The 70,104-nt window shown below is 30.1% G+C and overlaps 11 protein-coding genes and 1 pseudogene across 20 annotated transcripts in view; 4 read left to right on the top strand and 8 right to left on the bottom strand.

Annotated features, from left to right (window-relative positions):
* Nucleotides 1–9,149, bottom strand: part of LOC138939006 (putative leucine-rich repeat-containing protein DDB_G0290503) — a 36,364-nt gene extending 27,215 nt beyond the window's left edge. The window contains exon 1 of one of the 3 annotated variants that reach the window (XM_070306439.1): nucleotides 8,881–9,149. In XM_070306439.1, the coding sequence (XP_070162540.1) occupies nucleotides 8,881–9,020 (140 nt within the window). In that variant the 5' untranslated portion in view covers nucleotides 9,021–9,149. Of the gene's footprint in view, nucleotides 1–4,600; nucleotides 4,998–8,880 lie in introns of those variants that run through there. The other 2 variants (XM_070306442.1, XM_070306440.1) reach the window with 2 other exon arrangements.
* A 3,201-nt stretch (nucleotides 9,150–12,350) lies between these two features.
* On the bottom strand, nucleotides 12,351–17,668 carry LOC138939009 (activated Cdc42 kinase-like). The gene is made up of 2 exons (XM_070306446.1): nucleotides 16,961–17,668; nucleotides 12,351–16,698 (listed from the first exon to the last, which is right to left on the bottom strand). Exons 1-2 carry the CDS (start codon nucleotides 17,509–17,511, stop codon nucleotides 15,768–15,770), a joined length of 1,482 nt encoding a protein of 493 aa, XP_070162547.1. The 5' UTR covers nucleotides 17,512–17,668; the 3' UTR covers nucleotides 12,351–15,767.
* A 623-nt stretch (nucleotides 17,669–18,291) lies between these two features.
* Ack-like (uncharacterized) lies at nucleotides 18,292–29,491 on the bottom strand. Of its 3 annotated transcripts, none has more exons than XM_070306443.1 (8): nucleotides 29,176–29,491; nucleotides 27,808–27,941; nucleotides 27,258–27,350; nucleotides 25,318–26,901; nucleotides 24,795–25,034; nucleotides 24,566–24,702; nucleotides 23,943–24,173; nucleotides 18,292–22,293 (listed from the first exon to the last, which is right to left on the bottom strand). In XM_070306443.1, exons 2-8 carry the CDS (start codon nucleotides 27,809–27,811, stop codon nucleotides 20,155–20,157), a joined length of 4,428 nt encoding a protein of 1,475 aa, XP_070162544.1. In that variant the 5' UTR covers nucleotides 27,812–27,941; nucleotides 29,176–29,491; the 3' UTR covers nucleotides 18,292–20,154. The 3 variants fall into 3 exon arrangements, with proteins under 3 accessions (XP_070162544.1, XP_070162546.1, XP_070162545.1); XM_070306444.1 differs by having other exon boundaries at nucleotides 18,293–22,293; nucleotides 24,581–24,702; XM_070306445.1 differs by lacking the exon at nucleotides 27,808–27,941.
* A 1,048-nt stretch (nucleotides 29,492–30,539) lies between these two features.
* Nucleotides 30,540–40,981, top strand: LOC138938821 (golgin subfamily A member 1). The gene is made up of 8 exons (XM_070306126.1): nucleotides 30,540–31,085; nucleotides 31,508–31,886; nucleotides 32,928–33,016; nucleotides 33,512–33,640; nucleotides 36,223–36,750; nucleotides 39,125–39,652; nucleotides 39,872–40,102; nucleotides 40,179–40,981. The coding sequence occupies exons 1-8, from the start codon at nucleotides 30,975–30,977 to the stop codon at nucleotides 40,332–40,334; spliced, it is 2,151 nt and encodes a 716-aa protein (XP_070162227.1). The 5' UTR covers nucleotides 30,540–30,974; the 3' UTR covers nucleotides 40,335–40,981.
* Nucleotides 40,982–41,597: 616 nt separating this feature from the next.
* Nucleotides 41,598–44,357, top strand: Rasp (protein-cysteine N-palmitoyltransferase HHAT). Of its 2 annotated transcripts, none has more exons than XM_070305673.1 (7): nucleotides 41,598–41,990; nucleotides 42,064–42,245; nucleotides 42,327–42,734; nucleotides 42,815–42,955; nucleotides 43,037–43,254; nucleotides 43,413–43,756; nucleotides 44,136–44,357. In XM_070305673.1, exons 1-7 carry the CDS (start codon nucleotides 41,846–41,848, stop codon nucleotides 44,168–44,170), a joined length of 1,473 nt encoding a protein of 490 aa, XP_070161774.1. In that variant the 5' UTR covers nucleotides 41,598–41,845; the 3' UTR covers nucleotides 44,171–44,357. The 2 variants fall into 2 exon arrangements, with proteins under 2 accessions (XP_070161774.1, XP_070161773.1); XM_070305672.1 differs by having other exon boundaries at nucleotides 43,964–44,357.
* Nucleotides 43,949–46,510, bottom strand: LOC138938583 (uncharacterized). 2 transcript variants are annotated; one of them, XM_070305676.1, is made up of 7 exons: nucleotides 45,894–45,991; nucleotides 45,527–45,550; nucleotides 45,252–45,426; nucleotides 45,113–45,181; nucleotides 44,821–44,913; nucleotides 44,108–44,200; nucleotides 43,949–44,020 (listed from the first exon to the last, which is right to left on the bottom strand). In XM_070305676.1, exons 1-6 carry the CDS (start codon nucleotides 45,908–45,910, stop codon nucleotides 44,150–44,152), a joined length of 429 nt encoding a protein of 142 aa, XP_070161777.1. In that variant the 5' UTR covers nucleotides 45,911–45,991; the 3' UTR covers nucleotides 43,949–44,020; nucleotides 44,108–44,149. The 2 variants fall into 2 exon arrangements, with proteins under 2 accessions (XP_070161777.1, XP_070161775.1); XM_070305674.1 differs by having other exon boundaries at nucleotides 45,252–45,550; nucleotides 45,894–46,510.
* Nucleotides 46,511–47,375: 865 nt separating this feature from the next.
* LOC138938619 (activating signal cointegrator 1) lies at nucleotides 47,376–50,007 on the top strand. Its single transcript, XM_070305743.1, has 10 exons — nucleotides 47,376–47,562; nucleotides 47,651–47,763; nucleotides 47,841–47,950; nucleotides 48,032–48,131; nucleotides 48,224–48,491; nucleotides 48,584–48,866; nucleotides 48,993–49,156; nucleotides 49,228–49,349; nucleotides 49,454–49,645; nucleotides 49,765–50,007. Exons 1-10 carry the CDS (start codon nucleotides 47,495–47,497, stop codon nucleotides 49,836–49,838), a joined length of 1,494 nt encoding a protein of 497 aa, XP_070161844.1. The 5' UTR covers nucleotides 47,376–47,494; the 3' UTR covers nucleotides 49,839–50,007.
* Tamo (PUB and ZnF_RBZ domain-containing protein tamozhennic) lies at nucleotides 49,919–54,866 on the bottom strand. The gene is given in 7 exon segments (XM_070305742.1): nucleotides 49,919–52,025; nucleotides 52,027–53,358; nucleotides 53,463–53,642; nucleotides 53,728–53,927; nucleotides 54,019–54,159; nucleotides 54,472–54,528; nucleotides 54,600–54,866. Coding segments are annotated over 5 exon segments (2,007 nt in total). The 5' UTR covers nucleotides 54,152–54,159; nucleotides 54,472–54,528; nucleotides 54,600–54,866; the 3' UTR covers nucleotides 49,919–51,863.
* Nucleotides 54,867–55,078: 212 nt separating this feature from the next.
* LOC138938620 (DET1- and DDB1-associated protein 1) lies at nucleotides 55,079–56,794 on the bottom strand. Its single transcript, XM_070305744.1, has 4 exons — nucleotides 56,677–56,794; nucleotides 56,296–56,434; nucleotides 56,158–56,219; nucleotides 55,079–55,757 (listed from the first exon to the last, which is right to left on the bottom strand). Exons 1-4 carry the CDS (start codon nucleotides 56,677–56,679, stop codon nucleotides 55,650–55,652), a joined length of 312 nt encoding a protein of 103 aa, XP_070161845.1. The 5' UTR covers nucleotides 56,680–56,794; the 3' UTR covers nucleotides 55,079–55,649.
* A 333-nt stretch (nucleotides 56,795–57,127) lies between these two features.
* Nucleotides 57,128–60,093, bottom strand: Waw (Translation factor waclaw). Its single transcript, XM_070305714.1, has 7 exons — nucleotides 59,881–60,093; nucleotides 58,957–59,766; nucleotides 58,622–58,858; nucleotides 58,192–58,457; nucleotides 57,773–57,987; nucleotides 57,446–57,658; nucleotides 57,128–57,316 (listed from the first exon to the last, which is right to left on the bottom strand). The coding sequence occupies exons 1-7, from the start codon at nucleotides 59,958–59,960 to the stop codon at nucleotides 57,191–57,193; spliced, it is 1,947 nt and encodes a 648-aa protein (XP_070161815.1). The 5' UTR covers nucleotides 59,961–60,093; the 3' UTR covers nucleotides 57,128–57,190.
* Nucleotides 60,094–62,452: 2,359 nt separating this feature from the next.
* On the top strand, nucleotides 62,453–65,281 carry LOC138938596 (uncharacterized). Of its 4 annotated transcripts, none has more exons than XM_070305695.1 (5): nucleotides 62,453–62,567; nucleotides 63,389–63,869; nucleotides 63,965–64,349; nucleotides 64,484–64,747; nucleotides 64,872–65,281. In XM_070305695.1, the coding sequence occupies exons 2-5, from the start codon at nucleotides 63,392–63,394 to the stop codon at nucleotides 65,068–65,070; spliced, it is 1,326 nt and encodes a 441-aa protein (XP_070161796.1). In that variant the 5' UTR covers nucleotides 62,453–62,567; nucleotides 63,389–63,391; the 3' UTR covers nucleotides 65,071–65,281. The 4 variants fall into 4 exon arrangements, with proteins under 4 accessions (XP_070161796.1, XP_070161798.1, XP_070161799.1 ...); XM_070305697.1 differs by lacking the exon at nucleotides 62,453–62,567 and having other exon boundaries at nucleotides 63,119–63,614; nucleotides 63,699–63,869; XM_070305698.1 differs by lacking the exon at nucleotides 62,453–62,567 and having other exon boundaries at nucleotides 63,119–63,869; nucleotides 64,850–65,010.
* Nucleotides 65,282–65,364: 83 nt separating this feature from the next.
* LOC138938518 (cytochrome P450 6A1-like) lies at nucleotides 65,365–68,509 on the bottom strand (annotated as a pseudogene).
* Nucleotides 68,510–70,104: the final 1,595 nt, after the last annotated feature.

Genomic DNA, 70,104 nt, shown 5'->3' with positions numbered 1-70,104 from the left:
TATGTTTAATATAAGAGCCACAATCGTAAAATAATTTAAAAAACATTAATGTTACATCATTAATCTTCAAAGATCGAAATAGCAATAAACTCACTATCCCCTGTGGAAAATTTCTTTACATTAGTAATTACTGTGCAATAAAATCGCATAATGTCGGCATTTACTTAACGAAAATTAGCAACGGAAGTCAGAATCGAGAATAGGCAATTAAAATTTCTTACAACTGTTTTTCCAACGGTGCGGCGATGAGATTATAGGGACGAAAAAAACAAACGCGGTACCTACGATCTTCTCATTTAAGAGTCAGAGTGTTTATCGACCATAAATTAAAATTGTCTAATTTAAACACAAAGAAACGAGGCGCCGATAAGCGCGCAGTATCAGTCAACATGCTATTGAAGCATGACGTCAACATATTTGAGTATTATAGCGCAAAAGAATGCTTGCGGGAAATCTTTTTCGAGTCGATCGCAATCGCAAATACGATTTCGATCAAATATTTCGAGTATATTTTATTGAAATAAAGTTTCTTCCTCAATACTGCAAATATTAATTTTGATATATGTATGTTTTGTATTTATGCGCGTGTCCATCTCTTATTTTTGCTTCTATTTCAGAGTTATTATAACGTGACTCTTGCACGATTGTGTATAACATAAATTATATATGATATGTGTAAAATTAAGTATATACTCATGCTTAACAAAAATTAATTGATAAGATAATAAAAGTATTAATACGAATATCAAAACTAATAAATCTTTATATGTTATATTAATAAAACAAAAATAATCAATTTAAATACACACACACACACACATACACAAAAAGGAGATGTTTAATATTTATATATCCTTGACTACCTGAAATATTTCTGTTGTTTTCTATGAAAAAATGTCTGAGAAAAAAGTTGAACTATTCAAGAAGGCAATTATGATGATATAAAAATTGTTTTTTTTTTTCTCTTGAGATTTGCTTAAGAAATTTCAAGATCAAGATTAGTTTTTTTTTTTTTTTTTTTTTTTTTTTTTAATAGAGCCATCGAAAGGAGTCCAGCAATTTATGATAATATGATTTTAGATAATCTTGAATATGGAGATAGCTATGTTCAAGGAAAATGAAACGGTCAAAAATTTATGCTTTTCAACACAAAAATTTATTTTGAAAGATATTCAAAATAACGTCCGTCGACTTCATACATTCTCGAATACGAAAAATAAATGATCCTTTTGCTTTCCATTTCTGATGATAGAATTATACGCTTGAATAATTCATTCTCACATGTTTACAGAAGAAACCTTGATAAACTGTTTACAAATATCAAAAGGAATTTATGTACATCACATATTACATAACAGTTGCATGCAAAAAGATATCGTGATTGACGCTATATCTTAAATTAAAGCATGTAATTCCACCACATTAGGAATAATTAAAAATATCGATGTCATTCTGAACCTGTAAACACTCTAAAATAAATTTTTATGTTAAAAGCATTAATTTTCATATTCAAGATCATTTGATGCTCATATTGTCATAGATCGCTGAACCTCTTTCGCGATGCCAGCGATAAAGTGACACAAACACAAAAATAGTTGTATTAAAGAAAAATAATCTCGATCCTGAAAATTTTACACCTTTTAAGAAAAAAATCTAAAGAAAAAAACTTTTCCTGTTATCATAATTGTCCCCTCGAACAGTGTTCCTATTATCATAGTTATCCCCTCGAAAGCGGTTTTTCCCTTGAACATTTTTCGTATCACCAAAAGTAACAAAAATATTTCAGACGATTAAGATATACGAAACATCTTGTGTATGTTATATATGATATTAATTAATTCCCTTCCATTAATTGTAAGTATGGAGCAATATTCCTTGATGAAAAATAAATCGAAAAGTCCTACGATCTTCTTCTCTGCAATGCTTAACGAAAGCGGAATTATCAAATAAAATTCACTTACTATTAATTAACATCATCCGTTAAACGAATATATCTTCGCGCGACTAGTAATATAATGTGACTATATATTGTATATACTATCCAGCTGACAGACTTATGCCTGCTAAATAACGGCGTTTAAGATGTATATATATATATATATATATATATATATATATGTGAGTGTGTATATATACATATATACGGTTCATATTTCATAATTTTTGGCTCGCGTTAAGCATTGTAAAAAAATGTTTCAAGACTTTCTAATTTATTTTTCAATTTCACACAAAATACCTACATATATATAAGATATTAATTAATGCACTTTCATTAGTATAGAGCAATATTTCTTGATAAATATAATAAATGTAAAACGAGTATTATTAGTAACGATCATGTAATTATTATTCCTATATAACTTGTCGAATGGTCAGAATGTTAGATATTTTCGCGAACTGTTTGGCAAACGATTGTTTTTTTACGCCAAGTATATGGCGTAAATATATGTAGCGTAGATGTAAAAAAAAAAAAAAATGTAGCGTAATTGGTACAATCCATTCTTTTTAACACATTATTGGACAAATATAATTTCGCAAATATAAAATATAAGTTAACGAAAAAGTTCATCAAGAACGAAGGATGTTATGAATATTTTTTAATTTATTTAATGTCATGTTCATTAATAATTGCCGAGAGAAGCAAATTGAGAAAAGTTTTTCTTTCTTTTACTACCATTTATATTATATAAATTATATTATACACATTAAAAATTATAAAATACTTTAAAATATATTATATTTAATTGTATAAAAAGTATAAAATAAGAAATCTTTTTTTTTACGTATTAAAAATATTATTTATATTATTGAATGAATATATTATGTAATATTAAAATAATATGATTATTTAAACAAATAATTACTTTTAATATGCGGGAAATAGGAGAAATATCCTGATAAAAGAATTTTAATAATATATTTTATTAAAAAATGCAAATAACCTGCAAAAATTTTCCTCAAAATATTTTCGTTATGCAATAAAACAACCCATACAGCACCGAAAGATTGCAAAAACGTTGCATAGATCTTACATTGAAACATCGTAATATTGCATAAAAGTTGCGAAATGTTTCTGCAATGTTACTGCAAGCCTGCGGCAACGTTGAAATGTCCGCCCTCAGAAATATTTCAATGTAAGACTACAGTAATGTTACGGTGCAATGTATTTGTAATATTTAAATACATTGCTACAAATATGCAAAACGCTTCAAATTTAATACATAAACTTTGAGAACATATAAAAACATCCAAGAGAGATAAGAAAAAAGATTGTGAATTTACGCAATTACAACGAGTTTTTTCTCGTCTCTCTTGGATGTCTTTATATATTCTCCAAGTTTATCTGTTAAATTTGAAGCATTTTGCATATTAAAAAATTATTATCAAATTTTTGCTTTTATATAAAAATGGGAACTATTAAACAATTTTCTGTTATCTAATTAACATCGCTATTTTATAAATTATTTATAAATTTAAGAAATTGATAATGATTAAATAATTTAATTTATAAAAATTAAAATTTTATTTATATAAATATTAAACTCCATATCTTAAGTAGACAATAAACGGATAATTTTAACTTTTTTCGGATAATTATTTGTCCGATTTCTAAACACTCAATTCAATATCTGAATTTCCTGTGTTGGGATTGTATCAGACAAATTAATCTGATAAAAATAGTTATTATACCTTTAATATTATTAACCGCTGTTTGCAAGCTTTATATAACCATCGTGATATTAAAACTTAAATACGGGATAGATAACACAACGCGCGCCGCATAGTGGTAAACGAACGAAGTAGCGATTATCAAAAATTGTCTTTTGTAATGTTTTTGAAATGTTGCTGTAACATTCTCATAAAATATTACAATTCCATATTCCAATAATGTCTGAACAATATTTCATTGCAACTTGCAAGATTGTAACATTGCTGCAATGTAATTGCAATGTTCTGTGCTGTATGGGAACTATTATTTCGAATAATGCAAATCGTAAGACGGGCTTGAATAATATCGATTTGATAAAATATATATCGCTCAAGCGATTGGCATATTTTATTATTTGCGCTACCTTGGCAACTTAATGAATAACTCGTGTTCGAACGAGATAATAAGGTACATGAAATGCTATTTCTTCTGTTATCTAAGATTTGGATTTAGATCTTAATATCACGCAATGACATCATAACATTCCTCATATCATCCTCGTAAACATGTGTCTACACCTCGAAATATATATATTTGGAGGACGTTTATGTGTCAAACGTAACCAATATCTATCGTGTTTCCTTAACGAATACAGTTTGCGTAATTGTCTGTAAATGCCACGTTGTCAATATTATGAAGTTTATATATTAGCAAAAGTAATCATAATATTTATCTTTCTTGAAGTATAATGATATCTCGTTGTCGTAAAACGGGCATTTTGAAATATTTAAATATACTCTCAATTTATATACAATTTAAATACTCGATACATTTTTACTATTTCCGCACCTCTTCCCGATTCGTAATAAATCGTACCGGCACACATATTGTCTCGACTATTAATAATAGTCTCCTGAACTAAATCGCGCGATCTCAAAAATATTCTCTCACCTTAAAGCGCTCAAATCTCATTAGTTATATCGTCCACGAGTGACTCGGAAATCCCGTCGAACGATCCGATCATCGTTGAATTCTACAGTTCTGTCGCACTATCACTGTTCCGTAATAAACGCAATTGTAACGACGACTTTTAAACGGCCGCGCGCATTTTCCGGTAAGAAAAAGATGTCGCACGGCAACAACCTGAATATAAAACTCTACTCGTTAATTATGCCACGCAACGATATCGCCGGATGCCGTACAAAATAAACGCGCACGAATCCACGAATAACGATCGCATCGAACTTATTCGATTACGGCCGAAGTGCACGGTGCATCGTGTGCGCACGTGCTTGCCAAAAATCCACAACGCCAGCGCGCAAACTGTCGCTTCGCGACTGACCGACAAGTAACGGCTTTCGCGCCGGAAGACTTCAGCAATTTTCGCCCGCTACCCCCCACCCCGCTACCTAACCCCACCGTCCTCCCCCCCTCCGGCCCTTCCAACGCTCTCGTGCGACCAGCCGTCGCGTCTTCGGTCGGTTACGCCGTCGTTCGGCTATCCTCGGATGCGCTCGCGCGTAACGACGGGGCCGACGCTCTTGCAGCACTGATGACAAATCAGCTGCTCGATTCGATTCCGGCCGTTTGCCGGATTCTATCGGCGTATATGCGATGCTAGAATATATAAAAAATATATAATGTTACCCTCAGAATTATATTGAACTTTTTATCTACAAACCTATAATATAACTGGAAAAAGACGATTCTAAAAAAATAAGCCAAAAACATGAAAAAAATTTTATATTGTATTATATATATATATATAATAAACACGTTAAAAATACGAAAAGCTTATAATTATATAAGTTCAAGAATTTAATATTCTATTTCATTAAATAATAGGATATATTTTTAGTATTGCCGATGAATAAATTATTTATTATAATTATAATTATTGATATTTTTTCTTTAAAATAAAATATTATATTTTTATTCATACTCTCCGATGAGACGTAAACTTATTGTTAAAAATAATTGATTAATTTATGTAACACATTAAATTAAAGTTATGTTAATAATTAAAAAAAAGATCAAGTTGAAAAATTTAAAAAAAAAACGCGATTGTTGTGTCTCTTGACGACAAGTAACATAAAATTAATGACATGACAATAATTAACGAAGTATGTGCTTGTAGTATGCATACTAATATTTATGCAAATTGTGTCCAATATTAAATTTTTCATTGACGATCTCTATATTTGAATCTTATTTCATATGGACTTTTATTTGTTAATACTTTATAATAAACACAAGCAATAACTATAAAACCTTTAATATATATTAAGTTAAATTTTATTTGTTTCATCATTGATATTGTGTTGAATGGAAAGTTCGTGCCGTTTTTGGCTGACAGATGAAGAACGAAAAAACGGCACAAACTTTCCATTCAATCCATTAGTTTATAAATATGTGTATATATATATATATATATAAAAGGATATGTATAAAAACAGTAGGGCTGTATATAATATTGCTTGACATAATTAATAATTATGAGGGAAGTAAATTCTAATTATGCAACGCCATAAAAAAACTTTGTTCTTTCTTTCACATTATTATTATTTGATTTCTTTATTATTTTATTCTTTTATGATATGCATTATATAGCCTTGAGTGAGGAGAACTCGTGAAATGTAGAAAAATCGCAGCTTTAATTGTTTGACAAACCGCAAACCGTTTTAATTCTATTATATGTATATAATACCTTTCTCGTTTATACTGACACTATTCCAAAGAAACTTTTAGTATAGGATAATCCGTACAAAAGATCAACAAATGAAAATGCTGTCTGATAAGGCAAAATCTTGCATAATCTTAAATATGATTCATATAAAAGCTTTTAAAAGACGCTGTTACGATGCTATGAAATGAGCGGAAGAATCAATTAAGGCCATATACAGGTTAACATCAAGGATGATTTCAGAACGCAATGATATAATATCGGAAAAACTGAAGACATATATATATATATGTGTGTGTACATATATATAACAATTGTATACATAAGAAAATATATATATAACTTTATAATAGATACTAAATTTAATCAAATTAATAAATAAAAATCAAACAATATTTTTTTACCGATTATATCTAAATTGCATTAAATATACATTGTATAAATAACAGAAATTAAATTTTAGGCTCAACTATACATGCATTTATACGTCTATTATATCGTGCTGTATGTATCTGTATATGGATATTTAATGTGAAAAATCTTCACCAAACAAAAGTCGATTTTTTAACTACTAAATAAAATCTACGTTAAAAAAATATTATATTAATGTATATATGAGAGGGAAATAAATTCGAATTATTTAAATATATCTATTTTAATTTTTTCGGAATACATTTATATAAAACTAAATAGAGATAAAAAAATGGTTTATTCAAATGAAAGCGGAAATTATAAGTTTTTAAGGATAACATGATTTAGCGCTCGCGCTAATGTGTGATGTGTGTGAGACGAAAGAGATAATTTCGAATGAAAAACTAGTAGCCTTGAGATTGTCGATAGCGAAAGGATTAAAGACGGTTAATAAGTTTACGCAATGTAATTTTGCAATTATAATTTACGTTGATTCTCTTGTCTCTTGTACCATCTCTAACGGTAGCAAGAACTAATGACTGTATTCAAATCCACCTTCTCAAAGCATGGCTTTGCACACGCAGCATGCGCGTACATGCTTTGGTGCAATAAACATATGCAGGAACAATACCGTTGTTTAGCGATTGTAATAATTTAATTAGAAAACGCAACGTAACGAATCTCTCTTTGTGCTGCTTCTCTCTTTCCCATCACAATTATATACGTTTGTCGTAAATGTCTAAAAATTCTTCGTTTGTTCGAAAAAAGAAAATAAAATAAACAAATATTATATGAATTAAATTTTATTTATGTCAAAATTCTTCAAAAATATGTATGTCTATATTTGAGACAAAAATTCCAACTTCATGCAGATAGGATTTTTTTCAAAACTTTAACTTTAAATTTTTTATTTTCTCTCTTACAAATTTAATCAGAATTAAATTTATTCTCAATCAAATTATATGCATTCCTTTTATCAGCTGAATATGCATTTTCGTTTCCATCGGAGATATAGCGCTAGAATCAGCTTGTTTTATAAAATTGTATATCAAATTAAGCATACGAAAATAATTCATATTACTTCCCATACAGCGCCGAAAGATTGCAAAAACGTTGCATAGATCTTACATTGAAACATCGTAATATTGCATAGAAGTTGCGAAATGTTTCTGCAATGTTACTGCAAGCCTGCGGCAACGTTGAAATGTCCGCCCTCAGAAATATTTCAATGTAAGACTACAGTAATGTTACGGTGCAATGTATTTGTAATATTTAAATACATTGCTACAAATATGCAAAATGCTTCAAATTTAATACATAAACTTCGAGAACATATAAAGACATCCAAGAGAGATAAGAAAAAAGATTGTGAATTTACGCAATTACAACGAGTTTCTTCTCGTCTCTCTTGGATGTCTTTATATATTCTCCAAGTTTATCTATTAAATTTGAAGCATATTAAAAAATTATTATCAAATTTTTGCTTTTATATAAAAATGGAAATTATTAAACAATTTTCTGTTATCTAATTAACATCGCTATTTTATAAATTATTTACAAGTTTAAGAAATTGATAATGATTAAATAATTTAATTCATAAAAATTAAAATTTTATTTATATAAATATTAAACTCCATATCTTAAGTAGACAATAAACGGATAATTTTGACTTTTTTTGGATAATTATTTATCCGGTTTCTGAACACTCAATTCAATATCTGAATCTCCTATGTTGGGATTGTATATCAGACAAATTAATCTGATAAAAATAGTTATTATACCTTTAAAATTACTAATCGCTTTTTGCAAGCTTTATATAACCATCGTGATTAAAACTTAAATACGGATAGATAACGCAACGCGCACCACATAGTGGTAAACGAACGAAGTAGCGATTATCAAAAACTCTTTTGTAATGTTTTTGAAATGTTGCTGTAACATTCTCATAAAATATTACAATTCCATATTCCAATAATGTCTCAACAATATTTCATTGCAACTTGCAAGATTGTAATATTGCTGCAATGTAATTGCAACGTTCTGTGCTGTATGGGTTAGATCTTTGCCGGAAACAGAATAACGAGATACTCCGACTATACTGCATGATTTTTAATCACAAACGGTAAAAGTGACTCACCTGTTCTTACGCGGTAGTGTCATAATAGCCATGTTGAAGGATCTTTCATATTTATTATTATCCTTTTTAGATCGTCGCGGAATTGCCGCGCAAACACCCTGTGTGAAGCTGTAGGTCCTTCGTTTTTTCAAGCACAACATCTTCTCGGTTTACGTCTTTACGTCTTCATGAATTCATAATCATTATACAATCGCATATTTTGATCGTTAATAAACTAATTTCTTTCAAATCACTGCTCATTGTCCTTCTCCATGTTTCTAATACGATGAATCCTCGAACACCTTTAATAATCCCTTATATTAGAAAATGCAATACTTGAAAAAAATCACGAATCGCATAAAATAAATCAATAAAGTCCGCGATATTTATCAATTTCGATTTTTGTTTCCGACACACTCGGCACGTAGTGCAATCTTACATAGGTATGTTAATGAATACGTTAATTAAACACAATATATTATGTCGATTTAAACATGACACTTGTTGGAGTAATTATTATAGTTGTTAACAACTATAATTAATATGTCTAACATCGATAAATGCTCGATGTCTCGGTTAGAATAAAATTTTTCTACCATTCTTTTTTTATTTGCGTAAGTTTAATTTCTGTCGAGACGATTACAGAACACGTTCTCCTGGGATGATTGAAATGTGTGATTATTTAAAAAAAAAAAAGAAAGAAAAAAAAACGACTTATCGTGCAAACTCTCACGAGAAGAACACAAGACGTCAGCCTTGTACCGACGTTATAACTGTACTGAACGCTGCGTTCAGAATCTTTCCTCGGGCGCAAGTGCGCTCAGTGATAATGACCCCCACGAAAATTACGGGAGCATCGTCTTCGTCCCTTGGAATCCCGCATATATTTTTATCAAATAAACTTTTTTTCCCTCGCCAAACTTATGTCACGTACAAATAAGAATAATATTATTTATCAACTTTCATAATTCGAAATCTTCGATCTATGAGACTCTATGCACGTATAGATGCAAGATTGACATATATGTATACACACATATATACATACATAGATACAGATACAGATATACACACGCGCACGCATATAAATATATATATAAATAATATATAAATAATAATATTCTTAAAATAAAGTACAATATATATAGAAAATATATATTACAACATAGATTTTTTTTTCCACAACAATTCTTTATAATTTAAATTCCTTCACGTTTCATCAAATACATTGATAAACATAATTATCATTGATATTATCAAAGATTATAATAAATAAATTATAAAGATATAAAATCAAAGATTAATTTTCCTGTATAACTATTTTAAAGCGACAACTATACAAATAAAACCATAAGCGCAATAAAGTAATTAAGCAAAAAATATGTTTTATAATTTAATAAATACATAAAAATATATAAAAATAAATATATAGAATATTAATTATTGAATTTCTTAAAATATATAGATTTTTTTTTTCAATAGTAGCACATGTATACAGACTTCATCTAGCATAAATCTCATCTCAATCAGCTGTTCCGTATCGCATCTATATGCTACATAAGAACGTTCATTCCAGTGTAAATATAGGTTCCGTTGATGTTAGACTAACACGAGGAACCGGTCAGTCAAACCGGAAATATATGATTCGTCTATACACACAAATATACATACATCCAAGTATAATGTAGTCACTAGTCCTGTTAAGCTACGTTTAAGCGGCTACACCTGCTGCTTGTAGTACCATGAGAAAACCGCGAATTACATGTAATTTGTCTCGTATATTTCTTGAAATTTTTCGCGCTATTAATATTATCTCGTAACTAGTAGTACCCAGAGAGATAATAATTCTATATAAAAAAAAAAAAAACAAAAAAAAACGTAGAATAAATTTTTTTCATACGAGATTTTATTTTCAACAAAATTAACTTTAACAATTAGAAAATTTGGAAAAATTCGAATATATATTATGCTCTTTTAAGCTTGAATAATCTCTAACAACTTTGTACATCATACGTTATCAAATGTATCTCGATAGTGATATTATGGAAAAAAATATGTATAGAAAAATACATTTTCTCTGTCAAAAATATATAATTTATCTAGACACTTTATACACAACACTTCTTTCTTTCTCTCTCTTATCAAAGTAACTTAAATTATTTTAAATTGTTTTACCAAATGAAAAATGTTTTATATTTATATGGAGGATATATATTATTTATAATAATTATTATCAAAATAAAAATATAATATGAAATTATTAAAAATCATTCAAATAAAAAAAAAACCAGTAGTTTAACTCTCCAAATTTTAAAATCAATTTTCTTAGAGAAACCAAGTCTTATGCAAAAATATTTTACTTCAGATTTTTGACTTATTTTTTCAGGTATATTATCTTCCCGATTCTACCACTAGTTACATAATACCCAATACACACACATATACATAGACCTAACACGTGTCTGTATATATATATATATATATATATATATATATATGTGTGTGTGTGTGTGTGTGTGTGTTTTTTTTATCTCATATTTCTTATGATTTAGTTCAATAAATAGTAAAAAAGGTGTTTTTAATAGCAATATAATAAATATACGCATAATGCATGTATATCATTTGAATTAAATTGAATCTATTCAACTGTGAGAGAGAGATTAAATTTATATATAATTTAAATCGAATAAAATATTTTCTTTAAAACAGTGTGTAAAGAAGTGCACAATAATGCCATCAGCTTGCACAGGTTGATGCGGTACGGCAGAAGCAAGTGCAGTTATGTTACACTGACCGCTAGGATGCTCCAGCCAGACCAGCAGGGCGACTTGTTGCCATGCAACAAGCACATGATGTTTGTCAGAAAATAAAGAAAAATGCCGACGAGTATCGTGCTAAGCGGAAGCACAAATAAACTATATAATTCTACATATCATTAATGTTGAATTGCTATTTATTTGAAAATAATAAAGAAAATTATGTAAAGCAAATTGAAAATTCTATTTATCAAATTTCAAAATAATAAGCAAAAAAAAAAAAATAATTCTTTCAATTAAAGACAACAGCCACGATTAACTAGAAGTGCGCGCGCGCTTTCCCTTCACATATACACTTGCACGCAAGCACACGTACGTACGCACATATGTATGTACATGTATATCTTGCATGTATTCTTTGTAAATTCTTTTCCCTTTTTCACTCTACAATATAAGATAGGATAAAATAAAATTAATTAGACTTATCAATATGTATATATATATATATGTATGTGTATATGTTATCACAAATACAGCACATATAAAAACATTTTTTTTTTTTTTGTTTCCGCGCATAATAATATAGAGACGTACAAACATCTTACAAAATCTGCTTTACAAAAATTGAGTATCAAAAAATGGTTACAGAATATACTTAGCTTTAGTCAAACTAGAAGAAATCAGATGTATTTGCTTCAAGCAATTTGAGACCAAGCATTTTTAATGTATGCTGAATTCTGATTGATATTAGATGTAATATAGCAGTTACTTCGTAAAATTATTACATCAGATTTATAATACATTCTTGATACTAGAATACTGTTTTGCAATATTTAAATTGATGAATTAAAGCGCTGAAAATAAAAATGGATTAATTTCATATTTTGTAAAGTCCTTAAATATGAAATTACATCTGAAATGTACCTAATACGCATTCAGAAATAAATGGATTTGATTGTAGACTCATGTCACCTTTGTGTATTACATTTTTTAATTAATATTTTTTCTTCTATTTTTTTGTTTTTATTCTGAATATGGTATTCTTTTCTCTTTTATTTTTAATCTACAAAAGAGTAATATTATTTATTTCAGGTTCAAGATTTTAATGCATTATACGAAAATCATTTCGCAAATATGTACGGCCAAAATTCAACATATATAAAAAATTACTAATCGCTTATACAAGGTATCTCAAACTCAATACGTTAGCGGGCCATAATAGAAGTAGGGGAAAGAGTGGATACTCCTACACTACAATAGATAGATCATTTAACTCGTATGTGCCGTGCATATTCGTATAAGTGTATCGGTATACTTCGGAGAATTACGAATTATTTATTAAACACCACCGAAAAACTGCCTTTATCTTTCATCTATTCTTTCCGTAAAATGTTATGGAAGATAGGCGATGTTCAATTTAGGAGGCTGTTGTTTGAGACTTGAGACCCCTGGCTTATACTATACATACCTCATCATACTTTCTCTTTTTACTAGAGAAATATGACATTGACTTAATTTTAATTATTATTATTTTAATATACTTATCATTATAATATAATTTTTATTTTCAAAATTTTTTGATTTGTTCAAAACATCTTCAAAATTACTTGTATATTTCTGCACCAAATAGTTTAAATGTGATTTTGTAAAAATAAATAATAAAAATACCATTAATTTGTTAGACATGCGTATAAGTATATATATCCGATTTCTAAATTGCTTCGTCAATTCTCAAAACTTTCTGATTAAAGTTACTAAAAAAACTAATTTATAATATATTTATCATATTATAGCTATGTATGGCTATATATATAGAATGTAATCTGTTGTACAAATTTTGTTCCAATCAAAGTTACATATGTTATTAAGGCTTTCACAAAGTCTTTAAAAAAGAGAATTTATTATGTGTCGTCATTATAGTTCATAAAATCTTCATAGTTAAATATAAGATTTATTGTAAAAAAGTTGTAGATTAAATTATTGAGGATCTACCAAATAATTTTCAAACTTAAGAATAATTTTGATATTTATTGACCCCCGCAATATTGTAATATTTTAAAAAATGTGAAAATTTTTTATAATTATTAATCTTAAATTGGGACTTTGCTTCATTATTAATCCCTATATTATATTATGTTTTTACATTTACATAGATTAATTAAGAAAAGCCATTACAATTATTCGTTGTATTATAGATTCTTATTTAAAACACTAGAATATTTAACTTTATGAAAGGTTCAATTTAATTAATATAATACTCTGATGTGGCAATTCTTTGTAAAAATTAAAATATAATATCGAACAAATGTGACAAAGTAGTTTTTATAAATAAATATTAACTTTTATTAGAATTATAAAATGCAACATACGGCAAGTCAGTAATCTAGATTTCTTCTTAATTTGACTTATGTTGCTTTATTCATTTATAAAAATTATTGAGCAGTATGATTCGAAATGTATAAATATTATAAAATGATTGTCTTGTGTATACTTATAACACTTAATTAAATATTATATATGTATATTTGTGTATATATACGCGCGCATACATATCATATATGCACCTACGTATATATATATGAATATGCCGTATGTGCGTTCGAATCGAAAAATAATGTGCGTTTTCGAAACAACATAAACATATAAAAAGTAGATAAATCTATATTTTATAACATAAATCATAAAAAATTTCTATAAGCATTATTCAGATCTGTAAAAGTTTATGGTCATAACTCTAACTTCGCCACACACGCAAACACACACACACACACACACACACATATATATATAATACATAGTTTTATAAACATTTCCACATAAAAAAATGTATTGACTACATTTTTGTCATTTAATTATAGGTTTTGAATCCTTATTGTGCAAATTATCACATTGCATTCATATGTAAAAAAGATACAATCGACATTGCTTCACTTATCCAGTTTAACAAAAAACTAGTTTATCTTGTTAATATTTAACAGATGTATTAATACTAATTATTATTTAATCTTGCAAACTTTGTAGATAATATAAAGCATATGTTAAAAACACACATATCTGTTTACTTCATCTACACTTCTACATATAAAGAAAATTTTATAAAAATTTGTTTAGGATCTCTCTTTCTCCTTCCATCTTACTCTCTTTGTTCCTCTTTGTATTAGTTACTGTTAAGCAAATATATATAAAATGTATATAACTCAATCCAACCTGACATTATTAGTTCTTTCTTCAGTCAAATTTAAAGCTCTTACTAAATGTTCCTATATACATATTTAAACAATTAAAATGATTTTTTCTAAACATATTTCCATCCCATAGTTCCATTTCTATAGCCAAGTTTGTCAAGTACAGATATTTCCATCAATGGAACTAATTTTAAAAATTTATACTGTTCTTATAAATACGTAAAGATTAATTTAAAAGTTTTAAGTTTATACCTCTTATGTAAATTTAAGAAGTTTTAATAGACACACGCGTCCTTTCTTTTTTTTCTTATTTTCCTAGATAAATAGATAGATAGTTTTATAGATAGATCGTTCTGTTGTGTAAAACTATCTATCATATTTTCTATTTGATCTACTATATTGGTTGCGCTTTTATAATGGATATTAAAATATAATGTATAAGAGAATTATATTTGTATAACGACATAACAATAGCGATTGTCGTTAAGAAGTTATTAGGAACAAACATACAAGCAAATAATTCCAAATAAATTTTACCTATCTGTAAAATTTATAATTATACTATACATGTGTATATTCGTGAATACATATTTTCCAGCTGTTAACTACAGTCAGCCAGATGTTAGCAATAGTTGTAATAAAAAAAGATGTTTTATTAATACTATTACAATTTATATTAATGTAATTTGTATATTCATAGAAAATAAATATTAGTAATTAAAGAATAAAAATTTGGTTTTAAATTAATATTATTAATATTAATATTTTAGCTTAGAAATAAAAATATATATTTTTTAAATTGCAAGATTGCAAAAGGAAAAATATTTCAAAAATAAAAATGTTTCCACTACTATTAAATAGAATCAGATAGAATCAGATTTGAAAGGTATAATCTTAAAACTGTCTAATCAATCCTCATATATTCTCTATAAATTATTGCTTTTTACGATAATTGATTGAAATCACTCTAAACCGCGGCAGTATCTTCCGTACTTCGCAATAGCGCGGCCGCTTTAACGACGTCACCACCGCATTGGTTCAGCATCACTTTGCAGTCTTCGAGGCCAACGAAATTGTTTTCTTTTTTCAGAAGTCCTTGAAGCCGCTCCAATTTGATTGCTGCCAGAACGTCCCACTCGGTGATGTTTAATGCGGCAATACAGGATTCCGGGGTTGACTGCTCATGCAGCACTTTCATCATGATTCGCACCTCGTCAGATTGCTCTCCGTTGTGGGGTCCACGTGTTCTTCGTGTATTCGGTCCATCGCAGGCGAACTCTAACAAATCTTCGCAAGAGACATGATCCGACTGTCGTGATAGGTCACTCACATGACTCGATGTCTTTTCGTTAGATAAGAGATAGACTTTTGAAAGAGGAGTCGGATGAAAATCATCGTTCGAACTAATATATATTAATGGTTCCTTGCATTGAACAGTTTCAAACTTGGAAGAAATTTCTTCTGCGTACGCGTGATTCGTTTGTGGTGTATAGTTTAGTAAAGTATGTTGATGTATTATAGGAAGTTGCGTTCCAGCTGGCAAGGAATCCACTTTACTCCAATCTTTCGGTTTTACAGAATTAGTTGATATTGGATTTCGACTTAAATCCGCTTCTACATTTTCTTGTATCTTAGATGCGGAATTCTTCGTAGATTTTGACTCAATGTTAATTTTCTTGCGTAAATTGTCAACCAATGAATTGCTTGATTGCTCATCATTGTTCGTTTCCGCAACATTTTGATGCAAATCCGATACGTCGCTGCAATCGATTAAATTGTCCGAGAATTCCAATAGATCTTCCGAGATCACGCTACATCGTCGAAATCGGTTTTCTTCAGTGGGTAAAGAATCCAGCGCGGCTAGCTCAAAATCTATGCGTTGCTCGAATTCTTCTGGGCTAAAAGTTTGGAATATTCGAGTTGTCATATATACTACATATATACATATATGTCATATATACTAAATAATATAAATAAATGATTCAATTTCATAGTCTAAATCACTACAATTGTAATTTTGGCACATAAATATGCTATCTTCTTTGTTTAAATAAAATATTCTGTACATTCATTACATAAAAGATCCTATATTTTAACATCAGCGTATGTCATAATTCTTTGCAAACTTACATTATTTTTGAGAGAATCATTGAGACTCACCCATTAATAGAATCTTCTGGGGAATAATTATCCTGTAACGAAGTCCCGGCAATCGGTGAATTGACGTTTTGTAACGTGAAATGCCCATCCACTTGATCCTCCATAGTCGATGTGGTCACTGCCATTTTAGCCAGCGTTCTAGTGACACCGTCTCCAGGTATAATTAGGGGATGTTTCCTCTGATGTCGCGGCAAGCTGGACTTGGGCTGAAGAGTTTTGGAGCGATCTCTGGGTGGCAAAGGTATCGGATTCTCGTCGACATTACTCTGATTCTGATTGTTCTCTATTTCCAAGGTGGAGTGATGTCTCTCGAGAATGCGCGATTGTGGCAGAGACAGGATTGTGTGAAGCGGAGGAGATGCACGAACCTTAGGCAGAGTCTTTGCACCGCTATGATGCATCTCGACGTGGAAAGTATGTTCACTGGACGCATCCTCCGACGACATCGGATGAGCTAGAGTGGCATGTTTGTTTCCTCGAATTTTAGGCCTCACTATAGGTAATCCAGAGCGTAACATGCGCAATGGATTCGTGTCTCCGGGGCTCTCCATTGTCGGCGTCTCCACCAAGCTGTTGTACACTTCTTTGGCTTCTTCCGACAGAGTAGCCTGAACATGTCGCGGGAAGGGATAGATACGAGGAGAGAAGAAACAAAATTAAACAAAAATAAGAGAATCGACGGAAACTATGGATATGGAAATACTAAATAAACTCTCACTCGTTTTCTCTCTTTCTCTCTCGCGCATGCACGCACATTTGTATCCCTTTTCTATCTTTCAGTCTCTTTCTCTCTCTCTCTCTCTCTCTCTCACTCTCTCTCTCCGTCTTTGATATTATATACCAACTACCTCGGATAAGATTCAATTATTAAGAGATTAACGGCAATACTTGACACTCGTTGCAGTGTTTAGTGCAATAAAAATTACATTTAATGTGTTTTTTACATATGACTTACTTCAATATTCTTAAATTTCAAAAGGACAACGCATTTTCTTTTCAAATTTATTTTCGTGAAAAAATAAAAATAATTATGCTCCTTCTAACAAAAAAAAAAAAAAACCCTATTCTCACTAATCAAAAATAAATTGTCAAATTCTTATAAATCTTGCATTATATATACATATACATTATATATACATATACAAAATAGAGCACAATTGTCTAAAATTAATATAAAATAAACAAATATACATATTGTTTTTTAGTTTACAATATTACAAATCAAGCATGTCCTTTTTTTGTCTTATGAAATCTAATGCTATTTTAACTAACCGAAAAAAACTTAGTTATACGATATCGACTTAAATTTTTGTTTTTAAAGATAAATTATAACAATTTTTTATCTTGATGTTAAAAATAAATTATAACAATTCTGAAATATTATTTTGATGATTTTTTAAATTAATAAATGCAGTCAGATCTCTGTATTGTTTTTTTACAAATATAGAAATACGATTATATTTCTTTAAAGCCTTTATAGTTCTTGGATCTTTATTCAATAATTCAGAAAAACATAATTATTTTTTAGTTATATATTATCAGTTTCATAATAAAAAAATATTTTTAAAATATAAAAAAATTGTATTATCTTATTTTATTTTTTATTTTATTTTCGTTTAAATCTAAAGCTCAATAAAACAGATAGCTTATTCATGTGTGATATATGTATGTATCTTAGTTTAAGAATTCTGTTTTCTTTATTTAAAAAAAAAAATGCAATTATTCAAAAATATGTAAATGTAAATGTGTGTATAAAATTTACAAATTTTATCTATGTAAAAACTAATGGCAGTCAACCGATTTGTATACTATAACTTTGTATCAATTCTTGAAATACAATTGTTAGAAACGTGTAAAGGCATCCAAAGTATTCTAGTATATGTTAATATTATCCAATTCAGTGATTAGTAGGACATGCAATCATGCGTATGTGAAACGCAGAGTTGGGCAAGTTACTTTATAAAAGTAATATATTACCATTACGCGTTACCGATGTAACTGATATAATTTTGATATTGCTATCAATATAAAGTATAATAATTTTGATAATTCTTTTAAATATTAATATCTATATCAGAAAAAACTTATTGCACGTTAGAATAAAATATTTTTTCTTAAGATCTCGAAAAATAACGATAAAAACAACTATTAAAATTTATTATTCGTTACTGAAAAATATGTAATAAAGTTGCTTTTCCTATTACAGATGAAATTTATAACCCATTATCATTGCCATTACAATTATCGAAAAAAGTAATTGTAACGTTAACAGTATTTACAAGTAACACATTACTTCCCAACTCTGGTGAAATGTTACTTTACGCACGCACGCACACACGCATATTTTCAATTAACTATTGCATATATTCATCTGTATATGTATGTATTTATTTTTTTATATGCTTTTATATATATGTATATATGTACGGTATGTATGCGTATGTACGGTATGTATGTATATGTACGTGTACGGACATATTGCGTATGTGAGTCTTTTGTAGGTCTCTCTCTAATGTCTATGGAAAATTTTTCTTTCAATGGCATTTTTAATTTTTCGATCAAAAACTAATGTTTACTCGTTTATTGTATTTTTTCGATTTATCATGCTGCTATCATTTCTCATATTTATTTCTGAAATTAAAATTGAAAAGACCTACAAAAGATTCCGTATCAGACTCCCATAAAAACCATATCAAAATACGGGAAATCTGTATTCTAAGAGATCTTCTATTCGAAGTTTTTCCCTAACAATAACTGTTTTTCTTTAAACTAAGATTTTTTTTTCACCGCTCTCCCTCTTTCTCATATTTGCTATGTAATAACTCAAATAGGAAAAAGAGTGAAAAACAGAACGCACAATATTTTCATTTTATGCATGTCATTAAAACAAAAATTAAAACTGAGAGTGAATTTTCGACTATAAAACTTGTATAAACCTTTACACTCACATCGATATGTTGGAAGGATGTATTTTAAATAAAATAATTTTTATCGCACAAAAAAGAGATTATATAGTAATTTTTTTAAATAAAATCAGTTTAGTTTAACCATCGGATTTTTGGCCTATAAATTAATATAATTAGCATGCGTTTGTTATATAACGATTTCTCTAACCACTCTGCAAAATTGTTGAGGCTCAATAAAAAAATTATATCCAGATTGATTGAGGCTGAAGCCATAAATTTACCCGAATTTTAAGGAGCTGGAGAAGGAGGAAATGTCAAAATGTCATTCGTAAACTCTGGATATTCGGAACTGGTATCTGAGTCAAAATCAGAATTGCTAGTAAATGTCAAGCTCGAGCTCGGCGCACTTTCCGGCCAAGAAAGCAAATTGTTCTTGGAAGAGAACGGTGGCGATAGCGAGTTTAAGAAGCTCGTCGACGGCGGCGGCGATTTCCCGCAAAGCTCAACCGTGGAGAATCCTTTAGCGGAATCCGGATGAAGAAACGGAGCCTTGTATTTAAAATTTAAGCGAAGATTATGTGGAACTCTCTTGTGTCTACGTTTACAACGCAGACGACTTCTAATGTCCATCTCTGAGTGCGAAACAGAGTCCGAGTCCTCGCTAGAATCGTTTCTGGGATGAAAGGATCTGCGTATGTTCTTTACTGGTTTTCTATTTTCTGATAAAGATGATGTTCTATGTCGATAAACATTAACAGCGCTGGGAAGCATATCTGGGAGCATATCTTGTTTTGGTAATTCCTTTCTGGCGGGATCGTTCTGATATAATTTCGGCGGCTCCAAAATGTGTTGGTGCATAGTGGGACTTGTTGGCAGATTCGTTTTTTGCATTAAACTTAGCTTTGAATTAATCGATGGTTGACTTTGTAATGGTATGTTCAGATCCAGATGCTTGGGCTTTTGAATCGGTATATTTAAACTTCGCAATGGTGAATGGGATGATGTGGACAAATCTAGATTTCTCATGTTAGAGGCCAGTGATCTCGACGAGGTTGTTTCCAAGTTCCTCGAATTTTGCGCAATGTTCTTACCTAATTGTATCATATTCTGTGTTAGCTTGCCCAAGCCTAAGTTTAAGCCCTGCACCTTCTTGGAATCCAAATAGTTTTTGACACTCTCTAAGCCAGAAACCTCACGTTGATACTTTTCTGCTAAAAGCTTACTATTTAGTTCTACTTGACTAGCTTCAGCATCGGATTTCCGCCTCAAACGCTGGAAATTCACTCGCAAACTCTCGGAACTGCTATATATGGGAGATTCCTTTTTCTCTGATTCGGCGATAAATAGAGGATTATTAGATATCACAAACGGAAAGCCTTCGTGGCCATTTTGATTCTGTTCAATCTTGCGCAAGCTTTGTATATTAATTTTCACTGCTTCTATATTGCCTCTTGGACTATCTGAACCATCCGTTTTTGCGCTTGTCTTAATATTATCTGACGAACCATACATCGTACTCGCTGTATCTTGAGTAGTATTTCTAGGCATAAAGGATATTTTTGCATTTCTAGACTTGGGAAAATCAATCTTTTTGAATTCCGTGATGTTCATTTTCGTGGATTCGGTGAAGGCAACCGGTATCTTCGGTCGCGTGCCGAGATCAAAGTTTTTCGTCTTGTCTTTTACAACATCAAACTTTTTCGGTTTATTACGAGGAGATTCCAAGTTTGCCATTTTTTCCTTTAAAATATCAAAATTTTCATCGGACCATGTTTCGTGATGCGTGATATTATTCTTTAGTTGTAGCTCGCAATTGTTTAGTTTACTTTGTAATGCTTGATTCAATCTACCTCCGACCGATGAGCTCTGTTCCAGAGCATTCGAATAATACGTCGGCCTATTAGACTGTTCTAGATTATTAAGCTTATCGTACTTATCCAATTTCTCTTCCCCAAAATGCATTTTTTCGTTGGCACATTCTAGAACAGTTTCATCGTCGCAATACTTGGGTTGTTCGAAATAACGCTCAACATAGCTGGTAGATACTCTTTTCATTTCGCAAGGTAAATCGTAAGTTGAGTTTTCCATATTAAAGATTTTACCATTCTGATGTCGAATATTCGATTTGATTTTAAGATCAGCCACGCTCTCACAATTCAAGTGATTCTTTTTATTTTCCTTCTTCAAAAACTCGGTAGATTTGACTAAATTTTGTTTCGTCATCTGATTATCTAATATATGTGCATCTAAATCAATGTCCATATATGATGCCCAGGCACTTGGTTTTGTTAAAAGTTCCCTCGATTTCGCAAAACAGAATTCTGCCGATGCTTTATCCCACAAGGGAAGTTTCAAGGTTGATGGTGCACCAAAGGACTCTATGCTAGATACCGTAGATGAAAGCGATTGCAGGCTCGAACATAACCACTTTACACAACACACATAAAAATTTAAAAATAACATGCAGGGAAATAAATAAAAAATGAAAATGTTTTAGCAAATCAAGTGCATGCAAAATGCATGCAGATGTATCGCATACAAAACATATGACACACACATATGAAATTTTACAATTGGCAAAATATTTGGAGTTTGCATTTATGGCCAAAAATAAATTAATTTGTGTGATGCAATTAAAAATTACAGGTTAAATTATACATAAACAAAATATACATAAATCAATAAGAAGTAATGAGAGAGGAAAAGGATAAGAGAAAAATCGAGATTAGTTATGTTATAAGTAAATAAGCACTAGATTAAAAAACTAAGATATAATGAATAAACTTCAAAGTAAATATATAGTTTTTTGATCATAGCATATACCTTTTTTTTAATCTTATGTGACAGCAGGAATTAACTTTGTTCCATAACAGTGTGTGTGTCAAAATTGTTTCAAATAATATTAAAATATGTATGTAGAATGTGTACGAGATATCCCGTAATTAATAGTACAATTGGAAAAAATAAATTAATTAAAATTTTTTCATATAAAGTTTTGTTTTGGAAAAAAGCTTAACTTTAAAATTTAATGAATTAATAACATTTATGCTTTTTTAAACTTAAATGAGTCTTTATTATATCTTTTGTTCATATTTTATAACAGTAGCTCTAATAATATATAAATATAGAAAGTATATTTTTTTAATCAAACAATTTAAAATAATTTAAATTATACTGAAGAGAAAGAGAGAAAAGAGTTGTGTATAAAATATTTAGATAAATTTTATTTCTGTCAATAAAAAATATATCTTTTTACATATTTTAATTAATCGAAATGTCGAAATAAATTTGATGTATACTATAAAGTTGTTAAAATTATTTAAACTTCAAAAAGCATAATATGCTATATCAATATTCGAATTTTTAAAATCAATTTTGTCAAAAACAAAACTTTGTATGAAGAATTGTTTATTTCTTATGTAGTTTTTTTTTGTGTAATATTATTATTTTCCCGATTGTAGCACTAATTGTAAAACAGCCTGTATATGTATGTGTATATTATTCAATTCTATTCTCATGATATCCAAATTTAAATATGATAATCATATATGTATCTTGCCATATTTAAAATTATTTAATATTATTTATAAATAGTTTGGTTTTAAAATAATTTCTCTCATGATTTTATGTATTTAAATATGTAAAAAGTAGAATGGCGTGTGTATATAATATCTTATTGCTCCAGTATGTTAAATATTAATTTAAAAAACAAAGGAAGAGTTACCTCTAATATTGAATGGCTTGAGAAAACTATAATCCATAGTGCAAAAACAAATCTAAAAGATATATAAAATTTTATTAATAATTTAGAAATTTTTTTCGTTATTTATTACTCTATTGCAACATTTTTGTGCTTTAACATATTATTAACCCATACTTTAGAAATATCAAATAATTTTACAGAATTTTTAATGATTGTATAAAACACACAATGAAAATTTGGATATTAAATAAAAATATATAGTAAAAATATTAACTACTTTCTTTAATATGTCTTCCTTTGTTGTTTGATCAGTTTTTTGATCTGTGAACTTTTTAATATATTCCTGCGATAAAACAAAAACCGTTTTATGTACCTGTATGTCAGGTATACTGGCAGCTTCTTCGGAAAAATGTCGTCTATCTGGTTTGGGACTGTATTGATGTGGCAACTTAAAAGAGAATTTTCTGCGTCTTGAAGGACTGGCAGGTGTACAGGGAGACTCCGGTGGATGTTCAAGATCTGTCATGGAACGTGCTGTCAATTCCTGTGCCATAGCAATGGCTGAGTAGAGAGTTTTCTGATCGGCAGCAGAGATAGGTTTCACCTAGATACAAGAGAAATGTTTACTCTCTCCGTTATATCAACGGTAGATCAACATTTCTGCACAATTTCCTCTCTACAGAGAGATATAAATATTAATATTATCTTACAAACACGAGTGCATTTTAAAAGTTTATTATATTAAGTACAGATCAAGAAAAATAGTGCAATAGAAACTTGATTGTATTGCACTAAACTTGAGTTATTGATTCTACATAAGAGTTCTACATCAGACTTTATTTTCTTTTGTCTTATAATAACATATTATATAAATATAAATAAAAGTAATATCTAAAGATTGCAAATAATAAATAAGAAATAAATAACGTTGAATAATAACGTTAAATATACTAAATAAGTCATATCATAATCAAAAATAATAAAAAATTACTGTACATTTATTGGACTCACGGTGGCTTGTTTCTTCTTGCTACATTGTTTTGCTTGAATTTCCCTCAATTCGTTTCTCACGTTGCTTGATTCATGTTCAGTGGGTAAAGGAAGGCCAGGTGGCGGAGGAGGAGGAGAAGAACCTATAGAAAAAACATGACAACATGTCAGAAATATTATTTGTACATTTTATATAAATAATATGAGATATTTAATATTCTCCAATTTTTTTTACCTAATGATCTAAACATTTGATCCATTTCTGCCAAAAGACTAGGACCAAAGTCAAAATTTAACGTTTTATCAAATCTTAATGGACTTTCTTGATTTTCTTCATCACTAATTTCATGATATTCATGGTCAGCTTCGAGAACATCAGTGTTACTGCCTATATTAGATGTTATAGATTGCTTCTTTGCATTACTTTCTGTATTCGCTTGACATATTTCCGAATTCACATCAGACCATAAGCTCTCTATATAAACATATAAGATAATATAGTCATATTTTTAGAGTAGCACTAAATTGGTTACAAAAATCAAATATAATTAATATTTAATACTTTGTTTTGTGTAAAACTCATTTCCTAATTCACATATGTGACTAAATTATATCTAATAAAATTATAAGCATAAATAATATTGCATCTTTATTAAATAAATTTACGCATTTACACAAATGCACATGTGCAATGTACATACGTAAACACAAATAATTTGATAAAGTAAAAACTTTATCATAACAGAAAATACTAGTACCATGTTTGCTTTGAGTTTCTTGTTGTATACTTCTACTATCTCTCGCTGATTCTCTATTCGCATCAATACTTCTCACATCCTGATTTAAACTTTGAGAATTATCAGTTGCATCCTCCTGCGGTTTATATGGTGTCACAACTTGACGAGGCAGGTGCGGATACTTTCCACCGAGAAAGCTAATGTCACCGAAGTACGCTCCGTCTAAACCCACATGACCAGTATGCTTGAGATCGCCCTGCGGTGAAGATATCATATCCGTACGAATTTTCCTACGCTGTGACGAGAAAGCATTTTTGCCATCTCCCCGCGTAAATTCACCGGGCTTATTGCTAGGTAAATTAGAACCTAGATACGCGATCGTATGAGCCGGATTAAAGAATCCTGTTTTGCCATTATTTAAAACACCTTTCCATAAGCTATTCCCACTGCCTTTATCTAAGACCGTAATTATGTCGCTTTGTCTATAAGCAAGCTGGTTCGGTTCAGTATTATCCTGAACCGCTTGAACTTGTTCCGGTTTTAGATCAGGCAACAAATTAATCAATTCGGAAAACTTGGGTCTTTTCAGAGATTCATGTTGCCAACATTGCTGCATGAGAGAAAAGTAATCTTTTGGACAACATTCAGGTTGCTCAAGTCTCTGAAAATTAGGTTCATCTATTGCTTCGAGAATTTGGTGACCTGTCAATGCTGCCCAGGGTTGAAATCCATAACTGAAAATTTCCCATAAAGTCACCCCATATGCCCAAACGTCACTCGCCGACGTGAATTTCAGGTAGGATATGCATTCAGGTGCGCACCACGCAATGGGCAGTTTCAAATTAACATTAAAATTCGTTTGATAATAATCCTTGCCAACTCCTAATGCGCGTGATAATCCGAAATCCGATATTTTGACTTTATTCTTAGAAAACACAAGGATGTTTCTGGCAGCTAGATCACGATGAATCAGTCTTTTTGCCTCCAAATATTGCATTCCGTCAGCAATCTGTACGGCGAAATCACACAATGATAAAACCGGGAAACTCGCACGCAAACTGGGTTCCTTGAGGCATTCCAGCAATGAGCGTAATGGCGCCAACTCTGTTACAAGCATTAACGAGTTTGTGTCAAGAACGACGCCGTACAGCCGCACGATGTGTTCGTGATCGATCGCGTGCATTATCGCGGCCTCCTTTAGAAATTCTATAGGATTATTCTGCATTCTTTCGCGGGATAGGCATTTGATTGCTACCTGTATCCTTTCTCCATCATTTGTCCATACGCCTTGCTGCACGACCCCGAATTCTCCTGTTCCCAACTCTTTGTTCACAATAATTGCATCGGCTGGGATCATGTGTTTATTGGGCACACGTATCGACGGTCTGTCCTGCCTTTCCTCCGGCAACATACTTAGTGCACCGGGAGTCTGTTCCTCGCGTTTCGGTAGAAGCATTTTCTTAAATTTGGACAGGTAATTCTGAGGGAAATGCTTCTGGAAGTATTTTTTTAGACGACGCATTTCCGGTTTGCTCATCCCTATTGCGTTCAGATCTTCTTCCGTTACATACTTCAATTGTGCTGTTGTTTGCACCTTCAAGTCTCCTAATATAAATTACTCTCTTTTAATAAGTAGTTATTATTATAATTTTAAAACTATAATAATTTACTTGAAATTTTTTAATGAATTTTAAAAGTGTATAAATAGCGCATAATAGTATAATTTTTTCATTCAATTTCCACTAGATGAAAAAGAAAATAATTAAACAGATGACATTCTTTCTTAATCTTTCTTTCATAATATTTAATTTCTTTTTCTTACTATTAAACTTTAATTATAAGTTTAATTATAAGTTTAATTACACTTCAATTAAAACATTAATTATACATCTCTTAAAATATTATTATTTCAAAAAGTACAACAAGGTATATCTCTCTCTCTCTAAAACAAATGAAATTACCTCGAATGCCAGGGTAATATTGCTGTAACTCGGCTTCCATAAGGAATTCATAAAGACCAGGTCCATTGTTGCGAGACATTTCTACTTGTGTATCTAGAATCAAATTAAATTTACGATTAATTTATATAAAAGAAATATTATTGACAATCATTTTCAATAGTCAGATTTATCATATTACAAAATTACTATGGACATCCTATGAAAGAAACATTATTATAGCTAATAATGTGTTTAAAATAAAAGATACTAATATTTCTCTCAAATAGATATGAATAATTCTGTTTATTGATTAGTTATTATCAGAAAACGAGCATGATTTTTACAATGGCACATGAGTAACATAATTCAAAAAATCAGAAATTTTTATGCATTCATTATTCATAACTTTCAATTATCGCAATTGCACTATAATATTATATAATTATAACAGAAATAGAGAAAAAAATTTGCTATTAATATCTATTTTTAACACCAATTATATTAGTGTAACCTGTCCTAAATCAAAATCGAAATCTGATGTTATAAACATATAACTCAACAATTTTCTCACCCATTCTACGTTATCGTAGAGAGATATAAGGCGACTTCTCGTCCCCTTGAAATATGACGAACTGCTGTTCTAATCCTATCCTATCAGGACATGATTACATTCGTTTTGGTTCCCTTTTCAGTTCATCATTTTGCCTTGAATAATTTACACATCGTACATTTATTATATAAATTCTTGTGTATGCAATACTTGTAATGTAAACTTCAGATATTTTACACCAGGAACAAAAAGTTTAATTTAAAATAAATCTAATTTATAAGATTTCTATATATATCATTGTAAATAAAATATAAAATATATATCAAATTATGGTAATTATTTATATAATGGAAAAAAAAGAATGGTCTGTTAATGTTAAATTTGTTTTTACGCATATTTATATGTACATCATTTTTTTAAATTGTTTTAGCTATTTTTGTATTTTACTTTGCTTAGTATTACATGATTTGTGAGAAAAGTAAAAATAAGTTAGAATTAAGCCACAGATCATGTAAAAATTAAATCTACCATGTGCTTTGTTAATGACAAAAGGGTTTTGCCTTTCTATACTACATTTTATATACTTATTTTCTTATGTTTCCTTTTACATAAAGTGCTAGTAGGGTTATTATTAATATTAGTATATTTATTTCATTTTAGAAAATATAATCAAATGTGATTAAAAACAGATTTCATAGTAGAGTTACATAATATATATATTGCCATATTAAATTTAGCTTTCCTAAAATGTTTAATTTGAGATAATCTCTCCATTTTTCAATGAAAAGTATGAAAATAAACGACATAAATAATAATTTGATTAGAAAACAGTTATTATTAATTGTATTATATTTTTAAAACACACTGATAGTTTTAAATTCTGTTTCCACCATTTTAAAAGGATAAAAATGCTATCACTGACAGTAATAAAAAAAACAAAGTTATATACATATATAATTTGTTATACTTAGGCAGAAATCAACTCTTTTTTTTCTCATTGTCTATTAAAAAACAATTTAATTATTTTAATTTAATTATTAACATTTTTACATTGTAGGATTACAAATACAAGAGATTTTTCAAAAACTATTGTCTCTTCTATTTTCAGCACCTAATCGCATATTTTAGAATATTTTTTTTTAAATAAAAAAATGTATATTCACGAACTCTAGAAAGAGAGGAAAATGAAAGAAAATCACACATAGATAAGTATAATAAGAGAACGCATTGAAAAAAAAAAAACTCAAATTTTACACCCGAGAAAAGTAAAAAGAAAAATATAATATATTATTAGGAAAATATATTACATAATATATCATAGAAAATTATTATTAAAAAATAGTAATAATAATAGAGATTAATATTGCCCTCGTTTTTATCGGTGCATACCTTTCACCTTTTCGTTGACAAGACTCTGAAATCACGGCACCTCTCAATTTCTCTTTCGTCTTTTCTTTGCATCAAAATGATCGGCACAGCAGCTGTCTTTTTCCCTGCCCAAATCCCTCTTTTTCACTCTCTTCTACTTTAATGAGTTTTTAATCCCACTGCCGCTTCAAGGTTCACATTTTCCCACAAGTCGTTGCTAAATCTTTCAAGCGATCACGCCCAAAACACTCGTCTGCGCACCACAAGAACTCGCACAGCTCTTTATTCGACTCGCATGTTTGTATTCACTGAAAGAGAATGCCGTTCATCTCACTCACAACTTGACCACAAACGTAACGTGAGATGAGAAAAACTTATGCGGCGTCTACAATAGAGATTTTAAGTCCTAAACCTTAAGAAATTGACCAATCACAGTCGAGTATTCTTTTCATACTTGACTGTGATTGGTCAATTTCTTAAGACTTAGGGCTTAAAATCTCTATTGTAGACGCCGCATTAGGGCTCAGTAGCGGGATTCCCTAACGTCTTAGCGACGTTGTCGTTAGCGAATGACCTAACCTGACCTATGAAGGTTGCGCTTTTCACCAGGATTTTCCTTGCTATTGGCTGTCGCTAGTTAACGATATCGAAAATTATCGATAGCAAGTTACTGAATCCAGCTACAGACAATGACTACGTATTGAATTGATATTGGTTCCTAGAATACGATCGACCAATCAGAGAATCTTATTTTGAATTGGCCAATTGGCGACATGGACAATTGGGTCTTATTTTGCGAGATTTCCAGCTAGAGGCAATGTCACACTATTGGTTATCAAATTAAAAAATTTTTTAGCGTTTAAAAAATTCTCTATTCAATAGCCAATTGTGTGATATTATATTTATGATATGTTTTTTTTGCTGAAAAACTTCCTATATAAGCAAAATTTCGAGAGTTACTATTTTTTTTATTAGTATGGAGGATAAAAACAAAAAAGGAACCATTAAGAAAGAAAGACGTTTTGTTAATACGTGACTAGATGAAGATAATTTTAAAGGATGGTTGGCTCATCATCCAATTGAAAATAAAGCTTTTTGCAATTTATGCAATACTACTATCAGATGTAGCAAAACAGATTTAATACGGCATTCGCAAAGGGCCAAACATATAGAACAAGTAAATCTTCAAAGCCCCGATCATAATAATAACAATGGTCTACATAGTGATAAAGTTAAACGCGCGGAAATAAAATTAGCAGCATTTTTTTCGGAACATAATATTGCTTTTTATATTTCAGATCATTTAATTCCTTTATTTTTAACATTATCTCAGTAGAGGTTCCATAGCATCCTTTTTCTTATAAACGTGACACATATCTAAAGGCCACATTTAATGCGCATGCGCGAAAAAGCGTCCCCGAGAACAACACTAGTCTAGTGTCTAGTATAATATAAAAATCCGTAGTTCACAGTTGTCACGATCATTTGTGTTTGACGAATGCAGAGAGGTGCAAAGTTTCGTCGTCGGTAGGAAACGAACAATGCGAGTAAGCGACAGTAATGACCTTGTGAAATTGTGGAATTGATGAAAAGCGAAAAATGTTCGAATAGAGAAAATGAAGCAATCGCGCGCGGTGTGTTTTTCGTGCCTTTATATTCAGCGTAAAATTTGACAATTGTAAATCAGCGCAAACTCGGGTGTGCGGAGTGTTTGCATCGACCCGACTGTCGTAGTGTCGTACGCTAATTTGACAGGTGGTGCTTGTTACACTTGTTATCCGCGTGCTCTGAGCTTAGCGCGATTTTAACGCTATCGCACTATGTTCGCTACCTTGAAGAACAAGATACGTGAGGAAATTGGGAGTGACGTGTCCACCGTTATCAGAAATGCCGGGAGTATACGCGCCATTAATTCCAAACATGTGTCTCAGGTAAATATAGCATCATAGATATATTATCACCTCACATTCAAGCTGTAAGAGTATCTCATTGAGTTCAGATTTTCTTTAGTGAATTCTTCTCTCAGAAAATTTTATACATTTCTTATGAAGCTTTGAATAAAAATTGTATTATTAAATTTTTTTCTTTATATTTACATGAATATATAATCAAATGAAAGAAATCGTATTGTAATATAAATTATCAATTTATACTTAATTTGAACATATATTTTAAGATTTTTTAACGTGTCTCTTTGTAAAATTCATATGAGCTATAAAAAAAAGAATTTTTAGTTATAAGCAGTATAATGTATACTTTTCATTTAATTTATATTTGTGTGAGAATGTAAAGTTTTTATATATAATTTTATTATACAATTCTTTTAGAGCTGATTACATTATTATTGTTACAGACAGGTTCTACGAGTAGTGTTAGTGGTTCTCAGGTATCATTAGATGGATTGAGGGAAGAAAATACATCTCCATTACCATCAGTTTCATCAAAAGGAGAGAATAGTCTTAATGATGGAATACAATTATCCACAAAAGATATAAAAAGATATGAAAATAAGGAAGATGAATGGAAGAAACGTTTAGCAAAGAAAGAGGCAGAAGTCTTGAAACGAATGGAAAAACAAGAAGAAGAATGGAAAGTTAGGCTTTTTGAAAAAGAGAAAGAATGGAAAAAAATTACAGAAAAACAGGAGAAAGAAAAGCGGAGATTAGAAGAAGAGATAAAAAAGATAGAAATAGCGAAACAGTCTTTGGAGCATGCTCTTAAAGATGCAGAAGGTATTTACGGATAATCAAATTTTTAAGATATTAATGTTTTTAACTTTGTGTTCTTTTTAAATATATGTGCATGCGTGCACATATATACAAATACAGAGCATTTTGTAATAATTATTCAAAAAGTATAATACCATTATATTTCTAAATTAAAATGGGGTGTAACTTCCTCCTCTTGCAAAAGTTTTGATTTTAGTTTTTTACTTTTTAGTCGATGTGATTTACTAATGAGATACAGTTGGTGTTGCTGGACTTCTTAGGAGATAACACACACACATACACACATATCATAAGATACCCTGTATATAGTAAAGATATTCAATGTATAGATTCCCTCTTTGATTTTTTTTTAGATATATGCATATTTTCTATATTTTTGAAAATGGAAATTAATTCTTTTTGAAAAAAACTCATTCTTGTTTTATATTTTTATATAATTGTGTTTAAATGCGTATGATCCTTATGCTTTATGCATCCAACGATACTTTAAATTAAATAATTGAGTTTTATAAATAATAAAGCATTTTTATTCTTCTTTAAGTATTGTTAAAGCGTAATGTATATATATATATTACAAGGATATATTGTCATAATTCTTATTGTTAGTTATTTAGCGCATTTTATCATTAAGGAAAAATGGAGAATCAGCATTTTATGAACACATTAAAGCTGCAATAATTTTTTTTTAATAGCTTAAAAAAATTAATGTATTTAAAACTAAATAGTTAAAATAAGACTAGAAAGCTGACTAGTTAGTTAAAGCACACAAATAATAATATATAAAATTACACAATATACACAAAATAAAATACACAATATATAAAAATTTTAAAATAAATGCTTGAAATGATTTCTTTTTAAATATTTTATATTTCAAATCAGTGTAACTTTAAAACAACTCATTTTTGATCTTATGTTTACTGAAACTTAACATTTTTTTCATATCTTGAAATGAATAAGAAATTATTTTTCTCTGGTTTTGGTTGGACTTCTATTTTGGACTGTATATATATATATATCATCTTTTCTCACATTATGTTTTAGAATATAAAAAGAAATTGTACAGCTTTCAAGAAGATGCAGAACAACTGGAAGGTTTTCAAACACAAGAGATGGCAAAAGTTAAACATCTTGTACGTGATATTAAATGTATATAAGAAAGACTGATTATGACTTTTTGTTTTTATTCTATATACTTCTATTTTATATATATATATAGATGTACATATATTTTTAACAAAATTCTGTATATTGTTAAAAAAATTGGGGCATTGAGTATTGCAATAGCGTGATCAAATTTTTGAAATATAGTATATTTAGTTTAAATTTTTTTTGTATATTTAATTTAATTTATATATTTATGGTTATTGCCAAAGTGAATCCAATAATGTATGACATAAAATTGTCAAAATTCGTTAAAATTTAAAAGCATTATTATGAAGAAAATTCTTTAAATATAAACAATTAAATTTTTATCAAATATTATCTTTGATTTCATTTTTGCATGAAGAATCATCTATTATTTGGTTATCATCGTTTTTGCATTCTTGTATATAATTTTTTTAATTCTAATATATCTTATTAATTGAGACAAATTAGATTAAGTATATAATAATGTTTTCTTGTAGTTGTTGGCAAAAGAACAGGAAGTAGAGGAGAAGACGTATCATTTAAAAGCTGCTACAGCGGAAATAGAAAGCCTGAAGACAGAAGTTTCCCGTCTCAGACGATATGAAGACGAATTAAACAATATACAAGTAAGCTGATTGGATTATAAATTTAAAGCTTTTTATTTATTCACACAAATTTATCAATTATTATTTACATAAATTTGTTAATTTTTTTAATAATTTAATTATGTGTCTTGTATATTTTGTAATATTTTTAATATTATTTAAATATAATTATTAGAGCTTGTTATAGAATATATATTATTATATATTATTATACAAACTATTTAAACTAAAGAAAATTTGTGAATTTTTTTAGCGTGAATTAAATGGCATTTTGTTGGCACAAATTATATGCTTTTTTATTTTATATAATATATATCACTTGTATAAATGGTATATAACAACTTTTTGTTTCTCAACATTATTTTTTTAAATACGTTATATGTGTGTGTGGCAATACACGCGAACGTGCGTGTGTGTATGTATGTGTGTGAGTGGGGGAGAGGGGGAAATTCGCATTTCTCTAATTAGCACCTCTCTTTTGCCGAGCGTGCGCGCTAGCATATTATGTTTGGCCACATAACAATATATCCAAATTAGGACCCGTTCTTATTTATAGTCTGTTTTTATATTTAAGATCATCTTAAAATTATGATCTTACATCGTCTTAAGATTTCGCAGCCCTTGTTTTTAATATAATCATAAATATAAGACGGGAGACTATGAATATGGGCCTAGGCATTGCTCAATTTAGCACGTAATTATTGGATATTATCCAATTGGTGACGATGTAAGCTTCACGATTGGACCCCGATTGATACAATTTAAGATTAGAAAAATGTTTATTTTATGAAAGTTTATTTTATGTTTATTTTATTCAATTTTTTTTCGGTGAAGTGAAAAACATTAGAAAACGCATACAATAAAAAAACTTATTTTAGGAAATTGCACTAAAATTTTTAAAATATTCTCTCTTTACCTGGAATTTTGAAAAAAGATACCTAGTAAATCAAGGAATTTTTTACTTAATTGGTACATTTTTCTAATATCATCATTTTTATAAGAAAAACAGGCTTAAGCGACAAAATATATTATATATCAAAATATACAAACAGCAATTCTTTGTACTTCTTTTTACTATTATGTATTTTTTGGACTGGCATATAAAAATACGATATGTAAAATATTAACAGTGCTTATTAAGAGTACTAATTTAAAATATAATTCTTTTTAATTTTTCCGCAGTTAATCAATTAAACGATATGTAAATTGAATATATGGGTAAAATATACAATAAAGTAATATAATTGTTGATAGCTCAGAATTCGCGCATTTTTTAAGCACGCTTATTTATGAAAAAAAGATTTTTTATATTTAGAATAAGAAAGAAATAAGGGATTTTATATTTATATATTACGTATTTATATATTTTGTATTTGTATTAATGTTTTTGACTATTACCTCGCTTTTTGTTCCGTCACAGTTGCTATAGTTTTTTCTGCACCTTTTATTATTGACATGCCGCTGAAACATAAACTCATGACATACATATTACATGTGACTCTTGCTGTAGTAAAACAAATTAAAACTACCTGTGTTCCATAACTCTTGGATGTAATAACTTTATTAAAACTTAATAATTTTTATATATACCGCTGTTTAATCTCTTAATTGGAAGACTTTCAAACTGATTCATTACAGTTACTATTGTGTTAGAAAAAAAATTATATTTGCAAATTGTTTAGGAGTGATATTAATTCTGTTTAATCCAAAAATAATTGATGTTCTTGCATGAATAACCGATCTTATTTTTGGGATTTATGGATATATATTTTCCATATACATACATTCACGTAATATCGTCGGATACAATAGGAGACAATTTCTTTGAGTTATGGAACAATAGCATTGTTAAAAGTGATATCAAAAGTTCTGTGAATACAACGCACGCATGAAGATTGGAAAACTTTGGTAAACGAGAGCATCGAAGATCAGAGTTAGGCGGTTATTTCCGCTAATTCGTTGCTGCTATTGCTGATGCTAGAGGTACGTTTTTAAGGCTTCGCCGCTATTCTGTTCGTTATGCTAGAATGATCATGCAATATCCTCATTGCTTATGCCTGCTTCAACATATTTGGAATATAAATTCTTAATATTCAATAAAAACTGAAGCAAACTCTACACCTGATAATAATGCATGTATTACACACTTAATTGCGGCATCATTTATTATATTCAGATACGAGACGAAGTTTTCGTTTTTCTTTTCTCTTTTGTGGATTTTATACTTTCATGAGATACCTTTTAATTATACAGAAAGTTATATTAAATTAATTAGTTTTATTGTTTTGCATAAAGAAAATGCGGAAAGGAATTATGTTTTTAATATATACTTGTTATTTTAACTCTAATTAAAAAAAATTTGAGAAATATTGACACTAGGCGAACGTCAGATTTATTGCTTTTCGTTTGCCTTCTCGTATTTTTCCTGTTTTGTCTCATGAAATGATATATTATCTCTTATTTCTGATTTAGCGAAATTTAATTCGCATATTATGGCTTTGATAAGATTTGCCAGGGAGGCTTTATAAGAAAAAAATAAAGCTAAATATATTCTAATAAAAAAGCCCAGCGAACAATATTTGATAACCAATGTTCACTTTCAGGATGAAATGGAAACGATGCGTCATTCTACGCAGCGAGAGAAAGCGCAGCTTTCCTGTCAGTTAGCACAGACGGAGGAGGAAGTACGTCATCTGAAGGACAAAGTGTTTGTGCTGGAGCAAAGGATTGCTCTGGAAACGAACGACCAAGTGACGGTTGATGAAAGAATAGCCGATCTAATGCGCGAGAGAACGTTGTTGGAAAGGAAGTTGGAAGAAGCGCACCTTCATCTCTCCGATATAAAGACTTGCTGGTCGGGCAAGATTTCTAGTCTTGAAACGCAAGTTGGCAGACTTAGTAGGCAAGTAGGCGAGGAAGGACTGGAGCGCAGACAAGTCGAGCAGGAGAAAGAGAAACTTAAACACAGAATCAAACAGCTAGAAGCCGAGATAGAGGTGAACAATATTGTTATAGCTACAAAAGACGCTAAGCTTTTGCGCATGACAGAAGACATTGACGAGATGGCTACGGAACTGAAAGAGCTCCGGGCCAGCGTCGATGACGAGGTGGAAGAATTTAAACGCCAAATTGTGAGTTACCGCGACATGTAGTGGCAAAGTGCATGGGCTAGATTGTCTCTTACCGAAAATTTTTTCCAAATTCTGATACAAAATCATTTCTGGTAGGTTTCGTTACAAATGATCATAATACTAAATTATTTATAATATACAAAATTCGGTGTTGCTTATGTTGCTTATAACTTTTTTTTATTAATATTATTGCGATCTTAGGATGCAATAATTTTACGATATAATATATCCCTTTTTGTTATTTTCATCAAAAACTATATTGCATTTTTTTTTAAGATGCTTTGTCTGATATCTTATATTAATATCTTCTTATTTTGTTATAATTATTTTATATATTTTTAATATTTGTTGACAATGAATCGGCAGCTTACATGGTTTTCGATTCTGTTACATTTCGTAACTTCCATTACATTTGGAATGTGCAGCTGATTGCCCCCATTATTAAATTTTATAAGACTGATATGAATTCTATTTTCTAAATAAGAGATATATTGTATATTTGCATAACTTTTGCAATATATTATATTTTAAATATTTAAAATTTTCTTAACGTTCGTCATCTTTTCAAAATCTTATACATCTTTTAGTAAAAATTGTTATTAGATGATTATTATAATAATTATTTTTGAATGTTTTGTATATTTGTAATGTTTGCGATTACATATGAAATTATCATAAAAAATTATATGCGTCACGATTTTCGTATGTAATATATACAAATATACAAGATGTTCCGAAATTTGCGAGTTACAATATTATAGCAGAAAAATTTTCGAAAAATTAAGTAATAAAAGTATTTACAATTTTTTATTTTAAGCAGTTTTTGAGATATAAAAATTTAAAGCTGGTCAATATATCATAGAAATATTTAAACAATCGCCTGTTTGTGAACCGTACTAATATACTAATACACATGCGACTCAAAAACTGTTTAAACTAAACAATTGCAAAAAAGATATTATTATTACTTAATTTTTCAAGAATTTTCCTATTATTGTATTTCGATTTGTGAAATTCAGATTACCCTGTATATATACGCGCGCGCATGTAAATTAGTAATATTGTTGCATGTTGTTCAGAAGCTTGATGCTTCTTGCTTTATTTTTTAATCTCAGTACGTGCACGTGCCTTAATCAGCAATTCTTTATTAGTTATTATTATATATTCAAAGCATGTTAAGTTAGTTTTTCGAGCGTCTTGAGAAAATCAAAGAAATATATAAATCGATTATGCAACAGATTCACTTGTATTGAAAATCGTATATTCTTCTTTGTATGTACATTGTCTTTGACATGTGAATTCTAGATTTCAGTATGGTAAAAAAATACACATACAGATTTTTATGTATAATTGCACTTTCTGTATATTTTATTTGTGAAATAAAGAAAGAAAAACAAGTATATGCAATCTTTTGCTTTTTACCTATTTTTAATTTTTTTCAACCAGTTTTTATTCCTGAATGATTTATCAATATCTCATCACAGTCGCACTATGGAATCCAGAAAAATTTTATTTCAGAATTATTTTTATATATGTTATTGAGATAAAATTTTAAGATAAATTTTTAAGACAAAATTTAATTTGATTTTATGTGAGCCGACTTTTTGCCGTTATGTATCATTTATATAGATTTATACTTTTGTGCTAGAAATATTGACATTACGACATTTTATTTAAGTTCAAGTTCAAGTTAGCAGAAAGAGAATTATTTTGAAATTTAAAAGATCTATGAATAAAATATATAACATACATATAGCAGTAGTTATAAGATATTCTGCATATTTACTCAATTGTGCTATTAATATCATATTCCAAAAATGATAATTGTGCTTGTGAACAATATGATATTTTACAAATGAGTTTATTGTAAAACGTTAAATTACAATAGTGCAAAGAAAATATTTTTTATTTTATTTCTAATTACCGTTATTTATTTTGTTTTGTATGATTTTTAATTCTTATTTTAAGAATATATAATTTTATTTATTTCACAATTTTTATCCTTAGTTAATTTTTTGCTTATAATTATATGAAACTGCTTAAGAAAACAATTATTAAATAACCATTAATACAAGGATTTTTTAAAGATTTAAAATACACTATTTTAGACTGTTTAATCAAAGAAGATCCTGCATAAATTTTAATTTTTTGAAGTAAAATTTAGATATATATAATTGTTAAATGTTTTTTTATACTATGAGACATTCACTTTATTATTAAAGAATATTACAAGTAAAGATAAACATATTTTATACATATAGAAATATACATTAAAAAAAAAACATTAACATCAACATGTCGACAATTAGATATAAATGCGAATTGTGATAAAATTATATATTTATATGAATAATATGTATTTGTCTTTTTTTAGGAATCTTCCTCAAAACAGATTACTCAGCTGAAATTGGATCTCGAGAATACGACGAGCAAACTCAATGATGTTACTAACGAGTTAGCAAATCTTCGATCGTCCTTGGAAAGGGAACAATCGAATAATTCTTCTTTACGTCTAGAACTGGCATATCTACAAGAAATTCTCGAATCTGAACGATCAACTACAACGGAACTGCGAATTTCCTTCAAGAAAGAGAAAGATGAGAAAGATGCTGCTTTGCTGAGAAATGCCCAGGTATCTCAAGACATAGAAATTGTGAAGCAGGAGAATCGGCAGCAGGAGATCGAGAACATGGAGCTGCAGAGTAGAGTAGAAAATCTAGAAGATCATCTAGTTGGTAAAGTGAAAGAAACAGAGCAAGCGGCGATCACATTAAAACAATTTGAGCAGAAAGTTGCAAAACTAGAAGAAGCAGAACATAACAGGGAAAAGATGGAAAGAAATGAGAGAATACTTAAAAGCAATTTGTTAGATCTGGAAGAACAATTAAGTGAGAAAAATAAAGTAAATAACTCCAATTTAACCTTGGCAGAATGCAATACAATTATTGAACAATGTTATTTTAAAAACAATTTGCAATTCTGCGTGATTGTTATATTTATTACATCTACTTATACATACACATATACATACACATATATACGCACCTAATAATGTTATCTATGTTAATTATCTATATAAATTATACGATTTAATTTTAAAGTTCTTTTTCCTTTTTCTTAGACAATCAAAGTTTTGCAGCAACGGTTAACTGATATGAAGAAAACACTTCAACGCGAGTTGAAAATTCCGTCATTGTCGTTGGATAGTGATGCCGAAGCTTCTGCAGCTATTCTTAATCCAAGTTCATCCAAAACCGTCACTGCCAAGCATAATAATTCGAGGGAAGATGACGTTAATTTTAAATATCTAAAACATGTTCTCATCAAATTCCTCACTAGCAGAGAATATGAGGTGCGCATTTATTTCGATCTAATTTATATTCCATTTTGGGTGTAATAAATAAACATTATAACATTATTTTTATAAGGCTTTACATTTAACGAGGGCAGTGGCGACGTTATTACACTTTTCGCCGGAGGAAGAACGTTTACTTCAGGAAACTTTAGAATGGAAAATGTCATGGTTCGGTACCAGGCCTAACTTAGGATTTGGACAAACTGCCAAAGCTATACCACCCAGCTGATAATTACAAGATGTTTCGTACTTAACGAAACATATTAGAGCAAACATAAATTCTTGTTTGAAGTGATCAATATGTAAATTACTGTAGTTTGAAGTGATTTACATATTAAACAGCCACAACTAATTTAAAGGATATAAAAAATAATTAGGAGAATTATATAAAGTCATAAATGATGATTTTACAAAGTTTAATATGCACATTTAACATTTGTGCAAATATAATAAACAAACTATGATAAATGGCTATGTGTATGAAACTTCATTGTGGTAAAAAGTGACTTTGTGAAATTTCATAAGATTTTATGAATACATCATTAATTATTAATTTATTTCATAGATTTGTTAATATATGTAATACTGAAGTGCAATTTTGATTGCTAAACTGAACTATTATGCGTGATGGATTGTGATATTTTGTGCATGTATAAATCATGATACAAATGCAGTTCTGATACAAGATTGATTTATTTGCAACATGTTACGTTTTGTTGAAGTGAAATTTTTTATGTGCACAATATTGATTACAATGGTGATTGTAAAAAACATTTCCCATTTTTATATGGATTTTGGACTATCAGTAAACAGTAATGAAATATTGTATATCTCAGATTAAAAGATTCTAGAACAGAATTGGAATTTAGTTGCAACTTTGGGAATAGTTTGGTAATTGACTCTCTTTCTCTCTCTTTCTCTTTTACTTCTCATGTATTAGCAACGAGTTAATAACAATAATGAAAAATTATTATATTTTATTCGAAATATCTGACTTAGCATTGCAGTTGTATTATAATCATAATTATATAGTTTTAATTATAATTACAATAATTACGCGTATATTTCTTTATGTTATCGATTGTATTATATTTTAACATATATTGTGAAAATAAATCACACATAATTTAACATGGCAATTCGATATGAATGCAATAGTGAAACAAAGTTTTAAATATATAAAGTATATTTTACAAAAATTCTTAGATTATTACAGAACATATACATAATTAATGATGAAAGAGAACATAGTTTTAATTATTTTTTAGTAAAATATAAAATATTTGAAAAGAAAAAAGATTTTACCAAGTCCAAAGTTGCAACTAAATCACAAGTCTATAGGATAGAGGGAATGAAAAATTTCATAGACACATTTCGCGAGAATATGGCTGACCAATCCTACAATCTAGATCTAGAAAATAAATGCTACCAATTTTGTTCTTTTTGCATCCAAGATTGCATTCTAAAATTTACTCCACGAAGTAAAATAGCGTTCAATTGACCAATCAGGATAAACAAACAAAAATTTCTTTATTCCTTGATTGGTCAATCAAACGCCATTCTACTCTATGGAGTAAATTTTGGAACGTAACCCACGACATTTCAGGGTTTCACGGTTACCAACGCTGAGAAACAAACTCTCGAATTCAAATTGCATTGCTCGCGAGCTCGCGTTCTTCGTTCTTCTACCGTGCCGATGCATGTAGAGGCACAGACGCAAGTCGAAAGTACAGAAAATGCATGAAAAAGAAATCCAGTTTTCTTTATATAATGAATTTAACAGCTATTATGAAATTTAATAACAATTATGAAAGCTATTTTTATTTTCTTGCGTGGTCATGTGCTATTTCTTATTCTGTATATGAGTTTTATTTATCGAATAATTGTAAGGCTATAGGAAATCAAAAAGTAAAATGTTATAATGCTGATGCTCTCTCATATGCGATTTATACTTTCAGATTTTGATAATTATTATGATGTATATAATGATTTTGATAAAGGATGGTCTTGGGTTGGAAAAAAACGAGATATTTCTGATCAAGAGTGGCGTGCATGGCTTGCATTAGTAAACAAACTAATATCATACATTTTTATACATCATTTTTTCAGTCAGATTATTAAAGTCAATAGTAATAATATGGTAACACATTTATATATATTTACAAAATATATCTTGTAGAAAAAATGTGCAATTCAAAGAAGTAACATGGAAATCTTTCAGATATTGTGTTGTTGGTATATCTTGTCATCTACAACTTTTCTGTATTATTATATTGGTTTATTGGGTGCATTATGTGCTCTACTACAACCTAGTATTTTACACATAATAACATATAAATATAGTAAGAATGTAGCATGGTTAATACATGTTTCATTCTTATTTGTAATACATATATTAAAAATACCGAATGGTATTTTTCAAAGCTGGCTAGGTTTCGATGATGAACAGCATTATATTTTAACACTTACAATGTGTTGGATACATTTAAGAAGTATCAGTCACAATATGGATAGTATTGATGACAAACTTCTCAATTCAAATAATTTTATTCAGAAATTAGCATATTGTTTATACTTGCCCACATTATTTTCAGGGCCACTTATTTTGTATCATGAGTTTGTTGAGTCTGTATGTATGGTTTTTACAATTTCATAAAATAACGAATATTATAGAAAATATATAGTTGACAAAAATAATGAATCTTTTAGATTAATCAACCACATCAATATTGGAATTACCAAAAACTACAAACTTTTGTGTTAAATTTAATTAGATACATGTTCTGGTTATATTTTACTGAATTGTTGCTACACTTTATTTATGTAAATGCTATTCAATATCATCCTCAGGTAATAATTTATTCATGCATAAGAATATTGTAAGAATATTATACTTGAATAAGTGCATATATTGTGTTTGTTTTTTTACAGATTGTGCAAAATTTAAATCCTTGGGCACTGTATGGTTTAGGATATTGCATGGGACAATTCTTTCTGAACAAATATGTTGTAATCTATGGGATTTCCAAGACTTTTTGTAATTTAGATAATGTAAAAGCACCACCACCACCTAAATGTATAGCTAGGATCCATTTATATTCCGACATGTGGAAACATTTTGATAGAGGATTATATAAATTTCTTATAAAGTAAGTATATAATTAACATCTCATTATTACATCTTGGTTAAATTTATTTGTTAGATACATTTTATTTTATTATAATAATCACAATAAGACTATTTTATGTATATATTTTATAGGAGTTTTTTATTATTATAATAAATTAGTCTCTTTATTTTTTTCAGATATATTTATATCCCTATACAAAAGTCAAATGGGTGCTTTGGAAAATTGTTTGCATCATTTTTATGTTTTGCTTTTGTTCTTATTTGGCATGGAATACAAATGAATATTTTTATTTGGTCGCTGTTCAATTTTATAGGAATAGCAATCGAAAGTATAGGAGTATCAATTGGCAAAAGCAAACAATATCATAAAATACAGAATATGTATTTATCTTCAAAAAATATTAAGAGATTTCATTGTATATTAGCAAGCCCTCTTTTAGCAATGTCAGCAATATCTAATTTTTATTTTTTTGGGGGACCATTAATTGGTAATATTTTTACATACAACATAATACTATATGGTAAGCTTTTCATGTTTTAGTTTTTGTATTCTATATATCTTATCTTGTTCAATATATAAAGAAAATAACTTTATTATTACATTTTCTACAAATACTGAGATAATATTTATTGCTTAAATATAAATATTTTATGTTATTAACAATTTAATAATTTCACAAATAATGTAATATTAACAAAAAAATTGAAATGTAATTTTCTGCTTACAGAATCTTGGAAAACTTTATTTATTCTGTTTTTCTTTCTTTATTGCTGTTGTCAAGTTTCTGTAAATGTTAAAAATTGGGAATTAAAAGTTCGAAATTTGACTTGATTAAATCGAGATTGAAATACTTCATTTTCAAAATACATACATCCTTCTCATATTTGTTTGTATTTAAGATTATCATCTAAACTCAATGAATGGACGAAGTTAGGACCACATACATCAGTATAATACCAAATACCTACATAATATACAATAAATAGATTAATAAATAGATTTACAAAAACATTAAATAATCACATTATTCGAAAATCAGTATTCAAATTGTTTTGAGACAGTAATATCCTTGTAATTAATTTTCTTTGATAATTAATTAACTTTGATTGTAAACCGCGAGTAAACAGGTTTAATTTATTTGAATAATTTCTCCATTTGATAATCTCTTCAATTTTACTTGAATATTCAAATCGAATGTTTTAGGTATTATTGTATTATTAAAAATAATATTTAATTGTAAACAGATGTAACAATAATAAACAGATAAAAGTGATTTAATATTAACAATATATTTAATGCAATAAAAAAAAATAAAGCAATTATTCTTATCGAGTCAATTTCCATAGATTCAATCTTTTGATTTTTTTAAAATTAAAAAATTTTTGGATAATTAAAAACTTTTGTTCTTTTTTGTTCTTTGTTTTTTGTTTTTTGTACATCTGGTTGAGGCTTCAAATATAATCGAAATTTAATTCTCAGTTTTCTGTAAAAACTGACAAGAAGCGCCGATATATATTTATAATGCTTCTAATATATTTATATAAGTTCAAGTAATCAATAAATTATAGAAAAAATATCAATTACTGAAAATGCAAGACTGTTGTCCAAATTAAATAAGCCACAGACTCTAACGCGCAATGGAAAGATTCGAAGACGTACTCCCAACTCGATCGCTTCCTAAAAACAAAAAAACGTCACAAAAATTTATGTTCCTAACATTTTTTTTATTAAAAAATAAAAAAATGTCAATTGTATTCTCTTAATTATTAAATGATTAAAAATTTATCTTTATACTAAATGGTAAAGACGAATTTAGGAAAGCAATGCATATTGAAATAGAAAGCTTACTATGTATAATATTTATTTTATGACTCACAATCGAAAATTCGGTGTGTTTGAGTGCGGGAGTTTTTGCTAAAAACATTGTTCCGGCCAATGCGTTTGCCTGGAATATTTTATGTGGTATTAAGACAATCATTCGCTCATCGGAGAGAACATATGTAACATATACATACCTGACCGCATGTTAAATGACAGATGCGACTTATAGTGATAACTTGAAATGAAAAAATTAATAGCATAATGCATTGGACGCAAGTCAGGAGCACGTTGTCTCTTTTACGTAGAACGCCAAAAATATATGAAATAATGTCCAGTAACATGCATGCGATCCAACAGAACAACTGCAGACTATAATAAGAATTCAAATGATTTGTTGCATCAATCAAACAGCTGTACAACTGCTGAAGATTTGAGATTGTAAGACGATTGATATGTATCATAGATATACCGGTATCGATGCCGACATCCATTCCTATGTAAAAAAATTTTACACATTGTTAAAATTAATTACAGAAATAATACTACAAACGAAATTGTTTAACTTTTTGAGGGCCAGTTAAATTTCAAATTCGTAATCAGCAATCTGAAAAATATATAAATACAAATTTTAATAAAAATGTCTTTAGTAGACCGAAAGGGCCCCTCTCAAAAAGTTAAACAATCTATTTTATTTAGATAAGTTTTCAAATATGCATGAATTTTATGTGAATAATTAAAAATTAATATTTGATCATTATAATCAATATTTTAAGATTGATTTAATCATTTAATGTAATCGTAATCAAGTCTGTTGATCGATTGATGATATATAATACCAGTCAGTTTGCGACATAGTCCATTGAGACGACGAAACCTACGATACAATGCGTCGTACAAGAAATAAAATTTCGCAATCTCCATCGAGAATGTAATTCGCGTTATGATTTGTAACGCAAGCAAATACAAAATCATATGAGGTACAGCAAACATTATTAGTATGCTGATGACGATCCAAGCGACGAGAATCGTTAATATAATCAACCATTGCATGCAGCAATTCATTCGTTTATTATCGTTGCACCGGCTATTATGATGTCGCATTAAATCATCGAATTTACGAGCGACAGCTACGGCCCGTTCGAATTCTGCATATCGCAGGCAAGATAGCAATGGCGTCAGGATCATATAAAAGCACCGGTTATACCGATTGCCCTGCTGCAGAACACAATCTACCGTTACGGTATCAGTGTTACAGTAATCTCTAAAGCTTTTCGCATAATATCCCACGACACAATACAAACCGCACATAATTAGCGAATATGCCAATAACGGTAGGCGAAAATTTGCGGGCACGCGAGATCGTTCATCGTCAATAGTGTGCGGGTGACACCCATAAAAACGCGACGCGTACAGAAACCATCGACAATTTTCTAGCATGTTTTCTCTTAAAGAAACTGTCTGTCTCTAAAAAAGCTCTCTGGTCTGGCAAGTAAAAGTCTCCTTACAAACGGAACCGACAAAGTAATAAAATAACGATTTATTTTTATCGCGTGTAGATCTTTCACAGATATTATAATGATTATATGAATAAATCGCTCTGCGAAATTTCTCACAATCGTTGATGATTTTTTTTCTTTAGAAGATTCTTCGATAGTCCGTATGGCGAATGGAAAAAAATAAGAGAGACGATAAAAAAAAGTTTGTACTTTTTTTTTCTTTGCTTATTATATGATTAGCCTTATCTCGATAAATGTTTGCGTTATATATGTAGGAACGTTAATACGTGCATATATATAATATCATATGCCATAATATACATTTTTGTAACGATCAGATATAATATCATAATGCACGCAACTGATCGATCGTGACGATTTATAATGGATTTCGCAAAATAAAACTGTTATTTTTATCATTATCGTATTATCGGTAATAATATTCTCTTTTTATTTTTCTATTTTATTGTTATTATCATCATCTTTGATTAAAAGTTGTATTCTAACGTAAAATAAATTTTAATTATTGACATGCGCAACTTTTTCTTTTATCTTACCTTGAAATATTGAATATATTTTATATAAGATAATATTTCTCTCGAAAAACAAATTGTTTTTTACATACATTTGTTTTTACATACGTTTAATAAAAATATATACTTTAATCATATTAAGCAATTATTAAAAAAAGCTGATAAATCGCCATATTACATATATTAATTAACAATTAGAGCTTAAAAACATCAGATAAAAAATTGAAATTGATGTAATCAAACATGATCGATATATCTATTCGATATATGTATCGAGCATATCGATTATCTATAGTATCGAAGTTAGCCGAAGGTATAACCGTCTAATTGTAAGATCTAATATAACAAGTATTAATATATAGAAATTCGTGAATTTTATTATTATTCATTTGTCACATTACCGTTATCATGGAGAAATGGATAAAAGAGAAATTGTCCGAATTACTAGACTGTCAAATTCCACAGGAATTAACCCGGTAAGTGCAGAGAGGATAATAAAAATCTTTCTCTCTACAACTTATTTATTTGCATATTGTTATGGCACATATATTTTGTCAATTTCAGATATGTTGTGGAAATGGAAAATGAGAGAGATTTAGAAAATTACTTTGCAACCTTATTGGACAATGAAAATCCGAAACACAAACAATTTATAACAGACTTGAAGAAACAACGTGGTGAGCAAATGCAGATGAATTTTAAAAGACTATTTTTGACAGATTGTCACATGGTTATTAAATTATTATTGTTCCAGCATCTTATACTAATCAAACAGGTTACAAGAAAACAAGTAATAATGACAATATACCTAATAAACAGAATGAAAAGAAGAAGGGAAAAGCAAAAGGAAAAGAAACTATTCAGGTATATTTTATATTTTTCCAAAATTATTTAACGAGTAACTGAAAGATAATTATGAAAACTCTTTGCTGTTTTCTTGTATAGATGCAAGAGGTTGCAAAATTTGAAACAAAGCCTGAAAAAATGGAAAAAAAGAAGACTAAATTTGTTAATTTATTATCTCATGGAGATGTTCTCCTGAAAGGTATTCATATGATAATAAAATCTGTATAAGTAATGCATATGTATATGAAGCAATAATTTTGATAAATGATATATTTTTGTGACAATGTTTAGGGAGACACAAATGTAATTGCGAAGCAAAGAGACATAAATTAATTAATAATTGTCTCAATTGCGGAAAAATAGTCTGTACACAAGAAGGTGCAGGACCATGCTTTTTTTGTGGAGAACTTGTTTGTCCACTGGATCAACAAGTAGTTCTTCAGAGTAAGACTAAACAAACCGATAATTTGTACAATAAATTGATGGAACAAAAGCCAAATAAAGGCTTTGAAGACTCCCTCAAACAGAGGGACAAACTTCTTGAACATGATCGCGATAGGTATGTACATGTTTTGAATCTTCCAAAATTATTTATGCTTTAATCATTAATAATCATAAATTAATTATATAATTAATAATCATAATAAATAGCACCCACCGTACTAAATTGATTGATGACGAGTCAGATTATTATCAGTCAAATATTTGGCTTTGTACTGAAGACCGTGAAAAGTTACAGAAGCAGGAATTGGAAGCACTTGCTCGCAAGCACGCATCGCGTTTAGATAAAAGAGTCAATATAGATTTTATGGGAAGAATAATTGATGATGATCAATTCAATAATTTACAATCAGAAGAGCTTGGTGAAACAATGTTGTACGATAATATTGAAAATCCGAATATCTGTCCAACAATAGAATTTGACCGTCCAACGGTAAGATCGCGACTTCTTTATAATTAATAATAATAAGTAAATTATATTAGAAGCTCACTTTTGACTAATCTTGAAAAATCCTGAACCTGATATACATTTTTCATTATATATCATTATTACGTCAAGTTTATTGATATGGGAATATCTGGAACAAGTAGAAGAATGGAAAATGACATATGGAACACAGAAAGTAGAATTCAAGATAAAGAATATTTAGAAATGTTTGATCAAGGCTTGTGTTTGAGCATACATCAGCCTTATGCTTCATTGCTAGTGGCAGGAATAAAAATGTGAGTTCATGATACATTCAAAAAACTAATTTGCATGGTCAGAATGTCTGATGTAAATTTATTGTTATCAGCCATGAGGGTAGAAATTGGTATTCTTCGCACAGAGGAAGGCTGTGGATAGCATCGGCTGCTAAAGTACCTTCCACTGAAGAAATATCCAATATACAGCATACCTACAACATATTAAAAAATAGTTAGTAAAAAAGTATTCATTTTGAAATATTTATATATATCTTATTTTAATTATATTTTTATCTTAACTATATTTTTAATATTTCTTTATCTTGACAATTTTAGAAACATTTAAATTCCCAGAGACTTACCCTACGGGTTGCTTGTTGGGCTGTGTAACGGTGACTGATGTTCTACCTCAAGTAGAATATAGAAAATTATATCCAGAAGAAGAAAGTAATAGTCTATATGTTTTTATATGTGAGAATTCTTACATGTTACCAATACATTTTCCTATGAAAGGAAAACATAAAATTTGTAAGTAGTCACAAGAAATATATATTTCCATTATTTAATACATTTTCAGTAGCAATGTATTTCCATTAATTATGATTAATATATTTTCAATTAAGTTTAATTCTCCTTTCAAATTATAGATAAAATGGATAAAAAAATTCATCAAGCTGCTTCTAAATGTTTAGAAAAAGCCATGCGAATGGCTAAACAATAACTGATATTCTCTTACTTCTCTTCTCTTCGTATCACTTCTCTTTTGTTAAATTAAATAGAACAAAAATGTTTTCCAGAGGTATATGTTTATTCATATTAATAATTTAAAAATGTTACATGCATTCTATATTAAAAATAATCATCTGTGTTTTGTACAAAAGTGTGATTTCTCTGATATATCAGCATCTAATAAAAATTTTATCTAAATATATGCATATTAAATTCGTTATTTGTATACAACAGATCATTATACAATTTACATAAACTCCACAAAACGTTACAATGTAACTGTTCATGCACATTATCTATCTACCTACTTTGTTTATCATTCTCTCATATATTTTGCCCATGAAAAAATATTATCAATTCTATTAGGGTTATCAGACTTTTATAAACGGTATTAAAAATTATTTGTACCGAAATCGAGTATATATGTGTTTGAAATACAAACACATTGTCTAAGAAAAGCACGAAGATCATTTTAAAAAGTGCCAATTATTTTATTAATATTTCAGTGTATTGCCTATTTAATCAAGCACAATATAACATTAAATAGTATAAATCATTTTTCTTATTATGTTGACATATTAGATTATGTGAATTAGGCTAAATCAGTACAGTCACACAATAAAAATTTTATATAAATTAAAGTACAGTAGCACAAGCATTGTTATAGATTCTCTGTTGAGCGAAATCTCATTATCTCTCAAAACATTTTACATTAAGCTAATTGACTATGTATATACGTACATAATATCGTTTTATGCAATATTGATAAACTGTGAAAACACAGTATTTTACACATACATATCTTACATATAAAATTATATATCTTCAACAATATTACGTATCTCTAAAACAAGCTTAAATAAAGGGTAAAACATATGCTGCAATATGTTAATAAAACATATTTAGAATAAGTAGATCGCATTTTTTAACAATTCAATGAATAAGGAATGTATGAATAAATATTTGCATGATAACTGTTTTTAAATAAATAGATAGCTACTTCTATTCAGTTTTAATACAGATATAGATACTATAAAGATTCATCAAATTATAGTATAGGATTCACACAATTTTTTCTATACTATTTTATATCTTTGTTACATTTATAATCTTTTCTTGTGATAATATAGCGCAACATTTGTATTATTATTATAACAACAATCCGCAACTAATAGTGCAATAATTTTATACATAATATGTTCTGGGAAGAAAGGGGAGAGGATAAAGAGCGCGGAATCTAACATCTTTTTTTTTTGTATTTTGTCAAATTTGCTTTTAGCGATATTGTCAAAAAACAATCCTTTAGTTTATAACATTGTATAGACTACCATTTGCAAATTGTAAAAGAATTCTCTCTCTTTCTCTTAAGCATGACGAACGTCAAATAATTTTGTTGGTTGCATAGTAGCTATATAAAATTTATTTATTATAGTAACAGTATACCTAATTTTTCAATTCATTTCAAAACTCTTTTTTAAAAATTAATTATATTAAATTGATCTGTTCATAAAGAATAAAATTGATCTTAAATCTCGAATGTGATTTAATTTAAGAAATAAATTGCACAAAATTATATTATTAGAATTATATAATTCTTATGCATATAAGAAGCAAACATATTTTTTTAATAAGTAACATTCCAGCATTTTGCGCATTTCTTAATTAATCTCAATGATATTGTTTTATGAGCTTTGGCCTAATATTTGATTAAATTGATTATTGTTTAATGATGAGTCTCGTCGAATGCTATAATAGTACTAATAATAGTGATGCACGCGATTTCAATATCTACTCAATACTCATTTAATAGGCCACACAACATAATAATATTAATAATGCTAAGAAAGTTTATTACAAGTTCCCTTATCCTGTGTGAGATAAATTTTAAAGAAATAGAGCTTTCTCTTCTTTATATATGTTATTAATATATATTGTACGCTTCTAAGTTTTCTGTATTCATGTTTCTCATTTTAGGTCGTTGAAAAAGATTCACATACAACTTATTCATTCAAAGATTCTATATCTTACACGCAATACCTTTGTGCAAACCTTTGGGAGAAATGTGCGAGAACTCCTTTCCTCTTTCACGAAGAGCCGTTTCTTTTTCTCTCTCAGTCTGTCTATATGTATGTCGGAGAATACTCCAGACTGGTATGGCAAGCATCACAGATAATAACATTCTTTTCATTTACTAGCGTGCATTGCGGACATTCCTTACCACCACTGGCGAGCGGTTTATCTTCATTCCCTTTGCATCTCGATTTGGCGCACATTTCACAAATATCCCGATCGGGCATATTCAGATACGTGCATGTTGCGCAATTCCATCTCTTTTTATTCTCCGCCTTTTCTTCTTCATTCTCTCCTTTGCTTAATCGCGCGATATCAAGATTCTTAAGCGAATCCGCAATTTTCGCTATCTGATCCGAAGATTTGTGCGTACGCGGAATCGGTGGAGTTTGACTATTATGTCTTTTGTCTCTATTATATGTTTCAGTACTGTATCTATTCGAGTCTGACAAGTCGAAGGATGAGGATTTCTTCTTGAAGGGCAAAATGTCCTGATGACTCCCATTTATCTCGGACGAGTCAATCTCATTCGCTTCAATCCTACTGTTGGTTCTTCTTTTCTCGAATCTATGCGCACTATATTTGTCCTCGTTCTCCATTTGTCTAAATGTCTTATGTTTAGACATGCAAATGGGATCCAGCTCCTTCTTATATTGCAATACATCGTCCCGATCGTCAAGATCCTTGTAATAGCCTAAACTCTCGAGATTTCTGTACACAAAGTCCCACGTATCGTAACCGTCCTTACCAACGCTGGAATTCAACTTGCTGGCGATTTGTCTTTTGTCATTTTTACCATATTCGTGATGATCCCCGTCGTTCGAGGTCTGCCGTCTGTAAAAATCCATTTCGTCCAAGTCTGATATCCGATGGGATGTAGATTTGCGGAGAGCGTGTGACTTGTCCGCGTAATTCGCAACGGATGTCGGCACGTCGAGTTCAATCAATCTGCCGGTCGGTACTCGGGCCGCGTACGCTGGTAACGTGGCGCAATACGGATTCGATTGCGCAGCGTTACCGTAGAATTTATTTCCGTGAGATGGTAGGCAGCTATAGTTATTGCAACAATTGACAAAACCGTGATCGATAGGTTGGTAATATCGGTAATTGGCCGGTACTGCTACATTTGTCGCGTCCTCGATACACTGATAGTCTGCCGTTTGACAAACTGACGGCATCGTTGTGTTGTAATTGGCGTGCATGACAGGATGATAGGGAAGAGGCAACGGTACAATTTCCACACTCGTTTGCTGAGGATAGTAAATATCTTTGTAACTATCGATTTTTGCGCATCGATTCTGATGTACCTTCTCGAGGAAACGATAATTTAGCGCTCGGATGGCTTGCTCAGGCGTACCAACATGATTTTCGCGAAATTCCAGCACTTCCAGCCAAGAGATGGTGTAGTTCTGTGACACGCTTTCCCATATTTGTTTCAAGATCTAAAATTTAAAAGTGAAATTAATTTGTATTTGTAGGTAATTCATGCATTAAACGATTGCATTATCTGTTGGCTGATTATTTGTTATTTATCATTATTCATTACCTGACATTCTACAAAAGCTACAATAGCATCCCTGCTAACATTTGAGACTTTATCTGGATCAATCGGTCCATCCAAAGTCAATATACCCAAACCAGTATGCTTATATCCCATTTGCTCAAACATTAACTCTGCACCTATTAAATTCGCCTCCACTTCGTGCTTGTAATAACCGCTATACGTCTAAAATTAAATCAAATATACATATATAAGATTTGAGTATGTTAAATCACATAGAGTAATGACAGAATATTTTTCAGCTAATTACCCTCACTGTCCTATATTCTTTTCGCCAAGGCTGTGCCAAAAGATTAGCTGCATATAAGGAAATTGCGCTCCAAGCAGTAGCTGCTCTGTACCCGCTGAAATCTGTTACTGTTGCTGCTGATCTGTGCAAAATATCTGCCGTTTCTTGAAACACATATTTATTCTCATTGGGTACTAAGCAAAGATATTCCTTTATAAAACCTAAAATTTATATATTATTGATATCAAAATATATAAAATACATATACAATATAGAAATTAACATTTTATAAGATAATCTGATACACATTACCTTCTAATTTGTGTCGTTGTTGTAGTTTCAATGGACTATCATCCGTCTGCAAATATACCAAATGACTCTGCTCCAATTTCATACTAATCTCTTGTAGCCTGTCTTTGCCCCTGATTATTACATCATTTGCCATTTTTGTCCCTATAATTGTAATATAACAGCAAGTTAACATTGTAATAATATTTGCAACTATATACAACTAACATAAATCGTCCTTTTAACTTTTCTATATATATATATATATATATATATATATATACATATATGTAGCTATAAGAAATTGGAAAGTATCATTGCACGAAGTTCTAATGTTTTAAAAACTTGACTATTTGTACAGATATTTGAATAAAATATATGTAAAACTCCGTCGACAAAATATAGCGTTTAAACGACACAAACAGCAATATCGTCTAGAAGTGAAAACATGACCAGTGTCTCATGTACATTACAAACCTCCTAGAAATCTGATTTTGGAGCAGATTCCCGATTCAAACTACGGCTAGCTCCAACCTAAAAATAAATCCTATATTTAGTAACGGAATCACGGGCTTCTGTAAACGCGACGATGGTTTTGCGATTACTTGGCGCGCGGCGTGACTTTCCATTTCAGGTCGTACAATTCACCGAATAGATACGATAAACATTGAAAGAATGCGTGCTATTACATCTCGTTCCGTAAACTGTAAATATTTTTCGCAAGTTTTTTTCCTTGGTTATGTTCGCATTACATCATGCATGAAATGCGCGAAGATACGAGATGTATTACCGAATCGTCTTTCTAAACGTGACTCCGCCAAGTGGTAATTATGCGAAACTTTTACTGCGAATTTTGAATATAAATTGCAGATAAATAGAAAGGGAGATGTAGCGGATTTAAACGATATAGAAATAAAGAGATTGTACATTATTGTATATTTAAAGTTTACTTCTTCACGAAGATTTAAAACTCATAAATATTTAAGAATTAAAATTCATAAATATTTCTTTAATAAATGCACCAAATTGTAATAATAACTATTTAATAATTACGTTATTAATAATATGGAACTTTTTTTACTTTGTATAGATTTATTTAATACTTTTTGTAAAATAGATTCACACAAATTTATTTTATTTTACAACAAGATAAATGTTTTCTTATGCAAATTCAAAATAATAATAATCTATTTTCCTGCACATATGTTATCTGCCCTAAATTTATCTTTTTTTTTTCAATAATAAACAATTTCTGTAAAAGAAAAAATATAATTAAAAAATGAAATTAAAATTCCTGCTTAACAATGCATGACAATTAAAATCTAATGTGATTGTAATTGAGATGTGGACACAATTAAAAATATATCAAGAAAAACAGTATATATATCATTTTGTGATGGTATTTTGTATACATCTACATTTATAAATAAAATCTATATCAAAAACAAAATATATATAAATTTCTTAAAAAATATTATCGAAGATGATACATTCTTTACTTTCAGTTTCATAAATTTAATTAATGAAATATTTCATACTATAAACATATTTGTCTGTGGATAATTGATACAGATCATGTATAAATGTTGATTATTTAAGAATATATATATATATATATATAGATATATGTATGTATGAAAAATGTGCAACATATCTTAAAGACTGTTATTCAGATCGAGACGTGGCCTTTTACTGCGCACTGTTGATGCATCGTCCTGGGCGTCGCCATTGGTGGACAAGAACTCTCTTTTTCTGTCTATGCTCTAAAAAAAATTTTATATTCAATTAAAAATATTACAATTAAATTGTTTAATAAAAAGGATCAGCAATATATATGTAATTATTAAGTAATACATTCTATAATAATATAATTATAATATAATTTTTTTAATGTAATATAATGTAATTTAATGCAATATAATTTAATAATATAATATATTATAATTACTTTATTAAACATAATGATAAGACACTTTTGACTAAATATTTGTAAATATCTTTATAAATATATATCTATGTAACAAAATATTACTTTAAAGTTGGTTCTTCTCTTATTGATATTATAATATGCTCTGTTTTAGACATGTAAATTTTTATTTCTGCGATATTCATGGTATCTTATTAATTAATCCATTATATATATTTGTCATATAATTTTTTTACCTTTTTATCCCACTGTTGATGCAGATATCTCAATAGAATGGTGGTTTTCTCAGTAACAATAACTGAGCAAGTATAAAATAATTAATTACCATATGTATATACAGTATATTAGTCTGCATAATTACAATCTATATATACTTTGCTCCGAAGGATAATCCTTAGTCGGAAGATAAACTGAAGGTCTCTTGACGCATGTCCGATTCCCATTGTCAGTATGAAAGTTTGCAAAGTTGTTTTCGTCATGTGATGGAAGATCCTTCAAAAACTCAGCAACAGACTGCGAACAGGTTTTAACGCAAGCTTATACACAGAGATACTACATTTGACCATCCTATAACATATCTCAATACAAAATATTATGGAAACAAAAAACTTAAGAAAATCCTGAGAATATTTAAAATTCAGAAATACTAAATTATAAGCTATTTGATGTAAACAGTGTTTTTTGAAGTGACCAATGTGATATATAATCGCTGAAATCATGAAAAATAGAAATCAAACGATCTTAACATCTCTCACCATTCTAAACGGATTATCTGTTGACTACAGGATTCAAAAATCGTTCACTTATAAAATAAAAGACTTTTAGACGAATAAATCACGAAACCACGAAATAATCGTCAAACTTCATACTACTTTTTTGGTTCAGTGGTTTTAGCGCCATCTAAAAGTTTACTCTCGAAAAAGTTAGAACTATTAGGAATATGTCGTTATCAATTGGTAAATATGTGCAGTCTTATTTTTGCCGAGAGATCTATTCTCCTAAATTTGTAGAGTGCTTTCAACTCAATAATGTAATTTCTATAAATAAAATGTGATATATTTATGTGCATCGGTGTGCATATGATACTTGTATGCATCAACATATTTTTTGTTTTGAGTTTTATTAAATAATATATTATATGAAAATAAATGGAGCTTTTTATTATTCTAGCATTAATAACAGATAAATAATAGATAGTAAATCCAAAATCTTTTTTTTCGATGTTTATATTTATCTTATATACAAAATCACTTTTTTTTATTACTTTCACTACTTTTTCAGTATGCTTATAAAAGTGTCCCGTGGTAAAGAAATTTTTCCAATCATTCTCATTTTCTTCTTTCCTTCTGCTTGTTGTGCCAACAATTTTTTTCTTCTAGTAACATCACCTCCATACTAGGAAAAAAAAAAGAAAGAAAAAGATATTTTAGATAGATTAGATATCATTAAAAATAATAATACTACTTTAAAGAGTTAAAAAAATTTACTTATTACTTATATGTATTAATATACATATTTACTTACTAATTTTGCTGTTACATCCTTTTTGTATGGTTTTAAAGTTTCTCTTGCAATTACTTTACTCTTTATTGCTGCTTGGATTGCTATTTCAAAAAGTTGTCGAGGAATTGTTTCGAGAAGCCTAGCGCATAATTTCTTGCCCGTTTGCAACACTTTCGCTTTATGTACAATTGTACTTAATTCTTCCACCTGTTTTCCATTCAAGAGAATATCTAACTGAAATTTGTATAAAAGATATAATTCATTCATATTAAGAGTTTTTAATTTATTAAGAAGATTAAAATCACACATGATAGCAAGGCAAAAGTTGCAATAATATTTAATAATTACCTTTACTATATCTGACAATTGATAATCATAATCTTCGTAATCAAAACTGGCATAACCAGAACTTATGCTCTTTAAGGAATCATGAAAGTCAAGGATTACTTCGCTCAATGGCATTACATATTGCAGCATGAGTCTGTCATTGCCAATAGTCTTGTTTAATTTTTCTACGCCTCGCTTTTCTCGGCAAAGTGACGTAATATCACTCATATATTTAACTGCACATATTACATAACATTGATTATTCTATAGATAATAATAATAAAAAATAAAATTAAAAAATGTGACAAAAATGTGAAATGCTATCTTAAAATCTTTCATCAAATGTAAAACTGAATTTATAGTTTTTTTTTTTTTGTGTAATCCTTAAATTCTGCTTTGAGTAAAAATAAATTTTAATGCATTAAATGAAAAATACATACCTGGTGTTATAACAGTTGCTATAATCATAGGTTCGTAAAATTCACTAACAATCTGTATGTCTGGGAAATGCGCTGGATTATTAAAACTTATAACATCTTTTTGATACTTTGCTATATTTTTACTGCCAAAAATCTTTGCCTTATATGTAACTGCTGGTGCTGTAACTATTGGCTGTGCCCCATATTCCTGTTCAAGACGCTGAATAAAAACTTCCATATGTAATAAGCCTAGAAAACCAATTCGCCATCCTCTTCCAAGTGCAATGCTACATGTAATTTTTTTGTATTAATGATAAACTTATCAATCCAGTTGACATTATATATGTAATCGACCAAATCAAAATCATTTAAAATAAACTTTATATTATTGATAATATATAAAGAAAATGGTTTTAATATATGTTATTAGGAAGAATGATAAAATTTGTACCTTGATTCTAAAGTGATAGTCACAGCACTATCGTTTAATGTAAGTTTATCGATAGCTGCTTGCAAAGAGACAAATTGTGACTGATCCATTGGATACACACCTGCAAATACCATCGGCTTTGGGGGCTTAAATCCTTCTAAAGAATCAACAGATTGATGCCGCAAATGCAAAGTGTCACCAATGTAAGTCTCTTTAGACTTCATATTGCATGCAATGGCACCTACTTGTCCAGCAAATCTAGATACATTTTAAATTGCGTACAAATCATAAATGAAAAATATTGTATTATGTATATATCTCATACTTAAAAAAAAAATTAAGTTGTACTCACTTACATTGTCTTCACATTCTCTGCATAAGGTCTAAGAAAGAAAATACTTCGAATTTCGTATGATTTTTGCATATGTGAAGAGGTGATGTATTTGCCAATTGACAATACTCCATCTTTCACATAAATTAAAGAAATAGCACCTTTATGCTTATCATACCAGCTATCAAATATTAGTGCTCTAAAAGATTTATCTCTATATACATTAGGTGGTGGAATTCTTTCAACTATAGCATCTAAAACTTTATCAACGCCAGTGCCTAATTTAGCAGATATTTTGATAACATCAATATGTTCTACATCAAATAATGTCTGCAATTGATCTTTCACCTTTTCAGGATTGGCATTTTTTAGATCCACTTTATTGATTACTGGTATTATTACAAGATTTTTATCTCGCGCCAAGTAATAATTAGCTACTGTTTGTGCTTGGACACCATCGTTTGCATCGATTAACAATATAACTCCTTGACAAGGAGCCAGTGAACGATGGACCTCTGCCGAAAAGTCTACATGACCTGGTGTATCAATAAGATTTAAAAGATAATTCTTTCCTTGATATGAATAAAACAATGAAGCTGTCTGTGCTTTCACAGTAATTCCACGTTCTTTCTCCACTTGTAAATTATCCAAAACTTGCTTTCCGGAGTTTGCCTTTATGGCCCCAGTTAATTCCAGCAGTCTATCTGCAAGCGTACTTTTACCATGGTCAACATGTGCAACAATACTGAAGTTACGAATATTTTCAACTGGTATATCATATTCTACATCAGTTGTCTCTCGTACGGAAAAACACTTGTTTGATGAATATATCCACCTTGTAAAACAAAATATAAAATTAATCAAACACACTATCTATCTTTCTCTTTTATAAATTTTTTTTTTATCTTAAATTGAGAAAAGTCTTTATATAAAATAAAATATAAATAACCTTTGTTGCTTGAAAATTTTTGTACTGCGAATAGTATGAATAATCTTGGTGTAAAATAAATTTGATATAACTTTACGCATTTTTATATGTATTATGTAAAGCAACGAAATGAATGAACTACGTAACAATTTCCATCAGACAATATTTCGAACAATTTTCTGTATTTAAATGTGATAAATATCTTTCCACTATTTTAAATCATGAAAAATATCAAGGGAAAAAAAATACATGAGGTTATGCCAATGCCACAACTGTACTATACATGTATATGTCTGTCACTTTTTATCATAGATATATAAAATATATAGATGAAGTATTAATTGCCGATATTGGCAAGAGTGCGTTCAAAAAGAAATTTTTGTCTCTTTTGTCCTGATTGGTCAATTAAATGCTACTCCGGGTGCGTTCGGGATGCTTGCTGTCGTGCTGTAGACGCAAACGCTGCGAGATCTGTTCGGAGAGCCAATAAGGCATTGGCGATTGTGAACTCCATGAACAGCCTTAGCGCAGTATCATGGCGCCAAACACTTCAAAATTAAATCAGCAATATAATTAAAAAAAACTTATTGAGTAATTGAGTTACTAAGGCCGTACTACACAAAAGTAAATGAAAAATTATTTCAAAGTGACTAGCAGAAACATATTTTGTAACAGAACACATTTTTTTAACATACGATTAGATAAAATAGTAAAGAAAATCTAAGCAATCCGCGATTAAAATGTAAATATTAAACAATTTTAATCTAGCACTCTTACTATCTCACAAGTAGGATTTTCGAAAGCATTCTATGCGCGTTTGGTTGCGTTCGGGGAAAGCATATTCTATCCGCGCTATTTAGCGCTATCAGCTGTTCGCGGAGCTAGCTGGTAGCGCTATCAAACGCAATCATGACGTCATTAATGGTAATGTGCTACGTCATAACTGCGCGCTATCAATGTAATTCCTTCCGAGGTGATGTAACGATAGCGTTAGCGTTTGTGAGCTCTCTGAACGGTGGTAGCACTATCAATTTAAATTGTACATATGTACATTTTTAGTACAAGTTTAGACGTGACTTTTGATTTGCGATTTGATTGATTTGATTTTGCATTATGGATGACTATTATGTTGAAATAAATTTTCGGGACGCCGAATCTGAAGAGCAGTTCAAATTTATTTATTTTTAAGTAAACGTAAAACTACCCAGTCAGCCAGGTCTGTTCTAACAGATATTGCCAAGTGCTTGCTACAAATTATTGTCAGCAAAAAGGCTACAAATTTGGTACAAGAGTTGTTATTACCGATTAAGCTGGCAGATTGCCGCCAAGAATCAAGCAAAGCTTGCTAACATAACTATACAGCAAATTGGCGACAGAAACCGAGCAAAGCTTGCTGACATGACTGACATCAGATTGTCGGCAAAAACTGAGCAGGATCTAGAGTGCACAATTTGATGGCAAATTGGCAGCAAAAACCGAACAAAATCTGCAGCTTATTACAAAGTATTATAAAATAGTTCAGTCGCTTATCGCTATGCGGCGCGTTATTCATTATCTATACCCCCTATTCAAATTCTTGTCATGAGTGTATATAAAGTCTACAAAATTCTAATAATATTATAATATATATATTTCTATCAGTTCAATTTTTGACATAATTCTTATACAGGAAATTCAGATATTGAATTGATTTTTGGCAAATCGGACAGATAATGGTTCGATTTTCACTTATTCAAACAATTTCTGTCCAAAAAGATCTTTAATTTTATAAATTAAGTTATTTGAATTTACTTATATGTTTTAACATATTAATATATGATTTTATATAATGTCTAATTATCTAATGGTCATTTTATGACCAAAACTTATCATCATTTTGTTACTTAGGGTTAAGGCTTTAAATCTATTTAAATATATACTTTTATATGAATGGCCAAAAGCTGCAGAATTTGTTCGGTTTTTGCTGACAATCTGCTATCAGATTGTCTTGCGCAGATCTTGGTCGATTTTTGCCATCAATTTGACGTCAAATCATGTCAAGCTTTGCTTGGTTTTTGCCGTCAATTTGCTGTCAGGTTATGTCAACAAGCTTTATCACCAAAACACAAGCTTAATGCGGACACAGATGGCACTGGATTTGTTACCAAGTTTTGAGCGAATTTGATGCCAATTTGGCAACAATTTGTTATCAAATTGCTTACTGGGTAATGATATTGCTCAAGCAATTTTGGAAAGTCGTCGAATGGCTGAACTGGAAAAAGAAAGAAGGCACAAGGAAAGAATGGAGACAAAATTTAAATTAATAGAGAAGCTTGACAAAATCCTGGGAAAGATTTAAAAATATAAAAAGAAAAGAAATATAAAAGATGTAACGTATGTAATATTATAACGTATATAATTTCATATGATTTATAAAAGATTTTATAAATGGTTTTATTGATGAATCTATTAATTCTCGCGCTATAAGTGCTACTGCTGTTAATAAAGTTTGTCTATCTTGCTCCACGATTTCAACGGGTACTGTCATGTACAGTATCATGTGTTAGGAGGCGCCATGATACTGCGCTAAGGCTGTTCATGGAGTTCACAATCGCCAGTGCCTTATTGGCTCTCCGAACAGATCTCGCAGCGTTTGCGTCTACAGCGCGACAGCAACACAGCAAGCTCACCGAACGCACCCAAGTCGTATCAACAATAATGGCGTAGTGGTAGTGTTTGTTTTCCTTTACGTCAGTGTGTTGTTCGGGCCGGGTTTTTTCGCGCATGCGTGACAAACGCGGTATCAGTACAGTGCTTAGTTGACCAAAAAGAAGTACCATTAATCACCCGCACAAAAATATCTAATAATTGTTAAACATCTATTATAAAAATATTAAATATTAAATATTCAAATAAACACATATATATTATAAATAAAATATAAATAAACTGAAAAAGGAAAGGGTAATAAAATAATTAATTAAAAAACATTTTAATATAAACAAAAGTAAAATTTTATTTTTGGCAGAATCTCGGAGAATACCAACATTTGTTGCAAGGGTAAGGAAAACTGCCAAAAACCTCACCAGTATTCTTACAAAAAATACAAAAAATAAAAATATTTATTTGTTTAAATAAACATAAATAAAATTCATTAAATATAAAAATATCTTTTTAAAAATAATTAATTAAATAATCAATTAAATAAATAAAAAACATTTTTTCTACAAATACTAATTTTAATTATAATGTAATTTATATCATTTTTTTTTATTAAAAGAGACAATATAATAATTAAATAAAATAAATTCTAAAATATACTTACCTATTCACCTTAACCTAGCCTGTCCTTATTGCCGGGCCCGCCAAGACTTTCGCGCCCAAACACTACTCCTCTTATATACACCGCTGCTTCGGCTGCCATCTACCACGCATGCGCGAGAAAACCCGGCCCGAACAACAACACTGCTTTACGTTTGTTTGATTTGTTCTCGGGAAGCTTCATTATAGTCGAAACAATTATTTCTTACATCAATAATCTCATTTGTAGAAAATGGATACACTCGACACGGAAATTTGCGGTTTTCTGAATGTGAAATTGATAGGAAATAGATTTATCGCGCAGAAAGTAAGGAAAAAGACTTTGACGTTGTCGAAGATTTGGAAACGATTGTGGTGTTCTATAAAAAAATTAGAACCCGGTCTCGGTATGCAAGTACAGTTTGACACTAAACTCATTTGTAGCGGCAGTGCTTCTGTAAAACAAGGTGAAAAAGGTAGTTGCATCATAATACCGCCAAATACGGTAGTATATCGCATTCGCTCTAAAACAAAGCAATATGCGTTCGCTGTATCATCAGCGAAAGACAGAAAGCCCTTGCTGTCATTGTCAGCTAATTCGGAAACTGAGACACAGCATTGGATGGCAAATATTCGACAATTGTTGAAACCTAGAAGACATTGTTGCATGGAGAAATTTTATAGCGTGTCCATGGTTGATAACGCGCATTCCAAGGCATCAGGTTTAACTGGTTAATACAATTTTTATATATATTTGAAATTATATTCTTGTCAATTATAAAGTTTATATATTGATTTTGATTTAATTTTTTCTTCAATTTATAAGGTTTATATGGAGATTTGATTGCCAATGATACAGGAATTTTTATCAAGGATGTTTATACTAGTGAAACGATTGAATCTTTCGAATGGAGGGAATTTAGTCAATTTCACTTAATGACAGCAGGCCGTCCAGAAGATGTGAAACGTATTTGTGTAATGCATACCACTAAAGAGTCTCGTTGTGGTATTGGAGAACTCTATATATTTTGTCTCGATGCTAATAAATTATTACAAGATTTAGTGACACAGGGTCGTGGTCCAAAATCAAAATCTTTGAATTTTAACAAAGAGGATCTTGAACCAGTGATGCACCATTATAAAATTAATAATTGTTTTTCACAGCTACAAAATAATTCATCACTTCATATTCTTGACACAGAGGCTAATTGGTATATACTAATGTATATATATATATATATATATAAATATGTGTGTGTGTGTGTGTGTGTGTGTGTGTATATAAATAACAGTATTATTTGTAATGATAAATAATTATTTCTGGAATAATATGTGAAAAATACAGTTTAAGGGCATCAACCTGCACTAAAATTGTAGAGAATATATATGAATCAGAACCCAATCTGATATATAGCGAGAAAGTTGATTCTTATAATCCCAAGATATCAAATACTTCTATTGCTTCTGGAATTTATGAAGAAATTGTAGACAATATATGTTCTTCTAAGCAACAAACATCTATTTCCAACGAAGAGACAGATAAAATTCTATGCAATCCGCAGATTAAACCTCCAGCATTACCACCACGACAGAGAGAAAAATCAGACAGGTATGATTGTAAATTTTAATTTTACTTTACATTTTTTTTGAGTGTTTCTTGAGAAAAAGGTGATAAACATAAAATAAGACTAATTTTCAAAAATAATTCAAGATCAGGATGTTTTTTAAAACAGGATCAATATAGGACAATATTCCTATGCAAAAATGTCCAGTCTTGAAGCCAGATTAAAAAGTGCTGAAGAATGTATACAGAAAATTACTTTTACAGACAATAATTATGTCCCGATGTCATCTCAATTAAGAGGTCCTAATATATTTGAATCTGATGACACGGAACATTTAAAAGAAAATGATTATGTAATTATGCGATAGTATTTGTAATGTAATACATAGATGTAGATTACCATTTCGTAAAGCTAAAATATTTGAAAATATGTAAATGTCTTAAATGTTACATACAATATTTATATTATATATAATATTCATGTGGTTAAATAATATATTTATATAATATTCACATATTACGTATTATATAATACATATTAGATAATACTTATTATTCGAATGTGCCAATTTAAAATATACATATATTTGTCTATTGATTATTTTGTATCAATTTCATACTTAACAATAAATTTTATATTTTGTGATATGCATATATCAAAGTTAACAGATTTTTGTTAATTTAAGGATTATTGGTTTGACTGAAGTTGATACAACTCGGTTAGAGTGAAATATATATGAAGTTATTGTCTTCTGGCAAACATCTACTTTATATTTTTGCAAAATAGTGATGAGTGTTAGTTTGGTTTGAAGAGTATTTAATCGCTCACCTGTCAAAATATTGTTTGTAATGTTACTAAATAAATGATAATTTTATTAATGTTAAAATATTAGTTTCAAGTTTAATGTACATATAGTATTTTACATTAAAAAAAAAAAACTGAATATTGGTTTTACGTACCAATACAATATCTTGATCCATATCCAAAAGGTATGAAATACATTGGATCTCTGGATTGTATAGCTTCCTTTGTGAATCTCTCTGGTTCATAAACTTTTCGGATATATTTTTGGATCGTGATGAATTGCATAGACTGGTATAATAATAATTTGATCTTTTGGTATGGTTATTTTAGTGTCTTGAAAAGTGTAACTTGATAATGACTTTCTTCCTAACATAGCTCCTACTGGATATTTTCGTAATGTTTCTAAAAATAAAACAATTTTAGCATAAGTTTAATTCGCTTATTAGAACATTATTATGCGAATAATTAAAAAAAAATATTGCTTTTGGGTGCATCAATATTAAAATTATTAAGATTAAAATATATCAACAAATAATAATATATATACCTTTAAAAACTGCATCTAAATAGGACATTTCGTTTATATCCTTATATTGTAGGTTTTGATTTTTATTATAATTGTTTCGTATCTCTTTTTGCAGTTTATCTTGAATATTCTGATTTAAAGCTAATTCATATAACAAATTCACTATTATTGTAGCAGATGTCCTGTGGCCGGCAATAAAAAATCTATGTAATTGTGCGGCTAGAAACTGATCCGTTACATCTATACACACAAATATAGATTTATATATTGGATATTATATATATAGGAGGAAGAAGAATTCGCTATAATTTTTTATTTCATGTGTAAATTATTGGATTAATTTATAATTGATTTTTTCTTGGCTGTAGATTGATAGGAATGTACACAACTTTATATGTCAAGTTAAAAAATTCTGTTAAACAAGATTTACTTGCATTAATTATAAATAAATGTATATAACGTATACTCTCGCATTATATGTATATTTGAAAACTAAATTTTTTAGAGGAAAAGTTTTCACAGAAATATACTGGCTTTAAGGTTTTAGAAATGTAAATTCTCGTCATTACACAATGGATTATATCGATATATAGAGTATCAGAAGAGAAATCTTACCCGTTACTTCAACCAACTTTCCAGGATTTTCCTTTATTTCCATGAGTAAGGTTATTAAATCGTATTTGGAAGTGGCATGTTTTTTTCGTTGCTCCATAATATTGATTATTAAATCGATGTAAAACTCTGTTATTTTATCATTATCGAACATGTAGTAACTAAATAAATTATACAATTGCGGTACTATGTCCCTTAATATAGCCTGGAGTATGTCTTTCCAGTTTGCGCCTTGCACATCTTTAGAATATTTAAAAAATTTATTTTCTTCGTTATTTTCCTTTGCCAAAGTATTCATGTCAATCCCTAAAAAGGAACTGCTAATCATGTCAGCAATTAATCTTTCTATCAGGTTGCTGCAATTTATGCAATCATCTTTCGATAACAATCCTTCTAGATAATCGTCGAAGCGTTCTAAAGATTCTAACATCAAGCAAAACATATTCTTGAGTTTGCTTGATGTAAAAAGCGGTGATAGTTTTGTCTTCAAGAGTTGCGCCGTTAATCCGCTATTGAAGAACAGAAAATGTTGTACTGGCTCCGCCTGAATGTAATCGTCAGATTAAATCAAGCAAGAAAATAACTTAATAATGATTACCATCATAGAAAAAGATACATACTTTTGTACAAACATTTAGCGATCGATTTGTTATAGCCCGAGAAGGCTATATACGAATTATTAGATACATATTATTTTAAAGAGATATTATTTTATACAATAAGATATTGCTCAACGTGTAACGCGAATACAGATCACGTTACGAACGTTGACCGAACGAAGCGCTGACAACGCGAGCCACGCGCGAAGCCCGAGCGACCGCGCAATCACCCATTACGAAAACGCGGAAACCAAGGCACGCGGAATAAGGATGTTGCGAAAATGCAACGTAGAAGTCCTACCGAAAAGCAGAAAGGAAATTGCGAAAATGCAAGCAAAGAAGTCCTACTTAGAACTCCTTAGCTTGCATCCGGATTGCCGCAAAATCGAGCGACACGGCGCATGGTCTTGTCGCTAAACGATCCCCTCCTGGGAAACCAAGGGGAGTTAATAAAAAGGCCCACCGCTAACGAACGGCGGGCAGTCTTTACCATTAATATTACGCGGGCAGTCTTTACCATAAATATTACGCGGGCAGTCTTTACCATAAATATTACGCGGGCAGTCTTGATCATTAATTAATATTACGCGGGCAATCTTTATTCCTTTACGCGAGTAATATCTCTAACAACCGCGAGTGTCAAAACGAATATCAATAATTATTATAATATTAAATAGCCACGCAGTCGGCAGAAATATACACGAAGAAGCGAGAGGCGAGTCTCGAGACCGAAACTCGACTCTAGACACGCGCACGTTAAGATAACCGTTATCGTGATACGCGACGTGAGCGAAAGTGCGGGAACATTGTAAATAAACCAAACCACAAATAAATCTGATATTAATCTATTTATTTAATGTGGAAAGTGTCCGAATTATTTAAATAAAGTTCTCAGGCGGAGCCCGAATTCCCAAATTCCTTCCGGCAAACGATCCCAACTACCGTGCCTCTCCGGAGGCACAACATAATTTGGTGGCAGCGGTGGGATCTGCCGAGGCATCGCCAGAACTAAGCAAGACCTGCAAAAGACACGGTTGTGTTAAAAAGCGGGCACGCCAACAATCAATTCAATTGAAGTTGACGGACGGAAGCAGCAGCTAAGCCTTCCCCAAGACCTGCAAAGCACCCAGAGTGTAAACAGGACAGGCACGCCAGCACACGTAAAACGTAAGCTGACGGAAACTACAATCAACGGAAGACACCGCACGGACAACAGAACGAGCATCGCCACAACAGCTGTAGCAGAAACGTGAGCCGCCAAGCATCGCGATCTACGATAACTCTACAGACAACGCACCGACGCCGGACAACGACCGCCGTACGACGAGCATCGTCAGCCGTATCAGCCGCCGAGCGAAGGACTGCAGCGTCAGCAACCTACTGACACAGCGAGCGATCATGCGAGCCGTTATACTATTGTAAGTCCGAAAAAATTTAATAAATATAATAGCGTGAATGTCGGAAGGTTCTAATATACCGAAACCGATAGCGAACCGATCGTGGTTACTGAGCGAACCAGCCCGACGAGCGATTCAATTAAGATTAACACCGCGAGAAAATATTTATAACGCGCGAAAAAACTTAGAAACGCAATACTCGAGCGAAAGCGAGCCCGAGTTACCGGAAAACGTCCTCACAGAACGCGAATTTCCGTTTAACAATTTTGACGAAAGCCTATTCCCGCGTAATACGACTGACCCCACTGACGATACTCAACGCGAGACTAGACGTACGCGACCGTATATTAGTAGAACTCCAAGTAGAGTATCCCTACGGCGCGAATTTTCATTAACTTCCTACGAAAGCGATCTATTCGATCCGGAAGAAATTTATAGCCAACAAGAAAGTAATATGGCCGAATCGCGAAATCCGCGAGAAAACACTCCCGCGAACCTGCCACAAAGCGCGGTAGACGAGGAAATAGAAAGAATGCGACGATCCATTCACCAAATGGACCGAAATATAGTGGAGGCGGATCACACACCGCCCCACGAGAGAAACCGCGAAGGAAAAGGAGATTATACACAGATAATCCACATTTTAAATGAAATACGCGCGGACATCCATTCGTTAAACATACGAGTAACGCGATTAGAGAGCGCGGACGCGCAATTACCCCGTCATACAGACATTAACAGGGAAAACGATAGTAATGCGTTTGAAACGACATATGGGCGAACGGGACGCGATATCAGAAATCGACGAAGCGTCGCCCCGAATTATCTACCGTTAAAGGAAGCGAGAATGATGATCCCCGAGTTCGACGGAACCTCGCGACATAAACTGCAAGAATTTTTAAACGCGTGCAAATACGCTGTTCAGAACATAAACCCCGCAGACGAAGAATCGTTAATTCAAGCAATCTTATTTACAAAATTAAAAGGGAAAGCGATGCAGGACTTTGAGACGCGAGATATACAAACGTTCGACGAATTAAAGCAGCAACTCGAGACTTGTTACCAGTCGAAACAAAGCACGACACATTTACAGATCGAATTCAACTCGCTAAAACAAAAGCCGAATGAAACTGCGTACGCTTTCGGACAACGCGTTGATCTACTAGCAATGAAATTATACGATTCAATGATCGAAGGACAAGAGCATTCCGCATTATCCAAACGCACGATTCAACAGACAATCCAGGCGCAGGCATTAATAAATTTCCAAATCGGGTTACACGACGAATTACAAGTGCTCGTACGCGCGCGGCGATATACGACGCTCCAAGAAGCGATAACGGGCGCGAGCGCCGAAGAAAAACTCAGACCGGGAACAGCGAGAACAAGTGGTTTTGCTAATAAAAATAAAACCGAATTAAGTTACTCGCGAAATAGTCGAAATCCGACACCGCAATGCTTTA

The sequence above is a fragment of the Polyergus mexicanus genome, unplaced genomic scaffold (assembly GCF_030449975.1).
Source record: "Polyergus mexicanus isolate NDT 795.1 unplaced genomic scaffold, iyPolMexi1.0 SCAF_13, whole genome shotgun sequence".
Taxonomy (NCBI): domain Eukaryota; kingdom Metazoa; phylum Arthropoda; class Insecta; order Hymenoptera; family Formicidae; genus Polyergus; species Polyergus mexicanus.
Note: the sequence above shows the minus strand (reverse complement) of the source record. Positions and strands in the feature narration are given on the sequence as shown.

Excerpts from the sequence above, each read along its gene's own strand:
- LOC138939009 (XM_070306446.1), bottom strand. The coding sequence starts at position 17,511 with ATGGAGAGCCCCGGAGACACGAATCCATTGCGCATGTTACGCTCTGGA. Across the intron at positions 16,699-16,960 it reads CCAGAAGATTCTATTAATGG|CCCAGAAGAATTCGAGCAAC; the intron begins GTGAGTCTCAAT and ends CCAAACTTTTAG.
- Ack-like (XM_070306443.1), bottom strand. Across the intron at positions 24,703-24,794 it reads TCAAATGTTTAGATCATTAG|GTTCTTCTCCTCCTCCTCCG; the intron begins GTAAAAAAAATT and ends TTTTTTCTATAG. Across the intron at positions 22,294-23,942 it reads CCAGTATACCTGACATACAG|TGGTTATGTTCGAGCCTGCA; the intron begins GTACATAAAACG and ends TGTTGTGTAAAG.
- LOC138938821 (XM_070306126.1), top strand. The coding sequence starts at position 30,975 with ATGTTCGCTACCTTGAAGAACAAGATACGTGAGGAAATTGGGAGTGAC. Across the intron at positions 33,017-33,511 it reads TGGCAAAAGTTAAACATCTT|TTGTTGGCAAAAGAACAGGA; the intron begins GTACGTGATATT and ends GTTTTCTTGTAG. Across the intron at positions 39,653-39,871 it reads AATTAAGTGAGAAAAATAAA|ACAATCAAAGTTTTGCAGCA; the intron begins GTAAATAACTCC and ends CCTTTTTCTTAG.
- Rasp (XM_070305672.1), top strand. The coding sequence starts at position 41,846 with ATGAAAAAGAAATCCAGTTTTCTTTATATAATGAATTTAACAGCTATT. Across the intron at positions 42,246-42,326 it reads AAGTCAATAGTAATAATATG|ATATTGTGTTGTTGGTATAT; the intron begins GTAACACATTTA and ends GAAATCTTTCAG. Across the intron at positions 42,735-42,814 it reads ATCATGAGTTTGTTGAGTCT|ATTAATCAACCACATCAATA; the intron begins GTATGTATGGTT and ends TGAATCTTTTAG.
- LOC138938583 (XM_070305674.1), bottom strand. The coding sequence starts at position 46,494 with ATGCTAGAAAATTGTCGATGGTTTCTGTACGCGTCGCGTTTTTATGGG. Across the intron at positions 45,551-45,893 it reads ACTATGTCGCAAACTGACTG|GAATGGATGTCGGCATCGAT; the intron begins GTATTATATATC and ends TTTTTTACATAG. Across the intron at positions 44,914-45,112 it reads AACACACCGAATTTTCGATT|GAAGCGATCGAGTTGGGAGT; the intron begins GTGAGTCATAAA and ends TTTTGTTTTTAG.
- LOC138938619 (XM_070305743.1), top strand. The coding sequence starts at position 47,495 with ATGGAGAAATGGATAAAAGAGAAATTGTCCGAATTACTAGACTGTCAA. Across the intron at positions 47,951-48,031 it reads AAGGAAAAGAAACTATTCAG|ATGCAAGAGGTTGCAAAATT; the intron begins GTATATTTTATA and ends TTTCTTGTATAG. Across the intron at positions 48,492-48,583 it reads CTTGAACATGATCGCGATAG|CACCCACCGTACTAAATTGA; the intron begins GTATGTACATGT and ends CATAATAAATAG.
- LOC138938620 (XM_070305744.1), bottom strand. Across the intron at positions 56,220-56,295 it reads GGATTATCCTTCGGAGCAAA|TTATTGTTACTGAGAAAACC; the intron begins GTATATATAGAT and ends ATACTTGCTCAG. Across the intron at positions 55,758-56,157 it reads ATCAACAGTGGGATAAAAAG|AGCATAGACAGAAAAAGAGA; the intron begins GTAAAAAAATTA and ends AATTTTTTTTAG.
- Waw (XM_070305714.1), bottom strand. The coding sequence starts at position 59,960 with ATGCGTAAAGTTATATCAAATTTATTTTACACCAAGATTATTCATACT. Across the intron at positions 58,859-58,956 it reads GCAGAGAATGTGAAGACAAT|ATTTGCTGGACAAGTAGGTG; the intron begins GTAAGTGAGTAC and ends AAATGTATCTAG. Across the intron at positions 58,458-58,621 it reads ACTATCACTTTAGAATCAAG|CATTGCACTTGGAAGAGGAT; the intron begins GTACAAATTTTA and ends AATTACATGTAG.
- LOC138938596 (XM_070305695.1), top strand. The coding sequence starts at position 63,392 with ATGGATACACTCGACACGGAAATTTGCGGTTTTCTGAATGTGAAATTG. Across the intron at positions 64,350-64,483 it reads CTTGACACAGAGGCTAATTG|TTTAAGGGCATCAACCTGCA; the intron begins GTATATACTAAT and ends TGAAAAATACAG. Across the intron at positions 64,748-64,871 it reads CAGAGAGAAAAATCAGACAG|GATCAATATAGGACAATATT; the intron begins GTATGATTGTAA and ends TTTTTAAAACAG.